The 72,089-nt window shown below is 35.3% G+C and overlaps 2 protein-coding genes and 1 long non-coding RNA gene across 4 annotated transcripts; 2 read left to right on the forward strand and 1 right to left on the reverse strand.

Moving 5' to 3' along the window:
* Positions 1–6,261: 6,261 nt before the first annotated feature.
* Positions 6,262–17,776, forward strand: LOC113102088 (prickle-like protein 1). The gene is made up of 8 exons (XM_026265743.1): positions 6,262–6,548; positions 10,132–10,305; positions 12,353–12,466; positions 13,159–13,296; positions 13,376–13,579; positions 14,482–14,668; positions 14,774–15,622; positions 16,340–17,776. Exons 2-8 carry the CDS (start codon positions 10,144–10,146, stop codon positions 17,149–17,151), a joined length of 2,466 nt encoding a protein of 821 aa, XP_026121528.1. The 5' UTR covers positions 6,262–6,548; positions 10,132–10,143; the 3' UTR covers positions 17,152–17,776.
* A 223-nt stretch (positions 17,777–17,999) lies between these two features.
* LOC113102089 (uncharacterized) lies at positions 18,000–34,396 on the reverse strand. Of its 2 annotated transcripts, none has more exons than XM_026265745.1 (10): positions 34,329–34,396; positions 33,680–33,715; positions 33,554–33,606; positions 33,164–33,337; positions 32,047–32,111; positions 27,986–28,078; positions 27,809–27,909; positions 26,526–26,593; positions 26,315–26,428; positions 18,000–18,470 (listed from the first exon to the last, which is right to left on the reverse strand). In XM_026265745.1, coding segments are annotated over exons 2-10 (870 nt in total). In that variant the 5' UTR covers positions 33,681–33,715; positions 34,329–34,396; the 3' UTR covers positions 18,000–18,269. The 2 variants fall into 2 exon arrangements, with proteins under 2 accessions (XP_026121530.1, XP_026121529.1); XM_026265744.1 differs by having other exon boundaries at positions 32,047–32,114.
* Positions 34,397–58,925: 24,529 nt separating this feature from the next.
* Positions 58,926–59,651, forward strand: LOC113102087 (uncharacterized). The gene is made up of 3 exons (XR_003290621.1): positions 58,926–59,158; positions 59,391–59,444; positions 59,632–59,651. It is a non-coding gene; the product is annotated as an uncharacterized LOC113102087 (long non-coding RNA).
* The last annotated feature ends 12,438 nt before the right edge of the window (positions 59,652–72,089 follow it).

Consider the following 72,089-nt stretch of genomic DNA (forward strand, 5'->3'; position numbering starts at 1 on the left):
CAAGCCCCGTTCAATGAAGCCGACGGTGGTTTTGAGGGGATTGTGGGTAATTTGGGCCGTACCTGAGGGAGAGTTCAGAAGGGATTCTGGGAGGTTTCAGGGCCTCTTTAACTTCCCTGCTTCTCTTAATGATGTGAACGCTGCCCGATGAAGTGTGTATCAGCGGTTCATGTGCTCGGTTCAGTGTGTGTGATGGAGCACTCAAACACTCTTTTGGGTGACGCTCATATCACTCAGTGAGTGTGTCTTGTGCTCATTTACTGGTGAACCTCATGAAAACAACACGTCCAGGTCACGTCTCACAGCAAAATGACTTTATATTCAGCAGTTAATCACCAAAGTTCTCATAACTGGGATCCATCTGCATATTTTTGCTGATTGTTTTCAGATCGATTCTCATTACTGTTGTACCAAGCTGTATAAATACTTTTTATGTTTTAATATATGTTATTTATATTGTAATATATTCCTGGGTGAAATAACCTGCAGGTTTTCTTTAATGGTTGAGTGTGGATGTCAGTTTGCTCTCGCAGTAGGATTGTGTGTAAGTCACTGTCTTTGTTGTGTATGTAAACTGTTACATTGTCACTAAACTGTCAGCACAAACCCCTCTCGACCTCTCTGACCGCGTGTGTGTGTGTGTGTGTGTGTGTGTGTGTGTGCAGACGCTCATTGTGTGCTTCGAGTGGCCTCTATAAAGCAGCTTCCTGCTCGTAACACCCCGGGGTGCTGCTCGAGCGCCGCAGATGTGACGTCTGGAGAGTTAACCCTTCACTAGACACCAAAACGAGAGCCAACATTAATGATCTGTTTTTAGGAGATCAAACATCTCCTGAACTCCAAAGTCAAGTTTCATCTCAAGTATTACTTGGTTATTACGGTTTAAGACTTTGGCTGAACTGGAGTCAGTGTTATTTCAGTATTATTGAGACACTAGTACAGCTTTTTTAATAGATATTTTTTAATTTTTATAATACTAATAACAAGTTCTGAACTTTTCATGTGTTTTTGTTTTTTTTAATCGCTTTTTTTATATTTCTATGTACATCGTTTATTTTATAGTTCTATATAGTTTTTTTAGTTTTATAGTTTATTTATTTCTTTTAGTTTGTCAATTTTTTTAATTAAATTTTTTTTTTAAATAAGTTTGTATAGTTTTTGATATTTATTTTTTTAATTATTCAGAGATTTTAAATATAATTTAAGTAAAAGGTTTAGTACTTTAGTTTTTTTTATATCGTATAGTTTTTATCTTTATACAGTTTTTAAATGTCTGTATAGTTTTTGTTAATATTATTATATAATTTTTTATATTTGTAGTAAAATGTTTATTACTTTCTTGTTTCTGTAATTTTTATATATTTTTTTATATTTCTCTCTATATATATTTTTCTTTTACTTTTCATTTTTTTTAATGTCTGTATAGCTTAAAAGTAATTTAAAAATATAAATATTTATTTGCCAACTGGCTGAAATAAGTATGTTTTTTTTTTTCACTTAATATTTAGTTTCAATTTTAAGTAATAAAAATATTTTTGGATTTATTTAACAATTAAAAACCCTGCATTCATAGAACACTGAAAAAAAGTTAATCAATAAATAATAAAGGTGGTTTTAAAGTCACTTTTTTTTATTTAAAAATGTACATTAATTTATATCAACAAAACAGGCCTTTTTCAGTAGTTGACTTGAAGCTTAAATTGAATAAGTCTTAGCGAGATGGTGGTCGACCAGAGATGACTTTTGGTATCATTAGGATTGAGTTTTGCTTGATTCTCCACTAAATGAAGGGATCTGTGGGCGTTTGACAGTGATAATCTCTCTAAGTCAATATCAGGCTGCAGAGTTGACCTCTCGCTATTCTTTAGGACCGCGGCCATTGCTTTTTACAGTAGGATAACAGCACTTTATTGTTCTTTATGGCTGTTCCTTTGTTAGGCCTGTGTTCTGATAACAGCCATTGGCAGGTCATTAAAGTCCCAGAACAGCCTCACTTTTATGATAAGGAGTGGACACAACTGAGGTCTATCTGCAACAATAGCTGCTAACGGTCATAAATAGCCAAACTCAGGTCCATCGCACCAGTCTGACCCTCAGAGACCAGCCCCCCAAGGCATGCTGGGATATCTAGAGCCAATACACACAGCCTGACCTCAAGATCCACAGCGTTTATTATGTTGTATCCCAACACGCGTTAAATTATCTAGGCTTAAATGTGAGCTGGTATATCGAATTCATATTTATTTGGATTGGACAGTTTTAACATAAACTCATAAACTTAATGTGATGCATATTTCTCAGTCATACAGAAATGAAACCGGCCATAGTTTATGTTTATCATCAATAAATCCAGTTTTTTACATTATCATTAATTTAAACCCATTGAAAACCGCTTGTTCTATCGCTAGACATAAATTAACCAATTTTCATACTTTTTACATGAATACATTTAATTGGCATGGTTTTATTCAAAATTATTTCTTTATTTTGAGTGCCAAATCTGACCCGTTTCATTTGTGTCACACAAAAAAATATGCATCACATTATGTTTAATAGTTTTGTGTATATTAACACAAAATGTTTGTAATCCAAATGTTTTTTTATCCAGTCTTTATTGGCTTTTTGGTTGAATTTATGTCCGTTCTGAATGACATGCCATTTCAAAACAAATGTCTTAATATTAGTATTTATGAAAAATTGTACAATTAATTTCTGAACAAGTATTTGACTTATTTTCTGCATTTTTTTGCAAGATTTTAAAATCATTTTCTCATTGGAGAAATCTTGTTTTTATCTTGTTATAGGTGTAACCCCTACAGTTAATATTGGTTTATTGGTTGTTTTTATTGCAACTCTGAGTGAAAAACCAAATTTCAATCAAATAACTAAACATTAAATCATTTTTACTGAGCGAAGACATTTTCTCACTGTGTTTTCTGTTACAAATATCTTATTCAGTCTTAAGGACTAAATGTTTTATTAATTGAAGTAACGTCGAAGTCCAAAAGGCAAGTATTTTAATATCCCTGCTTCAGTGGCAGTATTATATGTCTATATGTAGTCGTTTAATGGTCTTCTACATGAACACAGTCGTCCATGTGATAATTAGCCCACATAAAGAGTCTGGATTTAGGACGCTGTCAAATATGGGTCAGTCGTTCTGAGTCCTACAAGCGTCCTGGAGCTGGTGTTAAAGCGACTCTCTTCAGTGTGAGTGTGTCCGGTCACGCCGGGTCAAAGTGGCCTTTCTGTTTTACAGCCCGAGAGGCTGGAGCCAGGTGTGAGGTGCTGTTTGAATCACTGTGACCATCAGATTTACGACCCCTCTTGTGCTCAGAAAGGCTCCCGGGTCAGGGATGTGTGACTTGGCCTGTTTTATATTCCACAGGAATCCTTGTTCAACCCTGAACTGTGAAAGAAGTGTGATGGATTGGTCTATTTTCAGGGGCGTCCTGAAAACCAGGACAGATAGAGTTCTCATGTGAAGGGCTCTTCTCTAGGGTTTCGGGAAGACTTTGGTATTTTTGGCTCAGGAGTTTGTATAAATGACTTCATTCACATCCGTCAGTGACCTGGGACTCGACTCACTACAGCTCATTTATCAGTCGCGTTCTTGCTCAATAGTGCTTGAAGTGCCACACAACAAAATAGCTTTTTTTAGCAGATCTTTATTAACTTTTTGGTTGGATTTATGACAATTCTGAGTGGGAAAAAAGCAATTTTAGAAGAAAATGCATAAATATTACACTATATTTAAACCATTTCACTGGAAAAGTTGACCTTTTCACTCAGTATTTTTAATGAACCAAAACTATGTTGCAATGATTATTTGTGACCCTGGAGCACAAAACCAGTCTTAAAGGTCAATTTTGTGAAATTGAGATTTATGCGTCATCTGAAAGCTGAATAAATCATCTCTCCATCGATGTGTGGTTTGTTCGGAGGACAATTTTGTCTGAGATACAACTATTTGAAAATCTGAGGGTGCAAAAAAATCTAAATATGGAGAAAATCATCTTTAAAGTTGTTCAGATGAAGTTCTTAGCAATGCATATTACTAATCAGAAATCAAGTTTTGATATATTTATATTAGTAAATTTAAACATCTTCATGGAACATGATCTTTACTTAATATCTTAATGATTTTTGGCATAATAGAAACATTTATAATTTTGACTCATACAATGAATTATTGTCTATTGCTGCAAATATAGCCCAGAGACTTCAGACTGGTTATGTGCTCCAGGGACACGTTTGAGACCTGCATGAAACACAGTGTGGTTAAAGTGACTTTTTTCCAGTTTCTCAAGCTGTGAATTTGTATAGAGAACCAAAAATGTAGTTGTTAGCTTCTTTTAAAGTACCAGTTATAATCCATTTTGACCCCAAAGCTGTTTCTTTTCCATCTACAGTCTGACACTGTGGGATTTAAATGCTGTTTTTAGTACGTGCCGCAGCGTTTCAGATGCATGAAAAGCCTCTCAGTAAGTCAGAGGGTTTGTTTATCTTTCGGCGAGCCGCTGATACGAGGGGGTACGAGTTCCCTCTTCCTCTTTGTTTCTCTAACACAAAGGGCTGTGCTTTGGACCGGCTCCTGCTGTGTTTGCACCTCTGTGGCCTTGAACGCAACAATGGCGTTGTCCTCCAAAAAACTCCATGAGCACCATGCCATTACCAGCCCTTTTATTCAGGCCAACAGTCGTAAAAGGCTTAGTGAGCATTCGGGATCTGTTATAAGCATCCTATATTGGTAGGTTAGATTTGGTTTTGGGGGAAAAAGACAATTAAGATGGATTTAAGGTACAGTTGTTGCCCTGTTTGGTTCGACAATGGGAGCCAACATCATTGGCCAATTAGCCGAGCTGTTGAATCCGACACTTTTCGCGAACCCCAAGGGAAGTTTTCATTTCATGAACACAAAGTTGTTGGTTTGTACCTCGCCGTTTGAGGTAACAACAAAGCCCACCCTGGGTAGAAGAATCCAGTTTCATAACTTCCTCAAGCATCCCTCATTCAGGAAACCAAGGCCTCGTCCTCGTCGTCCTCGTTGTTTGTTTAAACAACAGGAAGGTCTTCACCTTTAGCACATTCCACAGGAAATGAAGGAAAATGAGGTAAACTGTCTCTCTAGGCAGGACCCTGAGGTTCGTGGGGTCAGTACTTGGGCAGCTGACCGTACAGCGCTCACAAAGCGAGAATTCATTTCCATTCTGCACTCATCATAATCTTTCAGATGTGTTCATTCAAAGAACTCCTGTAGGTTTGTTTTTCTGTCACATGTATGAAGGAAAAGCCTTGGTCTCCTTGTGGATTGGAAACTGTTGAACAGTTCTAGCATTTCTAGTTTGGACTAGCCTCCCAAAGAGTGTATTTCCCCAAATGGTGCACATACTAACATCAAAACAATGGTATGGAAGTGGATTGGCTCTGATAGGGATGGCCTTTTTTGATTTGCATGATAAACACTCTGTAAGGTACCATGTGGAGTCTTTCGGGTGTTGTGGTCTGGACCCGATGACATCTTTGTTGTCTTGAGAAGCGAAAGAGTGATGTATGACTGAAACCGTATTAATGCATAAAGGGCCACTGTAGATAAAATCAGTTTATGAACACTTATTCGTGATTTAAACGTGTTTTTTCTTAAAGAGCCAAATGACAAAATAAAATGGAGATTTTTAGTATACAATGAGAATTTTTTTTTCCGCTTACTATATTTTCTTTTCGATTGATTTAAAATAAAATAAAAACGAAATCTGCTTTTTACATCAAAATGATTTTTTTGAAGTCTCATTTTCCAGATTTAATATCTGGGGTCACAAAAATAAACTTTTTTTATAAACTGAAAACAGGTTTATTTTTTCGGACACCACTAGCAAATATTTTATTCTATTGTAACAATTAGTTCACATGCATGCATGTATGTACGTATTTATTTATTTTAAGATGTCTTCTCATCTTATGCAACTTGATTTAAAATGTTTAGAAAATTGTACTGGGAAACTAGACAAAAATATAGAAAAAGAAAATGTTAAATGTTAATTATTTACCATTTTTCCTTTTTTTAACCCTTTCAACAAACGGCAAATAACATGTTCAATTCTAAACTCTATAAGACCAGATCCTGATAACATTGACATGAGATTTGCATGTATAAGAAAGAACATGCGTGATTTGTTGAGTGTTTTCACACTTAATAAGAAAACAAGATGAGTTGCTCAACTTGTGAAACTTGACCACTGCTGTTCTGTGTTTGTAGTGAAGGGGGTTTGGTTTAGAGGGTCCAGGGCCCACGCTGAGGGCCGAGCTTCAGTTGTTGGGGGAGTGGCTCCACAGGACTCCAGTAAATGGAAGAGACATCTGCTGGAGTTGCTCTCCAAACACTCTACTGTACACGTCCTGCATGAGAATTACGAGACGCCGTCTGCTTTGGATTTAAAGGGGATGAGGCTCAAACTGTAAACATGTAGTCAAGGATCTACGGGACTTTTGGTGAACACTGTTTAATTTGGAAAGCATTGAATAGGCTGAAGACGTTGCTGAGTGTGAAGGTAAGGTCACTGTTGGGTTTTTCCTTTTGTATATCGCATTGAAAGTCTTTCCTACAGGGGTTTAGGAGCGAATCATTTAACCTATATTTTGCTGTGCCACGTCCTACTTCTTCTAGTTATATTTGGAAGCTTTTGTAAACTTCTCAGATCTAGGTCTAACTGTAGGGGCAGCTCAAACTCTGTATGGTCTGTTGAAAAGAAAAAGGTGTCAGAGAGGTGTGTTGTGGGTAAATATCAGACGTTTCTAGTCATCTGGCTCCAGCGGGTCAGAACGCAGGTGGTCTTCAGTCTGTTGGGACAAGCCTAGAAACCATTTGGTCTTGGAATAACACTCCAGTTCTTCAAAGTTTGGCCAAAAGTTTGGGAGGATCACCCAAATGCTCAAAAATGAGTCAACACTGCCATCCTTCCTGTTTCTAACATCTAGTATTCTCTGATGGCGCTTTCAGTAAAACATCCACTTTGATTTTGTCCCATTTTAAGATTTTTTTTTTCTTGTATGATTAGAGCATTTTAATTGGAAATATGTTCAAAAATATGTTTTTGATATAGCAGTTGTATGACTTTCGGGGGGCAAAAACTATTCATTAGTTTCTATAATTGGTAATTGGACTGATATCTATGTGATACCAAAGTGGTCAATTTTAATGTTTTCCAATAAATTGAGAAATCTAAATATTTTAAAGGTGAAATGGTGCTTTAATTTAATACATATTTTACATACGTGTCATTTGCCATCATTAAATAGCATAATTTCTAATATATCAGTATTGTTTGGCTCCACTATACCTATCTGTGATTTATTGGCCACTAGTAAAACAAAACAAAAAAACGTTTAATTAATTGCCCATCTAAGGGTTTTATTTCTAGCTTAAGTTTTAGTTTGCTGTAGTTTTGTACTTGTTTGTTTGAGAAGATTCAAAGATGCTTTTGTATTCAAATGTTTTTGGAAGTGACATGTGATGAGAAACATGTATTTGTTGGATTGAAGTTTTATTACTGGCTCAACAGCCGTGGAGAGAAACTCCTCATTCGTGGAGCGCAGGAATCGCTCACATCATCTGCCAGTTCTGCTGTTCTTAACATTAAACCGAAGACAGAATTCCAGCACTGGCTCAGATCTGGATCGTGCCAAATCAAACAAGTCCTGACGGGCCGGACTAATGGAGTGGCATCAGTGCCAGAGGATCTGCCAAATATGAACGTTTCCACATTTACTGGGCCTATTGTTTTTACATGCACACCATTCATAATCATCTCATTAACCACATCATTTTTAATGTACCTATAATGAGTGTCATTCTGAATAATTTAGCTGAGAAAAATGGGATAGTTGTGTCAGATTATGGTCTCATTTACTGTCTCTGAAAACTTGATTCTGTTGGCATAGCTAATACTACGCTTACAGTAATTGAACGTGGTTTAACACATGCTATTTCTAGGAGAACTGCAACTTCACAGTTGCTCTAAAGTTGTGGAAATGAGCTATTCAAGATTAAATCTGTTATGTCTTCACTGGGAATCCTTGCAACACACATGCAAGTTATTCTGTTGGAGCGTGCATTTGCATTGTGTTGAACAGTCGTATGATTTTCATTAGCCTTGTTGAAGTATTGCAGAATTTAAAGTAAAGAATAAAGGTGCTTGAAATGCATTAATTCCCTAGAAGTCAGATGGTTCTTTGCTATGCTGAGGGTCCATTACCATATAAGTTGCTAGCAGTTACACAGTGTGATAACCGGGGTCCATCCCCTCCCCAGGCAACTCAGCCTCCACCCATCTACCTCCTATTGAGGGCCATTCAGGCCTCCCGTGGGTGGATCTAACAGATATGCATCTCAGACCTCCAAAGTCATGTTAACAAGCAGCTCTACAAGAGAGCAGGCTGTTAAACACTCTGAGCTGGAGGGCTTTTTCAGGGCGAGTGGCGCAGACAGGAACTGCCTTGGTTTCCCCGAGGTCCCTGCGATTCACTCAGAACCACTCAATCGTAAAATAACTGTTTATTTTTGATGCGGTTTCTCTTCACTTGGGATGTTGATTAGATCTGGGGGCTCAGGAAATGATGCTGATGGCATCTAAGACAGAAATTAGCATACTTAAGGAGACTGTTTAGCAGAATGGGTGTTGCCACTTTGAGCTCCTTTCCTCTATCAGTGACTTCCTCTGAAGAAAATACCATGTCCTAGTGGGTTTTGGGAAGACTTGTAGCATGGCAGGGAATATATATATTGTGCCAAAATTGGAAAATCAGGTTAATGATTGAGGAGTCTCTTACAAGAGCCTTGTAAAAGGTTATTTTGTCTGTATGATTTCAACAGAATTCAACTGAAGTGAATTTCAGACCTGATCAGACAACCATGTGGGGTCATTTCAGTTGTCCCCCATCATGAGGGGGTCTGGCATGCTTGCATTTGCTCCGAAAACTCAATTGGCACGAATACAATATCAATTTAATTGCAATGCAATAGACTTGCCCAGCTTTAATGTATAGTTGAGCCTTCTTATAATGTGTGTTTTTGTGAAAATGTTACTACGGTGAATCAGTTTTGAGGGATTTTACTGATGCATTACTCTTTCTACTTCTGATCTGGTTAGATAGTCATAACATGGAAGATTAATTATCTCTCGAGTAGATGCAGTATTTTTTTTTTTATTAAGCCAGTTTTAGATATTTACCACAATGTGGCATTAGTTTCATTAAAAAAAAAAAGTAAGCACATTTTCCATTTTTCATAATTCTTACAGCATTGGGAAATAAATAAGATCTACTCATTTTCATTGGTGTGATACATGATTTGATTCTGTTAGATTCACCCTCTTTCGTTGTTGATGAACCTATCTGGATTTATCTTCTCAAACCAGTCCAAATTGCTGTAGACGAGGAACTAACACCTGTCAGCATGTTCAGTCCATCCGTCTCACCTGTTTTCATTCCAAAAGCAGCAGCTCCAGAGATCAAAGCGTCAGATGATACGTCACTCAGCAGGACGTGATCCGGTGTGGCAGGTTCTAAAACACCGTCCTCAACAAACAGCACAGGGGCTTGAAGAAAGACATGGTTTCAAAGCATTACCATATGGCTTTGTTGTGCTTTGTGTCCTGAATGGACTTCAAAGGAGGGACGGGGAAGAACGTGTCTTGAGAAATTTCAGTCTGAAGTAAACTGTTGTTGGGGAAAGTCATATATGGCGTGCATTAGTGCTTAACTTAACCAGAAGAGCGTCCCAGTAGAAGGACATGGAAAATACCAGAAAGCTTCCACGGTGATGATGAGTCAGGAAAATGCATTAAAGTAAATAGACTGTAAAAGAGTTAGGATGGTTGTAGTTTGAAGGGAATGTCCGACCACATCACGGCAAAACTCTGCACAATAGCAGTAATAATAAAACTGCCATCGTTTTATGAGCAGAATCTATTTAACAGGCCTCCACCCCAGGCTGGAAGTCACCGTAACTGTCGTTAATGTTTTAGGATGCTGCTTTATTCCATTTGCCTTTCTGTTCTCATCCCAATACAATGCATCTTACGAGGCGTTTTATCATGTGGTTTTGTGATCCATGACACACTGTTTCCTCTCTAGGACGACTTTCTGATGAATTCCGGAGGGTTCCACGGCGCCATCAGGCCGCTCGACATGGAGCCGAAGGTCAACAAGCTCGCGTTCGGCTTCCAGCGCAGCTCCACCTCGGATGACGACTCTGGCTGCGCCTTGGAGGAATACGCATGGGTGCCGCCGGGGCTTCGACCAGAGCAGGTCAAACCGTCTCTATGGGTTCATGACAGTCTAGAATGCATTGCAGTAGGCATTAATATATAGGCCATCTCATAAATGTTAACATAAGAGGAAATCACTGGCTGGTCTTGATTGAACTGCTTTTGTAGTTTTAATAATCAGTTTATTTGTAGTAAATACAAGGGATTTTAATGTGATTATTTGTGTTAGGTTGCTAGCTGATTTGACTTTGAAACCTTCAGAATACGAACTTGATTCTTCTCAAAAGTGACTTTGCTGACTCCATTGATTTTCAAAGCGCTGTAGCGCAGTCATTTTATGTCCAATTCCGACAAATCATACATCATTTTGAAGGCCTTTCAAATGAAGAATGTGAAACTAAAAATAATTTGTTTTTGAAAATTGCCAGCACAGATCGCATTTAACCGAGAACTTACCTCATTGCTTACCTCATTGCTTTTATGTCAGAACAACACATTTGGGTTAGAAAACAGAGGCAGTCTAAACCCAAAATGGCAACATCTTTAGAAAAAATGTATTGATTTTGACATTGTTCGATGGGGAAAAACTGCAGTCCATTAACAGCAATGTCTTCAGTGTTAGGGAAGGACTCTGACTGAATAGTAACATGCAGTTCAACATGTGATGTGTTAGTTGTTATACAATAAATGCACCAGATGTGATCTTTATTAAAATTCCAAAATGTTAGCCAATCATTTTGTCAGCAGAGCTTGTCATAGTCACTAAGATTTAGAGGACCGACTGCATTTTTGCAGACACAGCTAAACACTGTGAAGGAAGCACCCCACAGGCATTTGGGAACAGGAAATGCTGCTTTTTATTTACAAACTACTTCATGGAAAATCTGCAAGTCATTATCTCAAGCTGCCAGACAAAAGGGCTTGAAACGATGAGGAAAAGCGGCTCGCTAACAGACAAACTTTTTTTTCCTGCCACTGGCCACAAAGGCGGTCCTCTCGTGGCTGGAGGCGCGCCGTTTCCAGCCGATGTCCCACACTTCCCCCCCCCGGCTGCCCTCGAGAGCACCCCTGAATAAAATCTGAAGTGGCGGGTGAGGGAAAAGGTCTAAAGCGATTTGGAGACCCATAAAATCCCAGTGCAGCTTTTGTGTTAAATGCAAGAGTCAACTGTAATGCCTTTATGGCAGCCGTTCTGTGGATTGCCCTGCATATTATAGGTGATTATTGTTGGGAAGAACACAAACACTCAAGAATAGCGTTGTTCAAGGGCCTACGGCTCAGTACCAGAGGTAATATGAGGGTGATTTATGGTGCCACTCTTCAACAGGTCTAAATGGCATTCCAGTAGACTGACTCGACACTCTTTATGCAGGAAAAGACAAGCTCAGTCCAGCTATTTATCTGGGGGCTGTTACGACCAGTGCTCATAAAGGGAGCTCACTCATAAGGCATAGGTCACAGTGTCAAAGAAGCACAATAGAGTACAGTAAAAAGCCCAAACTGGTGTCTCAAGTCTCAAGGGTCAACTTAGTCCTCAGGGTTTTGTTGACAGATACACAGGAATGACGTGCCAAAAAAAATCTGATTGGTGCACCTGATACGCCTTTCATGACGCACAACAAAAACACACTGTCTGATCAGTTCACTTGTGATAGATACAATACTAAGATATTTTTTTATGTAAGTCTCTTCTGCTCAGCAAGTCTGCATTTATTTGATCTGGAGTACATCAAAATAAGTAACAAATTTTAAAAAATTTTACCATTTAAAAGAAGTAATTTCTATTGGAATGTATTTTAAAATGTAATTTATTCTTGTGATTTCAAAGCTGATTTTTTTTTGCATCATTACTCCAGTCACATGATCCTTCAGAAATCATTCTAATATTACGGCTCAAAAAACAATTATTGTTCAGCTTTTAATTATTCGGCTTTGAAATCACAAGAATAAATTGAATCTTAAAATATATTCGAATAGAAAACGGTTCAAAAAGATTTGTTCATTGTTGTCTAGTTCATTGTTGGTAGCTTCCTTTTGGACTTTGCACATACTCTGACTGACCCGATCTGTCTCCATCTCGCCTCCAGGTCCAGCTGTACTTCTCCTGTCTACCTGAGGACAAAGTCCCTTATGTGAACAGCCCCGGGGAGAAATACCGCATCAAACAGCTCCTGTACCAGCTCCCTCCTCATGACAATGAGGTGAGTTTATAGAAACAATGGAAAGCAGGAGCTTCATCAGCAGCCATGAAAGCCCCTATTGTTTCCCCAGCATCGCTGCAGTCCAAAATGCCCACGCATCACATTTCAAAACCCCCTCAAATAGCCATTTAGCTGAAACGTGGTGTGTGTGTGTTTTTAGCTTCACGGGGTTTAGAGCTTCACCACATTCCCTGCCATCACAGAAAGAGGCTTTGTCACTTCGTATCTCTGTGGGTGTGTGTACAATGAGACTTTTGAGGGGAAGATTGTATAATGCTGCTTGGGGAGATTCGATCTGGCATTGATTTTGGTCACATAACATGCAATTTTATTGTTATCTGTAGCACTGTGGCGTCTCGGCTCAAACGTGCATTGCTTATGACTTAATCTTTTCCTTTAAATCAAGAGGTGTTCCTTTTTGCGTGGAATTCAGTGGGGATTAGCATAAAAGGTTTGCTAAACTAACAGTTATGCAACCAATAGTTCTAGCTAAGATAATTTTTTACTTTTGTTGCAGTGCAGTCTGATTTATTGGATCACATTTCACGCATTTGTATTTGTCCGACTCCCTCAATACGTTCTCTAGTTCTCCATCAATGCTTTTCTTCCTTGCTCAAAAAACCTGCATGTGGTCCGCGAGGGCTTCTTTCTGAATAGTTTGACAGCAAACACGTTTTAAATGTCTCCCTCAGGTGCGATACTGCCAGTCTCTCAGCGAAGAAGAGAAGAAGGAGCTTCACATGTTTAGCGTGCAGAGAAAGAAAGAGGCCCTCGGGCGAGGAACTCTGAAACTGCTGCCAAGGACGATGCTTCATGCGGCGTGTGAACACGTAGGTGTTTGAACCAAGAGTCTCGTGCTCTAGCAAGTGACTGTTTGGTGCTGATTGCTTAAACATTTTGCCTCCTCAGTGTGGAGAGAACGTCAGTGGAGGGGAGATGGTGGTGTTTGCTTCACGGGCAGGACCTAGTCAGTGTTGGCACCCAGCATGCTTCACATGTTCCACCTGTAATGAGCTCCTGGTTGATCTCATTTACTTCTACCAAGATGGCAAGGTCCATTGTGGACGGCATCATGCTGAATTACTAAAGCCACGCTGTTCCTCTTGTGATGAGGTGAGTTTTGTTTTCCAAAGGCCATGCTCATTATTATTTAGTTTCTTTAATCTTTGGGTAGGCATAAGAGGCACTTCCTCCAGTGCTTAGTCTCTTTCATTGCAACATATGAAAACATTTTAGAATCTGCATCTGAAGTGGCATTTGGATGTATTTACACAGTTTAATGTAGCTCAGAGGGGATGCATTTAACATGCAGTTACAAATGCAAAAATAATAGTTGGTTTAAAATATACATTTAAAATATGAACAAATAGATGAGTGAGTGAGTCATTGAGATTCAAATGATTAGTTCAAACAGCAGATTCAGTCAGGAACAAAGCATTTTACTGTGTTATTGAGTGAGTCACTGAATCATTTATTCAACCGATTAGTTCAAAAAGCTGATTCATTCAATAAGGAAACACTGTCCTGTGTGTTGCTCAGAGACGCAAAACATTGCTGTGATCTTTGTTTGGAATTATTTTGGTTGGTAAAACTGAGGCAACATTGTTTCTCAAATGTATGCCACTTAATGCTAACTTTATTTAACTTTTATTTAATGTTACTCGATAATGTCAGTTCACACATTGTTAAAACAACACTTAGCATATTATCGCAGAAGATAAACTGTATTTTGCACACCACAACCTCGACTCAAATGGAAAATGAATCATCCAAAAACTAATCACAAAATGAATCATTGTGCACCCACTTTTTGCAAATGAGCAGAGGTGATTTTTCTAACTTGCAAGCGCCAGACCACTGATTAGTCAAACCTGCTTTCCTGCAGTCTGTGTTCTTTTGACTTTAGTGTATATGCTTAAAAGTATACATTTGAATTAAGATATGTGGTGAAGTAAAAGTGAAATCACTGTATCGCAGACACCCCCACTCATTTGTTGCTGTTATTGTCCTTTCAGATAATTTTTGCGGATGAGTGCACGGAAGCAGAGGGTCGTCACTGGCATATGAAGCACTTTTCCTGCTTTGAATGCGAGACCATCCTGGGTGGTCAGCGGTACATCATGAAGGATGGTCGGCCGTACTGCTGCGGTTGCTTCGAGTCTCTGTACGCGGAGTATTGTGAGGCCTGCGGTGAACACATCGGTAAGCCCAAATGTCTCTCTAATGTCTCGACGTCATTTACCACAAACCATGTTATGCTTTCGCCTTTGAGAAGCTGACCTTTAACTCCTGTTTATTTTCTTCTAGGAGTGGACCATGCCCAAATGACGTATGATGGCCTTCATTGGCACGCCACAGATGCTTGTTTTAGCTGCGCTCAGTGCAAGGGCTCCTTGCTTGGGTGTCCCTTTCTACCCAAAGAAGGCAGGATCTACTGTTCCAAGGCCTGCAGCCTTGGGGAGGACGTCCATGCTTCAGATTCTTCAGATTCAGCTTTCCAATCCGCAAGATCTCGGGAATCACGGCGCAGCGTGAAGATGGGCAAAAGCAGTCGCTCTGCAGACCAGTGTCGACAGTCTCTTCTCTTTTCGCCCGCAGGCAACTACAAGTTCCCCGGACTCTCAGGGAACGCCGATGACACCTTGTCCAACAAGCTGTCACAGCTAAGCTTCGCAGATAACCACTTCTGGAGGAACAGGGAGGAACAGGAAGCACCTGAGGACCATGAGGAATGGGCTGAGCACGAGGACTACATGACCCAGCTCCTCCTCAAGTTTGGTGAACATGGGATGTTCCAGCAGCCGGACGACACCAGGCCGACTGACCTCTGGACGGCCGATTCTGAGGGTAAAAAAAAGATGGAGTCAAGGATGCCAGGCAGTGGTGGGAATGGCAACCTGGCCAGTAAAAAATACAAGGCAGACATGTACTGGGCACAGTCCCAGGATGGACTAGGTGACTCTGCGTACGGAAGCCACCCTGGACCTGCAAGCAGCAGGAAGCTCCAGGAGCTCGATTTGGAGCATGGAGCCAGCTTTAAGCATGAAGATAAACAGTGGTTTAATGACTCACTGGAGTGCATCACAGATGAACTGAAGCAAGCAGAGCAGAACATCAGAGACTCGATGGACTCCTTGGCACTCTCCAACATCACAGGTGAGACTAAAGGATCAATGTGCAATTGACATTCTTGAGTGCAAACAATGTTGGGGTAACCATTACTTTAAGTAATGCATTGCTTTTAAATTTACAAGAAAAAAAAGTAGCACAAGTCTTTGTTTTCCTATTTATTCAGCAACACCTTTTCCATGTTACGAAAAATTGAAAGGAAGAGCCTGAGGCTTATTAATTACACTTTTGGTATGAAAGGGTTTTTGGGTATTCTGTTATTAAAAAGGGGTGTTGATGGTGCAGTGGATAAGACACATGCCTTTGGTGTGAGAGACCTGGGTTCGAATCCACTGTGAGACACCAATGTGTTCCTGAGCAAGACACTTAACCCCTCGTTGCTCCAGAGGCGTGTGACCTCTGACACATATAAAGCAATTGTAAGTCGCTTTGGGTATAAGCGTCAGCTAAATATGTAATGTAATGTAATGTAAAAAATAAATGGGCATTCCAACCCAGGTGATAAAAATAATGAAATGCATTACTTTCCATAAAAAGTAACTAACACAGTAATTTTTTTGTGTAGTAACGCAATACTGTAATGCATTACTTTTAAAAGTTACTTTCCCCAACACTGAGTTGAAACTTGGGTAAATAGTATAGTATATGGTATTCAAACCAGGAACTTTCTATAGAGTTTTGCATCTTTTGGTGGACTATTGAAATGAATGTATACTTTGCACTGAACTTGCATGTTTCTTTCAGGTGCTTCAGTTGATGGGGATATTAAAGACAAACCATTGCTCTACTCCTTACAAAATTTCTCTGAGCTTGACCGCTGTGAGAACGCCAGCAACATGGGGACTCTGAATTCATCAATGCTGCACAGGAGCGCCAATTCCTTGAAGAGCCTGGCCTCTGAGCTGGAGTGTGTGGAGGTCATTGAAGAGGAGCGACAGGAGCAGGTGGTGCCGCTCCCAGAGGACAGGCCCAAACCACCTCACTTACCTGTCCTAAGAAGGTCCAAGTCCCAGTCCAAACCACAGCAGGTGAAGTTCTCAGATGATGTTGTGGATAACGGACGATATGACGACCTGGCGGTGCGGCAGCCTCCCATGAGCGAACGCACTCGGAGACGAGCGTACCACTTTGACGAGCAAGACCAGCAGCGCCCTCGTCATCACCACAGGAGAAGGAGGAGTCGTAAATCTCGTTCGGACAACGCGCTTCACTTGGTGCCCAAAGAAAAGGCCCGTATGTGTTTCAAGGAGGACCGCCGAGGTCCTAATGCTCACCACGGTCAGCCTTCCTATGCCCACGCCAATTCAGAGTACGGTTTGCACAACCAGGCGGCAGTGGAGAGGTTTTCACGTCTTTACGGGGATGAAGATGACTGGTGCTCTACCTGCTCCTCTTCATCATCTGAATCAGAGGAGGAAGGGTTTTTCTTGGGCCAGCCTATTCCACAACCAAGACAACCTCGTTTCCAATATTATGCTGATGAACTTCCTTTCGGCACAAGGACAAAGTCCAAACAGAAGCGAGGACGGAAGGGCAAAAACTGTATAATTTCATAAAATTGGGAAGGGAGTTTGAAACCATTGATCTGCATCTTAATATGCCTTTTTCAAGCTGTTACTTTGAATTAGAATACAATTTGTTCTGCATGGCTGTCCAGGACTTATTACAGTGGTCTTGCCATGCAGTGACGCTGATGGCCAACGCAGTATCTAAACCATGCTTAACGGCTGCAATAATGCATGTTAGGTGATGAGTGACTATAGTCTTTGAAAGAACCAGAAGAATATAATATTTATGAAGCCGCTTTTAGAAACTAAAGGAGACAATAATTTAACTTTGCAAAAATGAATGTGTATATATTTTGTAAAATGTTGAGTTAAAGCTATTATTTTTATATCCCTGAGTTTCAAAAGATTTTTTTTTTTTAAAGGAAGAAGTACTAAAGAGCGAAGGTTTGCAGCATCTCCACTTTTGTTAATCAGGGTTTTAAAAATAAGTATGTAACATTGGTCACTCAAATTGTATTAAAACATTGACTACAAAACATTATGCATTATGTATTATCCAAAGCTTGTTCGGGTGTCGTTTTATTGATGGGTCATACAGACAGATCACTGTAATCTGTATAAATGCAAACTGGAACAATAAGGCTAATAATAAAAAATGAGATATATAAATATATTATATACCTGCACATTTTATATTTTTACGTCTACTAATCCATTGTGTGGTTGAGTCTGTTAATTTGGGATTGTACAGACTGGGCAATTGTAGATTGACATCTTTAAATGCGGCATCACAATCTTTTTTTTGTCAGCTTTTTATATGCACTATATGCACACGAGGCAGTATATACAGTGTGACAAAGGCATGCTAAACAATAACAGAAACGCCAAACACTGAGTAAATGAATATGCTTTATTTAATTATGAACATGTTGCATTCTCGTAACAGCAAAAATACAATATCTTTGAGTATAGCTAATTAAAGATACAGAATTTAAGGTAAACAATGAACTGTTAAGAGTGGTTCTTGAATTAAAAGTTTAACAAATGTGCTAAGGACAGCTGAGCTGAATAACATGACAAGATGTGCAAAAACCAAACAAACATTACTACTAAACTAAGGTGTTTCTATAAGTTGAGTAAGCATGATAAAGTGCTTCATGGTCAGTTTATCCATCATGGCTAGGTTTGGCCGGTTTGACCAATGCATTCACCTCAGAGATGAACTGGCTGAGCTTTTCCAAGTATTTTTCCCCGATTTCTACCAGGTTCTTATGCAGCACTGACACAAGCATTGGTTCGAGAGTTGGATCTTTGGAGAGGAGCATCTTCACCACTATCCCAAAGGTCTCGCAGTCCTGTTTGTACAACTGGAAGAGACGAACAGCTGTTGGACTCATCTGAGGTCTGAAAGTGAGGTATTTAAAAAAGATGAACTCTCGAGTTACAGTTAAGCGCTTGTCTGAAGTGTTATTCATGTCTGGAAACGATTTGTTGGCCATTTCTATGATAGACCTGCACCGAATCAACAGTGTCTTCAAAGCTTATTGAAGTTTTTGAACAGTAAGTCTCTTCTGCTCACCAATCCTGCATTTATTTGATCTAAAATACAGCAAAAGCACTAGTATTGGGAAATGTTTTTACCATTTAAAATGACTGATTTCTATTTTAATATGCCATTATTACTCCAGTCACATGATCTTCAGAAATCGTTCTCATCTTCTGATTGTAACATTACAAAAAATGTAAATAAAATAAATGATACTGATCCCAAGCTTTTAAATGGTATAGTGTATAATGTTACAAAAGCTTTTATTTCAGAAAAATCTATACGTGAATAATGTGAATTATTCAGCTGAACTATTCTGTTTGGACAAATTGTTTCTTTAACCTAAGCTTTGCTTTTTAAGAGCTTGACAAAGCAGTTTCACTGTGTACTAAACGACACTTTGACCTCCAGCGAATAAGTCACTTGGCTGTAAACTTAACAGCCGTGTGTTTGGAGGCCAGAGACTATGGGAAAATATCCAGAAACAGGTGTGTGATTCTGTTCGCATGGAGACCTAAAAGCAGGCAAAGTGTTGACGCTTGTTAGAACTGCTCAGTTATTTCACACCAGACTTTAAAGACCAACAAATTCTCCACCAGGTTTAAAGACGTGCAGAAATGGTGCTTAAGAGGTTTATGATGCCTTGCATATGTCCCAGGTGTGACGTCCAAGACTCCTTCGTTACATTCTCTCACATCAAACGTGTGTGAAGTAATGCTCACTTTGTCTTGCGTGTGTTATGGAAGTTATATGCCATATTTCAACTGGAATTAACCTGGTAAACCTACCCACAGCCATCTATTAAACACGGTTTACTTGAGTAAACTCCATCCACTGGGAACAACTATAAACTAGTTTGCGTTGTGGTTTCTTAAAACAAGAACAAATATCTGCCAGTGGAGTCAGAAAAATAAACTTTTCACTTTTGAATTGTTCACAAGTTCATCTTGCCTTGTTAAAAAAATCAAAAACTCACTTAAACTCAATCCGACGCATTTTTCCGAAAACAGAACTCATGTTGTTTTTAAAGAAAATGTCTGGATTGATAGAAAACAAGTTAAAAATACTGGTTTAGTGCCAACACTTAAAGCAATTTACACACTTTACAGCTAAAAATATCAAATCAAAGAGCCCTAATTATGAGCTGAACTTGAATATGAAACGTCCTTAAAACAGTAAAAAGTAAGTATAAGTGCTTCATTGTAAGAGATCATGAGAAAAGCGTAAAATTACAAGGTCCGACGGGTTCATCCTCCAAAAGTCTCTCATTTTTTTTCGACCAACATCATAAAACATTTGGGCCACATCTCAGAAATGAGTTTATAATCATGCTGGCGAATTATTGCACACAATCACCCTGGAGCTCTTCTGAGGTCTGAGCTCAAGCCGAGTGAAGCAGGTTATATCTGAGATATATCCTCAGAGAAGCTCGTATTGGGGAGCATTAGAGGAAGAGCTGGACAGTGTTGGAAAGAGAGGGATTCTGGGTGGTTGGTTTATGTTTGCAAGAGCCATAAAGAGTCTCTGGTTAATCTGAGCATGAGAGGAGAGTTTACTGAAGTGGGTTCAACAGGGGAACGAGGTCTGTTTCCTCTTATCCACAGCGTTTAGTCGGTCAGGTCCAGTTTAAAAACAGATTGGAGGGGTTCTGGGTTCAATCAAAAGGTGAGCCAAGAAGAACAAAACGGCCTGAGAAAGAGAAAACCAGACTGGAAACCAAAGAAAGATCCGGAGGGTTTGAAAGAATCCAGGTGGAATCCTCTTAAACTGCATTCATATTTAGAGGAGAAATATTTGAATGGTTAATATGGAGTTTACACTGAAAAAATTTATAATTATAAGTATTTCTGTCTTGTTTTACAGTACAAATATCCAAATTGAGATAGAATACAACATATTTTTGGCTATTGCTCAAAATATACCCCAAAAATCGTATCAGTTTTTTTCATAAAAACAATGCTTGTCATATCTTTCGCTTCTCAAGTAAGTGCATCTTAATTCAGGAAGGTTTAGATATTTATTTCTACTGAAAAAGAAAGGCAAAAATACTGAGTACGGAAATCATTTTTGCAATGTATGCACTGCAAAAAAAAAAAAGTATTTTTGTCTTGTTTTTCTATTATCATTATCTAAACAAGAAAACAAATATCTGCTAGTAAAATTATTTAATTTTATTATTCAATTAAGATTATTGAATTAATATTCTTTTTCTGACTCTACTGGCCGATATTTGTTCTTGTTTTAAGCAAAAATTTTCAAAACTTTCTTGAATCGAGATGCATTTACTTGAGAAGCAAAAAAAACAAAATAAGCACTGTTTTATAGAAAATTAATAAAATAAAATGACCAAGTAACTTCAAGTGTGTAAAAAAATAAATAAATAGAAATTGTTTTCCTCATTCTTATCCCACTGGCTGATATTTGTTCTCATTTTAAGAAATAACAAACAAAAGTTAGATAAATTTTTCATAAAACAATGCGAAGTCATTTATTAAGTAAATGTGTCTTGATTTTATATACACTGGAAAACAAGATAGAAATACCGAGATAGAACATTTTAACATGTAAATGTAGAAAATTAATCCATTATTGTTATTCTGATATTATTTGTTGATGTGTTGATCCACAAAGCATGAATCCGTTCTGAACGTCGGTGAAAATAGATCCTCTGTTTGTTTTTCAGTCCAAATGAAGATGTCTTGCTCTTGAAGACATGAAGGTTTACAACAGAAAAATAGAAACGTAACTTTAAAATGCAAGTCTATTGAACTTGGATCTACAACTTACAATTAAGTTTTTGAAATAATTGTTTTGTAACATTGTTGTACTATATGAAGGTGGCACACAGTTAAGATGATTGGATATTTCTGAAATGTCATGAAGACCTTTCCTTTGGAATAATCAGAAATGTCTTTTGAGTATAAAGGACTCTAAAAAAGTTAATGTATTTCTTTAAAACCCCTCCAGTCCTCCGGGGGAGCTTCTCGTTGTGTGTGTGTGTGTGTGTGTGTGTGTGTGTTGGTTCATCGCTGGAGTCCCACAGTCGTCCCAGAGGTGCTAATGAGCAGGTTTACACCCAGAAACGACTCCAGACTCAATTACAGGACACTTGCTCTCGCAGCCTTGGGCAACGTCTGAAGAGTTAGTACACTTATTACAAAAAACATATTTAGCTTACAGTCCTCAGTTTATATACTTTGGTTTGTTTTGGTATTATATCATATATTATGATGTTAGGTCTATATTATAACCTAAAAAAATCATTGGCCTTGTTTTTAAATGGAGTCTCTAAAGCCGATCATGGCTGTACTTATTTGATCAAAAATACAGTAAAAAATTGTAAAATATATTTTTCATTTAAATCATCTGTTTTCTGTGTGAATCTGTGTGAAAGTGTAATTTATTTCTGTGATGCTCCGCTGTATTTTCAGCATCATTCCTCCAGTCTTAGGTGTCACATGATCTTCAGAAATCATGAAAATTTACTGCTCAAGAAACATTTCTGATTATTATCAGTGTTGAACACAGTTGTGCTGCTCAATATTTTTTGGAAACTGTGATACTTTTTTTCTTTGATTCTTTGATGAGTAAAAAGATAAAAAAGGACTGCATTTATATAAATAAAAATAATAGGAATCTTTCCTAACAATAAGTCTTGACTTCACTTAAAACATCCTTGCTGAATAAAAGTATTAATTTCTTTGAAAAATAATAATTTACTGACCCCAAGCTTTGGAAAAAGTAGTGCACACTAGTGTATATTTTGCGTAGCATACTTTGTCAAATAAATGAAACCTGATAAAACGTTAATTTGAGTTGAAATTTTTAGAGCTTCTAAATGTTGCAGTTAAAAGCCACAAACAAAGCCCACGGTCAACTTGAGCAGTTCTTAAAGGGACAGTTCACCTAAAAATGAAAATGTGCTGTTAATTTACTAACCCTGAGGCCATCTAAGATGACTTGTTTCTTCAGTAAATCAGTAAAGAAGATTTCTAGCCGAAACTGTGATTCTTGGTGACTCATGAAATGTAATGCCTATTTTTGTGCACAAAATGAATACCCATGTCTCCTGATGATATACTGAGGTCTTAAGAAGAGAAACGATCAGTCTGTGCAAGAAACTGAACATTATTCATAATTAAAAAAACTTTTAAGCTAATCAAGACTTGTTATAGCACTTGCTTATCATCGCTGTTTTGTTGGTTTTGATTGCTTCTGTTGTCCTCAAGATGCTTTGGATAAAAGCGTCTGCTAAATAACTAAATTTAAATTATTTACAATAATCAAACAAAGAGTCCGTAAACTGATTCATTCAGAGAGTCCATATCAGAGAACGGTTGAAAAAGATTTCAAAAGATGATTCGTTTGTGAACTAGACATCACTTGTGAAAATCTTAACGTTTACAAAGGGTTGCATCTGCAGTAAATATTGTCACACACACGCATACATACAGATTTGATTGATTTCTTTCCCAAATTGCAACGTTTCAGGAGTTTAGGACACAGAATAGACACAAGCTTATTTGAAAACTGTTTTATTTCCCATTAGGGTTTATGTATATGCTTTATGTTTTAACATATCACAATTTTCTTCTAAAGCACTGTTAGATGGCAGTGTTTTCTATCACAGCTATGCATGGATTTGATTTCATATCATATAATTGTTTGACTCTCAAAGTGTCGGTAGCCATTGACTCACCAAAGAACACATTTTCAGCTAAAAACTTCTTTACTGTTCTACTGAAATAGGATGAGTATTTTTGGGTGCACTATCCCTTTAAGACCTGAACAATGAACATCAGATGGCAGAAATGTATCTATATGAAATATCTAATAGCCAACTTCACAGCTAAATCTCTTTCTCTCCTCCAATGTGACACTAATCTCATTTTCTGTCATATACCCACATGACGTTACTCTCTGTCCGAGACTCTTCAAAAGAGGTCCCAAAACGCTGAATCACCAACAATAATAAACACTCAACTTCAATTGCAACATTTCTCCCAACATTACAGGATCTTAAAAACCACCAAGTGAAGCCACAATAACACAATGACATAAAACCGAAACACAAGCGAGGGCTGGAGGAAGTTCTCCACCCCGGAGACGATCTGTATTTATAGAGCTGATATTTAGGAGTGAGACGCTTGACCTCGCTGCTCTTTGTTCGCTGTGGCGGCGTTTAGGTGGTTTCGACCCCCGATCGAGGGAAAGAGAGATGATGTGAGGGTACGATAAGAGAGGACCACACAAACAGGGCCGAGCTGTACAGTGGGAAGGCAATGGTCTGTAACACATTACAAATCAAACACACACCGGTCTGTTGCAATCACAGCGCTGCCGCAATTATTTGAGGACTGGGACACATTAGAGAATATTAGAGGCATTTTATCACTGAAGCTCTGAATGAGAGATGGATGAAGTCTGGGCAAATCATTCCCAGCCATATTCGATCCATGAACCGGAGCTGAAATGCGCGCTGGTTTTAGTCTTCATGTTAGTCACTGATTACATGCAATCTGGATTATGAAACCAGCTTCTAAACATGATAGGGATAGCTCACCCAAATATGAAGATTCTGTCATTAGTTACTCACCCTCCTGTCGTTCCAAACCCATAAGACCTTCGTTCATCTTCAGATCACAAATTAAGATATTTTTGATGAAATCCGTGAGCTCTCTGATCCTCCACAGACAGAAACGCAGTAAGCATATAATGTAAAATAATCCACGTCACATGAGTGGTTCAACTGTAATTTCACAAAGCTACGAAAACACTTCTTGTGTGCAAAAGAAAACAATAATAACCTAATTTATTTACAGTTAAGTCACCGTCTTCATTTTGGAGAGTACTCCAGAAGATAATCAGCGCTGTTTATGTTCAGGATAAAACACACGCACGCTGAATGTAAACCATGCTGATTATGTTCTGGGGTGCTCTCCAAAATGAAGGAAGACTGAAGCCCTGATGTCCCGTGGAGTACTCTACCGATGTCCTTGCTATGTTTCTGTGAGCTGATCCTGATCGTATCCTACATCTGTCACAATGCATCAGAAATATCTGAACTTATGAGGGTGAGTAATAAATGATAGAGTTATCATTTCTGGGTGAACTAACCCTTGCTTGTGAATTATTTAACATTTTAAAAAGCTCAGAATCAGATTACTTCTCATGGATTACATGATTACAGTTTTTTCACACATTGGCAGTTGATCATTCATAGTTTATTGATTCTTCCTAATGCTCCTTGAACACTGAGTCCGAAATTTTTGTGTTTTATTTTACATATTGTTTTATATATGTCATCGTTCCCTCTTAAAACTCATGCTACGCATCCAGAAAACATAAGGAATCAAAACCGATCTGATTTTTATTTTATTTTTTATGACTGATGAAAGTTTCTGAGGCAGTGTGTAAACGTGATGACATATATTTTTTTAAGTTTTTTTTTTTTTTTTTTTTTACATTTCAGACTTAATGAACAAGCACTTATATTTTTTTCTATGTATCTAAATTCATTTTTCGGTGACTTTCATTTTAAGGACCAATTCTCGCTATAAAGCAGTTGCTTATTAGCATGACTAATACTAGCATTTTGGCTGTTTATAGTACTCATAAAGCACACATTTAAAATTATGTCTTATTCTGCATCACCACACTTTAGATCTGTTAAACTTACCCCCCACCTAAACTTAATAACTACCTTACTTACTAATAATAAGCAGCAAATTAAGAGTTTATTGAAAGAAAACTATTTCTAAACACAGTATTGAATGTATGTTCCCTAATCTAAAGTGTCACCAATTTTCTTATTTAAATTTATTTTCTTAATGGTGTGTCATAGCATTTACACTAATTGCTATTGATCCCACTGGATGCAACAAATGCCTTGTCTGTAATGGGTTTTACTGGTTTCTATGGTGAGGGGAGTAACATTTCCATCACACGCTTGAGGCATTCGGCCAATCACAATGCACTGGATAGCTGGCCAATCAGAGCACACCTCGCTTTTCAGAACGATGAGCTTTGTAAAAATCAATGTGTTTCAGAAAGACAAGGCATAGAGGAGAAACAATAATGTTCAGTATGTGGAATATAATGGTTTTTTTTTACCTTAAACCACTTTTTCATTACACCAAATACACAAAATAATGTTCTTTTTAGCAGCATTATATGACCCCATTAAAATATTAATATTGACTTGAAATATAATTTTATGATGTTGACTGTCAAAATATTATACTATATATATATATATATATATATATATATATATATATATATATATATATATATATATATATATATATATATATATATTCTTTCACAGTTTTTTTTTTCAGTGCAGTATATTTATGGTACGTTTAAAGCAGGATTTAAAAAAAATGATAATAAAAAAGTAGTCATATGACATTACACAGAACCTACACTGTAAAAAATCTAAAGTTGAAAGAACTTTAAAGTTTAAGGGAACCAGCATCAGAAAATTGAGAAACAAAAACGTAAAAATCTCCTTGAAGCTGATTGCCTTTAAACTTTGAAGTTTCCTCACCTTTCGTCTTTGTACAGTGTAGGTTCCATTGCTAATGCTAGCCTTCATGAGCTACACTTTACAGTAATCTGCCCGGCTCTGTGTGTGTAGTTTCCTCAAACCTCACGCCGTACCTCCTCGATCTCCAGAGCTTTGTTATCGATGGCCTGAGCACAGCGTTCTTCCAGAGTGGGTTCCTCCGGTTCTCCTCCCAAACCTGGAATCTCATCCAGATCGGAGAAAAATATCTGCAGAAGAGGAGATGGGTTCTGTTCCACCGTTAAAGGCAGTTAACTAATGATCATGTTGTGTTAAACTTAGTGTTGGGTCAGAAGTGATGTGTACCTTGCTGGTGGATGCAGGAGCATGGGCTGGTCCTCCAGAGAGATCACTGGGTGATGGCCTGTGTTCATCTGCAGAGATGGAGAAACTAGGGCTCGCAGAAGAACTTTAAACCTCTTTAAACTGAGCAGAATGGAAAAGCAATCCGTCCAAAACCTCATCACATCCATCCCCGTGTAATTCAATTGTGCTCTTGGAAACTGGCTGGTGAAGGAGAAGCGTGTTTATGTTCATGTTCCCGCAGGAGAAATGAACAAGAGAGACTTTGAGACGGTTCTGTCTACTAACAACAAACAGCGCGTTCATTCACATTCCAGCGGTTTCCAGATGCAACAGAAAGGCTCCGAGGTACAACGAACAGCCCGATGTTTGTTTCTGTCTTGATTTACGGTTTAATTAGATTGAAAAGGGCAAAGAGAAACGTCTTGAGAGAGAAGAAAGAACTGAGATTTGCGTCTGACTGAACTGTTTGGCTGAGCAATGGCAGACAGGAAGCTGTATGAGTGTTGGAGAAACCTGTCTGGAAACAGTTATTATTTCTGATTAAATCATAAGGCAATTATTTAAGTCATTAATTTATTTGTCTGCATGGGAAAGGTTTCAACATGCACAAGTAAAACTAGGAAACTCACTGAAATTAAGATAATTTAGCATGATCAAAACTTATTAAATGTGAGTATTATTTTATTTGGAAAAGGTGATCATGATAACTTAGGGTGATCAAAACTTTAATTTATGTATCATTTTATTTTCAGGGTATATTCTTAACAATTTACATGCCTGTTTTATTGTTAAATAGGCTAAAATTGTGAGTTTTAAATTCAATTTAAATTAGAATTTGTTTGTTTTGTTTCCCTTTGTAATAAATAAAAGATTATTAATACAATTTTTAAGATAAAGATAATTGATGTGCCACTACTTTGAAGTTTGAAGAAATTTTTTTATTTAAATAAAATATGATTTTAAACAATTATAAAAAAATATATATTTTAAACAAAATAATAATTAACTTGTTTTAGTTAAACAGTGTAGTTTCATAAGCTATTTTATTTTTGATTAACAATTAGAATTTAATTTATGTATTTTCATATACTTTTTTGATACTTTTGTTATTTTTTATATGTCTAAATAGTTTTAATTAATTTTAATTTCAATTTTAGTTATTTTAATACTACGGTTCTGCTAAACATGTCAACATTTAGCTGAAATAAAATGCTCTAGTTAAGAACCGTAACCCTGAGCTGAAGAAGCACTTCTCTGATGTGTGCCAGTGAGATAACACTGACCTGCTCCAGGGCGAGCGGCTGAGAGTGACCCGCTGATGCTGATGATCTGGGTGTTTCTGAAGGACATCACAGTCCTGCGCTTGACCCCTTCACCATCAACTCTGACCACAGACACAGCTTCATTAGTGACTCAAACCCCCTCATCTCTCATATCTGTGAATACTGAGAGCGGCTCACTGTCTGTGCAGATTCATGATGAGCGCATCCTCTCCTCTGCTGGATGACCTCTGACCTCTGACCCCAGGCTGGGAGGAAACAGCGCCACCAACCCTGAACAACCAGAAATGACTGGGTGAGTATCTCCTCACATGAATAACCCTGCTCCAGACGTGTGTGGTCATGTGATAATATTGACCAATCAGTGAACAGGAGGCTTCTGGGAACAAATCGGTCGGGTGCGCGTGCAGGACACATCCCTCAGTTTCTCCTCTGTTTGTTTTAGGCCTTTAGGTTTTGGGTGGAGTCTGTCGGGCTCCGGGTCGCTGACCTCTGACCTCTGTGTGGTTTGGGAGAGACGTGCCGGACGTGTCTGGATCAGGTTCTCGTCTGCATTTGGTCTTGTTTAGAGAACGTTCTAGATCAGTGCTTCTCAGATGCATCAGTGCATGTGCGTGTCACTTCGATTGTGTGTGTGTGCATGTGTCAGTGTGTGTGTGGATGAATCAGGAGACTTGAAACAGGATCTGAATGCAGTGGTCTGCAGGAGGTCTCTCTCACACACAGCAGGACGGACAACTGCTCGGGTCCGAGACCGAAACAGCAGACGCAGAAACACTCCCGCAGCACACAAACAGCGTGTGTGGATCTCATCAAACCTCACAACTCACACAATCAACACAGCTACCACAAATGCACTGCGTCTTCTGATTTCATGATGAAAAAATACTCTAATTCATGTATTGTTAAATTTGTCCAAACGAATAAAATAATAATACAATTAAAACAAAATAAATAATTAAATATAACGATAATGTGATGTGCACTAGCTAGGTTTGTAGACATTTACACATGCACATTTCTCCTGTATTTCACCAAAATAAAAGCTGGAGGATTTGATTGACAAATTTAAGACATTGCATTGTCATTTTGAGTGTGCAATTAAATTGCTATTACAATTATGAAACTTTTTTTTTACTGATTTACTGTAATACATTTTTAATTTTATTATTGCTATTGATTTGAATTCAATAGATAGTTACAGTAATATATTTATACCTTCATTCTTTTATTGGCGTTAAATCAATAATATAATAATAACAAATAAATCAAATAAAAATAATGCAATATGTCCTAGGTTTGTAAGATTTACTCATTTATCAAAATTTTCTACATTTCTGTAGATCAAAGTTTACAGCATTTCTACAATATTACACCAAAATAAAAATAAAATTATATATATATATATATATATATATATATATATATATATATAAATGTATTTGTTTTTTACAGGACTATTTGTTATTTCATTTACAAAAGTAATATATTTTGAAATGCATTATTTTACCTAATTGTAATTTACAATAAATAACAATTAAAATATTTAATATTAATATTAACAAAATAAAAAATAATTAATAACAGTAATATAAATCTTTGTTCTTTAATTACAGCTAAAACAATAATAATAATTTGTAAAAAATTCAGTTGATAATTTTTTTTCTTTTTTTACATGAACTGTCTTTCTTGTCTTTAATGCTTTACTTAATTTAATTAATAATACAGGCAAAACTGGCTATTATAACAGTAAGAACTAATAAGAAATGTGTCATGAAAATAAAAAATGGCAGACTTTTCTTCATACAAACTGTAAGTTCTTATTTAATTCTTTTTTCCTTCTGATTTCAGGGTGAGCTGTGCGTGTTTTCGTGAGCTTCACTCATCATCATGTTTCTGTCTTTTCTTCCGTGCATCGATCAGACGTCCGTCTGACGGCCGCAGTGTTTGTCTGCAGAGGGTGAGGTCACCAAACCATCACAAAACGCTGCTTTTATCGACCAGATACACACAAACATCACTGCAGGAAAGACCTGTAATTACCACAATGAGCCAACAGAGGATTAAACATCATTAAGATGAGCGCAGGGGTTTGAAAGGAGCCTTCGCAGGTTCACAGGACACCAGCAGCCGAATCCTGTCGGGACGCCATTTTGGCTCATTATCTGCCATTCATCATTCATCAAAACCAAAGATAGAGCGTGTCATTTTAGGATTTATGTGAATCATTTAACAATATCCTACTGACACATGAATCATTCTGAATGATTCACTCGAATCGACTCCCAAAAGCGCCGGTAAACGACTCAGTTATTGGGTTATGAGTAGTTATTCGGCTCTTAGTGTGAATCCATCACAAACCCCTGAAGATCTGATACACACACACTTACACACTTATTTAGTGTTTACCACAGTAAACTGACACGACAGACATAATTATTTTGAACTCTCAAGTATCTGACTATAGATCTTGATGATGATGACATTAAACTTTTTTCTACTATATCATTTTTTTTCTTTTTTTTATTGAAGTCTGCCTTAAACTCCACCCCTTCAAACTCATAGAACTAAGCCCCGCCTTAAACTCCACCCCTTTAAAAATCACGCTCAACCGCTTCTACATGAGTGCCACGCCCAAATCAACAACTGATGCATATAATTAAGTCTCGCCTTGAACTCCACCCTTTCAAGTTTGAAGGACTAAACCTGCCTTAATGAAGCAGTTATTTAGTCATTTTTGTTTCAAAATTCACTTAATTAACTTTGCCAATGTCGGTGTCTTCATCCAAAGGTAATGTGAACATAAACAGCGTTAGATATCTAGGCTATCCGTGTAATAACAACCTAAAGAAATCATGACAGTGTAATTATAACACATTTCTAGAGCAACTGTTACCTGTATTGTGTTTTACAGCTGACACATTCATTCACGCAGGTTCATTTTATAAACCGATAATCCGAGGATGTAAACAGCACAGAGATAAACGTCACGTGTCCTCGTCTCGCAATTACGGTAATTACAACATAACATGAACGCATCACAAGATACGCTTTAGACTCCGCCCCCTCAAGCTCATACCCTCCAGTTTTGATTGCCAAACCCACTTATCAGCATCCAATCAACAACGACGCAAAGAGCAAAGTCACACCATAAGCTCCGCCCCTTCAAGCTCATATAAGTAAACTCCGCCCCTTCAAGTTTACACTCATTTGTCTCCACTTTTGAGATCTTAACTTACGATCAAAAACAACACATAGTATCAAGTCTCCACCCCTTCAAGTTGATATAACTAAGCCCCGCCCTAAACTCCACCCCCTTGAGCTCACTCTCAGTCACTCTGATGGACTTCACATCAGATTTGAGTGTTTTTTCCACTGTCTCGTGTGAGTTGAAGCGGTTAAACAGCAGTGACTGACTGTTCCTCATCAGAGCAGCTCAGAAGATCAGTAGAGCTCTGCTGACAGCTGCTGGAGATCATCTCTCACCTTCAGAGGAATTACAGTCACATTATATACTGACTGTTCTTCAGATGACATGATTTGTGTGATACTGCTGTGGTAATATTCTTATGTGTACAAAATCATGACATTATAACATTAAAATACTTTCAGTTTAATTAAAATTAATAGAAGAGTTATTTACCACCCTGGGTGATTTATCATTTTCTTGATTATTATTAACTAAAACATTTTTTGTTAATAGAAATTACATTAACATATTTTACATAACTAAAATAAAATACAAAAAGAACTTCAAATTATTTTAATTTGTTTGTTAAATGTGAAGTGCTAAAATTGAAATAAAAAAACTAATACATTTGTATATACTTGCGTTTAAAAAAATGAATTAAAATGTCAAAGTTTTAATGTCAAACTATATACAAATAAAAACTAGTTGAAAATATTGATCTAAAATATAAAAGCACATCAGTGATACTCAAATAAAACTGATATTCAGTACTGTATATTCAGCTCTGCTTTGAGAAATAATGAGAATGTATTAATATTTTAATGGATTTTGACACATTTCTGTCAGTTTAATGTGGATTATTTTCTGTACAGCTGCTCACAGACGGACGCTGCTGTGCAAATAATTTCACTTCAGTTTTTATGAGTATGACTATGTTAACATACCATACTGCCAAAACTGCTGTATTATTGTGGTAATTAGCTCAGATCAACTCTCTTTAACGGACAATCTGATTGGTTGTGGTATCTGTCAGTCAGACGCTCTCTCTCACCTGAGGTGCACCTGTGCTCCTGCTGGTCGATGCTCTCGCAGTCTGTTACAGGAACACAGCGCCTCCTGCTGGAACACACACACACACACACACACACACACACACAGTCACACTGCCTCCCTCAAACACTCAAACCAGAGGACACAGATGAACAGTAGGTCTGACTGGATCTATTCAACAGCATCTGACTAATGTGCTCAATCTGTCTCTATACACGTCTGCTAGATAATGAGAGGCAGGGTTATTATCATTAACTAAAGCTAAAATGATGATAAAATATATTAAAAACAGCTTTGTTAATTGAAATAAATATTTATTTGAACATTTTTGAGTATTAAAAATGCTGCCTTGAAAATTTAACTGAAACAAGTTTAAGTAGAAGCACTAAAATGATTAAAATTATATGCTAAAACTGAAATAAAAAATTATATATAATTAAAATAATATATAAAATCTAAAAATAAAATATATAAAGCATATAATATAAACATTTGTGCTGGTCAATGATTAATTGCGATAAATCACATCCAAAATAAAAAATAGTTTGTACATAATATAAATAAATAAATAAATATATATATATATATATATATATATATATATATATATATATATATATATATATATATATATATATATATATATATATATATATATATATATAGACACACATGCATGTATATATTTAAGGAAAAAAGTATTATTTTTATATATTAAATAATTACCACAATTTAAATTCTATGGAAATTAATGTATTATGTATGTAAATATCGTATAAATATACACTGTATGTGTGTGTCCTTACTTAGACATAATAAATCCACACAGTACACACATATATATTATATTAACAATAACTTGTATTTATTTTGGATGTGATTAATCATTGCCCAGCACTAATACAAATATAAAAACAAATATAAAATAAATTAAAAAAGTATTCAAATTTAAAACTGGAAATACAAAAAGAAAAGACCATTCAAAATATGAATAAAACTATAATAGTATATAAAAACTAGAATAACACTGATTAATGTTATTTCGGAGCTGGAGTGTTAAGATAATAGATTCTGAAGGTGTATGCTCTTTTTAATAAACGTGTGTTCCTAACTTGCACCTGTGGTTGACCTCTGACCCGCTGCTTCAGCAGGTGCTCTCTGTGTTCCTGCAGCTTCCTGCGGTGATGGATCAGTCCATGATCTCCTCCGTAATAGATGCGTCTGTAGTCTCTCTCCTGCGGCCAGCTCACGGACAGACGCTTGGGCACCACCCGCACCGTCCGGTACCACACCTCACACACACACACACACACACACACACAGAAACATCAGCACGGTTTGTGTGGAGCATCATGTCTGATCATCAGGCTTTAGTGACTCGTACAGTCATACAGTACACTGCTCTGTTCTCTTACACTATAACACAGAGCAGATACTGACACAGACTGATCTAAATACGAGTCTGTGCTCTATATCTCCAGTAGATGTATGTGTAGTTCTGATCTTACTGCTGTTCCTCGTGTGTGTCTGTTATAGAGCGGTCCGAAGCGGAGATCCTCCACTGAAACACATTCACAATCACACACTCATCTAACACTCATATCTCCATCCGCATTCATTCATTCAGTACTCACTGATCCGATTCTTCTTACTGTAAACTGCAGCTTGATCTAGAAGAGCGAAGAAGAGTTTGAATTCTATTTTAATTCTATCTTTAACATCACCATAGTTCATCACAGCAAGAGCAAATTCATCAATTCTACTCTACAGTTATACATTAATTTGGGATCTTCGGACAGTTTCGATATGTTGTATTCCACTGAGATTCATTTCTGTTTAGCTAAAGGTGAGGGATAATTAATACACCAATTAATACAGAGACAGCACAGTTTTACTGCATGTTTACTGATGAATTTAAGGGCATGTTAAAAAGTGAAAGTGAATAAAATATAAGTGCTATAAAATATATAGCTTTAGTTGTATAAAATACAATAAAAGCTGGGTTTAGGTCAAATGTGCCGCTTTTGACAATCATTTCAATGTACACGGCAACATTTACATGAACTCAGCGTAAATTTATGTTAATTCACCGTCTATGATTAATAATTAGATTATTAATGGCACGTGCAGACAACGCTTATATATTATTTACTCTATATATTTAGTTTACTTTATGCGTAAACCTCGTCAGTGTTAAATGTCAGCTGTATAATCAGAAGTGTATCTGTTTTAATATTGATAAATTAATTAATCGTGATTAATCTAAAGAAGCACGTGTCGAACCTGATGATGATGATGATGACGCTCTTCTTCAGAGAGACACGATCAATGAGAATCAGCCAATCACTGCCCTCTGCAGGATCCGGGAGATCTAGCACTAATCTGACCGGAAGGGACATAAAATAAAGTATAATTACTGTATTTGGGTCTGGATGATTTATAAAGTGTTGCGCTGAGAAAATGTCACTTCAAACTTTACATCAGTAATTGTTTATATATTTCATAATTATTCAAATGGTAGTTAAATTGTTAATCAAAGTAGCCTTAGTTTAAAAAATTTGTGGAGAAAATTAAATGAGGACAAACTATCGCTCATTGTCAGGTGACATCACACTCGTGGAACACGAAATGCATTATGGGTTCAGCCGCCATTTGTAAGGTATCAATGCTTATTTATTTTTTTTGTTTATTTAGCATGTATTTTTTTATTATTAGCCTATTATTATTATTAAAGTGTTTATTACAAACTCTCGTGGAGACAACAGAATAAGAAAACCGGGCAAGGCATCAACAAAATGCAGATTTGACAATGAAAAATAATAAATAAAAATAAATAAAATAAGGCATTATTCACATAATAAAATATGTGTTACAGGATCAAAAACATTTCAGCAGCATAACAAATAGCTTCTACAGTTTGTTTAGAATTTTTTACAAGGTTCAAGGAGGATAATAACATATGAAATTCATTTTTAAAACAATTTACATTTGGTAATTGTTTTTTCCATTTACTTATGTGAATGTGGTATTTACCCATAATGATGATAAGGTTAATCAAAAGTGAAAGATCCCTCGTCAGTTTAGAATTATAAATAAGAATATCTTCTATTGTAAATTGTTCAAGTTCACTAATTTTATTTTTTAACCATCTTTGGACATCCTGCCAAAACTTCCTACTAACTTTGCAAAGGAAGAATAAATGCTCAGTTCGTTCTGGGTTTTCATGACAAAAATCGCAAGGGTCAACTTCAAAACCAAATCTACCCCTCAGTGTCTCCGCAGATGGATAAGAATATTAAATTGCATTTCTTTTACTTTGGATGCAATTGGCCATTTTATAAATTTCCAATGTTTTTCTGCAATCGTTGGATTATCTAATAATTAAGTTTTGTCTTCCTATCATAATCATAATATATATATCCTTTGAAAGCTTTATTTAAATATTTGTTGTCACATTTTTTGTCAGTAATGTTTAATTTCTCCTATCATTAAGTTTGTAATGTTTGATTTGGACATTAAAAAAACTAATTGAGTTTTTTATCAGCTGTATCAAAATCACCGGGATAGATTTACAGATTTTCTTATATTCTTTAAGAGAACATTGAATATTATTAAATTTGTTTTTAAACTCTTTTAACTGTAAGATTTCACCGTTTATATCTAGAATGTCATGAACGAAGATAATGCCTTGGTCAAACCAAAGCTGGTTGAACAAAGACTTTTTATTTGATACAATTACTCTATTATTCCACAAGGTGGCACAGTGAGGGGTAAAGTTATGGGTAAAAACCATCTTCCAATGATGCAAAACTTGTTTATGAAACTCAGATCATTTAAAAGTATTTTAGAAATTTCAAAGTCACATTTCAAAAGAAAGTTTAACCCACCAAACCTCTTGAAAATGCTTTTTGGAATGTGAAACCATATTGAATCTGGCTTCAATAGAAACTCTTTCAAACATTTTATTCTAAATGTTCCTAACATTGCCTCAAAATCCACTGTTTTGATACCCCCCCCCCCCCCATTATACTCCTTAACCAACTGAGATTTTTTAACATAGTAGGTCTTATTTATCCAGATAAATTTATATATAATAGAGTTAATTTTCCTCACGTTCTTTGGAGCAATGTAAAGAGATTGACATGGATAAATCAGTTTGGATATACCCTCAGCCTTGGACAATAAGTTACGTCCAAAAATAGAAAGATCTCTACTAAGCCAGTGGTTTAAGGATACTTGTATTTGATAAATTTTTTATTTCATATTAATTTCCTCTCTTTGTTTTTCATCTTTAACCATCTTAACTCCAAGATATTTAACTTCTTTTTTTACAGGGATTGACATTAACTCTGTATCTAAACAGTCATATAACGCAAGTAGTTCACACTAGAGAGAGGATAAAGTATACCATGTGTCAAAAATTTGATTGATGAGGGTCATAAAAGCCATCTGTTCTGGACACCTGTTTGTACACCCCCACCCCTCCCCTCCCCTCCCCTCCCTGTACACCCCAGTGACCTAGATATGAACTTACGACCCTAAGAAGGAATTTCGGTGAGGGAGGGTGAAAATGTGTTGGGATCTATGTGCTTTTTTTTTTTTAAACTGTGGAAAGGGTTGAAATCATTAAAATGGTATAAGGGAAGTTTTTATTAAGGTTTTAAGTACACAGTGCATTTCAAGAAAAAAGGTTATAACACAAACAAAATGGGAACGATGCAATGATTGTTTTCGTAGTTGGAAAAGTGTAAAAAGTTGTTAAAGTTGTAACAAATAAAAAAGAAAACTACTGGTTATTTATCTAAAACAACTAAACAAGTCAAAACTATCAGATGTGTTTTCGTTAAGCAACACGTGAAAAGATGTGAGAGCTTGTAAAAATTTAAAAAGGTGTTTTGTTACCAGCTAGAAAAGAAAGCATTTATCACTTATACCTTACCTCAAACTAAAAAAGAAATGAATGTAAAGCGGCGATACAAACCAGAAAACTTGGTGTTTGTCACAATGTTATAAAAAGTTAAAAACAAAAGAAAAAATATGGTAGGCATTACGCGGATCAAAAATAAAATCCATCAGACAAGATACTTCAAATCAAATCTATGTTGTACTTTACCACTAACTACAACTTTAAAAATCTAGACTATTACTGACAGAGAGTTAGATGAAAGAAAAAAAGATATCACAGCAAAGTGTCAAGGCATCTCAGTTGAGCGATCCTGACAGCATCGCTGACACACTTAGAATGAGGCTCGGGGGATGCTCCGGAAAAAAACCACGCCTCCAGCGCTAGAGACTGCCCCGCTGTAGGCGTGATAGCAGCGTCAAATAGATTTAAATGTTAAAATAATTAAACTAAGTAGTTTTTAATAAATAGACATCAGTCCTTAATTAGTGAAAACTTTAAATCCGTTTAAACATAAGATCAATTTGTACTTTTTAAATGATGTAGCTTTATGCGATTTTTATTTACTTTTAGTCTTAAAAAAATAAAAAATAATAATAAAAAACAGCATTGAAAAAACATTATTTGTTTTTAATGTATTAAGTTAATTACTCTAATCTACGACTAGTCTAAATTTAGACTATTGCCGCCGATATATCTTTTATTTTTGTCAAGCTTAATTTCTCAAGCTATGACAATTAACACACACACACACACAGCCACCCATCCACGCTTTCCTTCTGTCCAGTTTGTAAGTTTGTGTCGCGTTATCTAGTAAATAAAACAGACAATATGTAGTTAAAAGTAGTCGTTTAACAATATGACAGGAAAGAAATATCTCGTCTCTGTTGCCTGCATATCAGTTAGACATCAGCGGGTGTAAAAACATCTAAAGGTTTTTGGGGGTTTGCAACTCAACTGTAATCTAATTAGTTTTCCGGGGGGTTCTGGTGTTGTAGCTAAATGGTCTGCTGCAGGTCAGCTAAAGTTTAAAAAAAAAATTGTGCGTAATCAAATTCAGGGATCAAAGGCGCGACAATTTCAAATTTATGGATTAGGCCTGTGATCGTGAGGTTATCTGACAGTTCATTTAGTGGGTCAAATGGGCGTGAAATCTTTCAACAAGTCAGACCATATAGGAATATGTAGTTTAATTCTAGTTAATTTAGTTTATTTTAGTTACATTTATAATTTTTATTAACCCCTAGATCTTTCAACCTCAACATAAATGTACCGAGAATGCAAACAAGTACACAAACACAACCACACAATCATAAACACACACACACACACACACACTTTCCTTCTGCCGAGTTTGTGTCGTGTTATCTAGTAATTAAACCATACATATGTAGTTAAAAGTATCACCCATTTAACAATATGACAGGTAAGAAATATCTCGTCTCAGATTGAAACGTGACAAACTTAGTAGTGATTCTTTAAATCCTGTTTATCAACTCTTTGAGATACTTAATCATTGAAACATTTCTATAGTCACATCTTTATTTAACATTTTCTAAAATGAGATCTGGTTTATTTCTATATTAAGTGTAAGTAAGTTGTATTCTTTCGTTGTCATATCTTTTACATTTTATTAAAATAGGTTCAACTGATTGAGGAAGATCACATTTAACACAAAGTCCAGACACATGTTTTTTTTCCTCTTATAAATAATGACTGATTAAGTGCAATGTGTCCAATTTTATGGCGAGAGCTTCCTTTCTACCCCCAAAATTCTCCTTTCATTAACTTTGATGTCTGGCATTTTAATGTTTTTATCTGATCCACTACCTTCTATTCCTATATGTGCAGGTATCTATACAAAATAAATATTTGTTTTTGGTTGTATTCTGAACAAACTCTGTAAAATGAATGACAAATTGTCTTGTTGAAGATTCGCCACACTTTAAACTTGGTAGTACTGCAAATGAGTCTGAACATATGACTACTTTAGGTATACTAATGTTTTCAACCCACTGAAGAGCCAAAAATATGACAATCATTTCTGTAGTATAAACAGACGGATGATTAGATGTTCTTTCAGGTATTCTATATCTACCCACTTGGAACATATGTGTCCTGTTTCAGGATCTTTAGATACATCTATGTATATGAGTTACTTTAAAACTATATGCTCTTTATTTTTCATCTAAACAAAAGTCCTTGATGTTTTATTTTATTTTAATAAGCCACTCACACTTATTTTAGTAGCCTAAATCATTGAATATGTCTTTTATTTTCTTAATATCAACTTCTGGCACGAAATTCTACATTCATAAATGTATGTTTTTCAAAATCCTCACGTTTAGTGTCATTTAAAGAGGAATTTGTGATGTATTTGGAGACGTTAAAAGAAATGAAAAGTCTCAAAGCAAGATTTTTGTATTCTTCATTAAAGGACTTTGGTTTTTCTTAATGTGAAAATCTGTTACTCCCCTACTTTTTCATTATTTATCTTTTTCTTCAGTGTTGTTTTATTTATTTTACATTTATTTTGTTTTATGATGTACAGAGTGTGAACGAAAATTGAGTGTAATCTCAGACCATATTTGTAAATCTACCAGTAATGTACGCCTTTATGTTTTTAATGTTTAAAGCATCGAATAAAAAAGAAAAAAACACCCACTAACACATCCCCCTAACACCTCCCTAATAAAGTTGGTCACAAAGGTTTAAATGTATGTTAAAAGAGTTAAACAAAGTAACGTTTTTAATAAAAACACATCAGTTCTTATTTGATGAAAACATTCTACCTGGTTTTTTATATTAGACCGACGCTTTTACTTTAAAATTAGGTTAACCTATACCATTTTATTTTCATCTCAACAAAAATTCCTTGTTGGAAAAAATTGTTGTTTTATTTCATTTTAATAAGTCACTCACCCATACTTTAGTAGTCTAAATCCTTGAATATGTCTTTTATTTTGTCAGTATTAACTTCTATCATTGCTATAGCGTAGCTATATCAATTAAAACATGCGTTTAGGCATACACAAATCTAACTGGAATTAAATGTTTTGGAATGTCTTTGATTTTTTTGCCAAAGAAACTTTAACAACATTACAGGAGAGGATAAATATTTCATCTCAAGTAGTGCGTAGAAACGCGTCTGGTATCTGGAATCTGATGTCTTTGTGTTTACTGTTACGACCATGTCAGCGAAGATTGTAAAACATCTAAAGGTTTTTGGGGTTTCCAACTCAACTGTTATCTAATTAGTTTTCCGGGGGTTCTGGTGTTGTAAATGGTGTGCTGCAGGTAACCATAAAATGGTTTATGGTTTAGGCCTGTGATCGTGAGGTTAGCTAAAAGTTCATTTACTGGTCAAATGGACGTGAAATCTTTTAACAAGTCAGACCATATAGGAATATGTAGTTTAATTCGAGTTAATTTAGTTTATTTTAGTTACATTTATAATTTTTATTAACCCCTAGATCTTTCAAACTCAACATAAATGTACCGAGAATGCAAACAAGTACACAAACACAACCATACAATCATAAACACACACACACACAAATGTAAACATTACAGAAAACATGAACATGCAAACTAAATAAATACTAATATACACTCAAACAAGTAAAAAAATACACAAACAAACAAAATAGGTCACAAACACGAACATATCTATATAAGATTGAAAATGAGTTGTCCTAAGTTTTCTTTGAAACCAAAAGTGTTTGTTGGTACAAATGTCTGACAGAAATGTGTACAATAGATTAGACATCCTTTCTCACTTTCCAAATGGTGTTGTTAACCATGATGTTTAAAATAGTTTTAAAAAAGTATTATTTTTTAGCTTTCATGCAGGATTCATGTCAGCACTCAAGTGTTTTAACAAGAGTCCAGAGACAGATGAAAATAGATGTGTGAAGAAATAAAAAAATGTAAGAGGTTTTTAAGGATAGACTAAATGGTTTAGATTGTTTAAAACAATTGAGTTTACGCATTTCTCTTGAATGTGTGTATGGTAACCGCTGCATACATGAAGCAGAACAAATACATAAACACATTGTGGTTAATAAAAAAGACTTATTTATCTAGCATAACTTACCTTCTTTTCATAACAATAAACATTCTTACGACTTTAACAACTGCAAACAAACGGTTTGGTTGGAGAAAAATAAATAAAAAGTAAAAACATTGTGTTTTCTTAGTTAGAATGCTTATAGTTTGTAGTAAAATCACATATATAAGCTAAAAAAAAAATTCTTCCAAACCATGCTGCTTTCACACACACACACACACACACACACACACGGACACACACACACACACACACACACCTCACAAAACTGTCAACAAGGACCTTAAGTTTTTGTTATAATGTTTAGCTGTAGCTGAGACCTTGGTGGAATTATTTTACGTACAGTTTTGGGGAAGTTACTATGAACGTTGTAATAGGTTATAGATCACAAATTAACCCATTTAAAATCTAAAAGTTTAAAAAGTAATGTAACTGATAACATTTGATTACATGTTTTAAGACTTGTAATGTTTTCAACCGTTAATCTTTTGAAACGTGTAAACAGGACAGGGGTTAACATTAGAGTACTCAACAACTAATGACCGTCAGACTTTTTCAAAACCTTCATCACTTAAATTAGGATTGTGATCATTTCATTTTAAAGCACAACCACCACGAAATCAGATTTGCTTGGAGATTAAATACATGTTTAAAAACACAACAAGAAAGTTTAACAGCTATGATACTGTTTTTGCACACCTATGACGGGAAATGCCATGGCATCTAACAACGGTTGGTAAATCGGTTCAATTTAACAAATAAATATACATCGGCCAAATAGGAAATAAGCATACGTCTTTAACTCATGAAACATCTGACTCATATTTTAGAGTATTTAAGGTGGTTTATGAAATATATCAATGAAATCTGTAATCTGTAAAAATATTCAGATGTAACATTTTCATAATTAACCACAATTTAATTATTTTTCTCACTGACTGTAACTGATTACATTTATTTTTAATCAAATGATATAATTTAGCTATATGTAACTAGTTACCCTCTTTAACTTTAAAAATGCGTACAATGTCCACAAACAAGGGTTTGCTCTTAAAACAAGCCCCAGACACCGACTTGGAAGCACCGTAACAAGTATAGCCATTGCAGAAATTTGTTATAGAGATTCAGTAAGTTAAACTCTGGATGCACGATTGACCGACTTACGTTTGCCATATTATTATTTTTTCTAAAGATAAAGACAATTATTTGGTTTCAGGACACACGAATCCTAACGCCCAATGGTTCATAAGATAACATGACAACGGTTGCTCCATTACAGCATAGTCAACCCATTTTAGCCTGTTTTAGCACATGTATATCGTATTATTGTTGAATATAGTCGTTTGGTCTAAATATGTGTTAACAGTTATTTTATTGTTGTTATATGTATTATATGTTTTTGTTTTACAAATGTAATATGTTTACCTAATACCTCATTCAAGCTATGTAGATCTTCAGGTCAGGGAACTACAATACCCATCACACACCTTAGGCTTCAAACATGCCCGTCGTGAATACATACTCATATTGTATGTGGCAACGCTCTAAATCATTGGACATCTGATTAAACGCATACGCAGATAACCTAAATAAAAAGACTCATATTCTTTTCTGTGATCTGTTTTAGTGATGCAAAGTTCGATTCACTTCTGAAAAATTATTTATTTGGACAGTTTGGTTCAATGAACCGATTCATAGGGTCCTTAAGTCATTTTCGCAGTTACGTAGTACACTTTTTTTCTTCTAACAACTGAAGAGTCATTTTTATTTCTGTGAATCATCTAAATAAATGTAATTGTGTGAACACACATTAGCGGTTATTGTCTTTTGTTCATTTAAGTTCATTCTGAATCATCTAAATAAAGTTAACTGTGTGAACACATATTAGCGGTTATTGTCTTTTGTTCATTTAAGTTAGTGATGTTTGTGTTTGCAGTTTTATGCACAGTCTCTCTGTCGTTGTTTAGCTTAAACATCAGTTTTCAGTCAGTTACAAAAGTGTCAGGCATTACGTTTTTGTATTTTTAATTCACCTAATTATGACAGAGTTACAGGTTTCGGGTGTTTTTGAAAGTGTAAGCGGTGAAAACTTAAATGTGACCGTCGAGTAACGTTAGCTACTCAAACGAAGACAAATTGTGTAAGTGTTCATTAAGATGCAGAAATGAAAATAAGCGTACAAATATTCATAATGACAAGTACAATATAACCTAAAAACACTATAGAACCCTGCTAAGTATACCTAAAATTTTCTAGAGCGGTGAGATATTTACATTTACTGTACATTTATTCATTTAGCAGACGCTTTTATCCAAAGTGACTTACAGATGAGGACGGTGGAAGCAATCAAAAACAACAAAAAGAGCAATGATATATAAATGTTTTAACAAGTCTCAGTTAGGTTAACACAGTACACGTACCATGGGATTTTAAATAATATCATAAATAAAAAGAAAACAGATTGAATAAAAAAAGAATAGAGCAAGCTAGTGTTAGAGGTCTTTACACATACACACACATGCACACACACACGCATAAATAGATATAAACCGCAATGTTTTTCATAGCGTTACACTTTGAACGATATGTTTCCATGACATTGTTAGCTCTTTCTGTTTGAATCTATTTACAGCAGTTTTCACCATCCTAATTGTAATGGTTTGGTCTTATGCTTAGGGCCTTATACGTTGTATTTTCTAGTTTTTGCTCTCGTGTTAGTGGGTCTCTTTGTTCATACAAATCAATATTTCTGTGGATTTGGGTATTAAAATATTGCTTTAAACATCGTCTTCATTCGAGACGTTAACATCATTATATCATCCTAGTTTATATCAGATATAAGATATGTTGATTATTAATTATAATCCAACCTTTTAATCATCAAAATATCACGACTGACTTGAGTGATCATCTTGGGCGGAGCCATCTTGGGCGTGACCAATGTTTATGACTTGCTGATGACAAACCCCCATCGTGTACATCATACAAGGTTTGAGGGTGGCTCACTAAAACAAAGACCGGCTGATAAATGCTACAGTTGCCTGCTGTGAACAACAAACAATACAATAAATCAATAAACCAGAAATTTATCGTGAATTAAAACAGTACTACCGCATTCGGCGACAGTTCTATATCGATTAGGGGCAAAGTTTACGCCTTGGAAAGAATCGAATTCTGAAAAAGTCGTCTGACGCTGCACAACTGACCCATGGAGGGTAAATGGAGCGGTGCTGATGAGGTCGAAAAACTGGAGTGCGCTGCGGCAGACACCAGTTTTGTCAAAGACATTATCGACCCTGATTTTAAACTACACTACAGAGGACAGATGATCGGACTGATGCAAAAGATCATCAAGAAGGAATGCGACCCAAATTACGATTGTACGGGCGATAGCAAGCGGGAAACAAATCTCAGTAACCAAATGAAACTTGTAAGAAGACTGAAATATACATGGCCTGATTTGACGAGCATATTTTTAACCGGGAGGGACCCGGTGCATGTTTCTGCACGTAAAATTCTGGAAGTGATGTCTGAATGTGAAGATGAGATGGACGTTAATGACGTTCTCTATCTGTGTACATCTATAACAGATCAATGTGTGCTGTTGGCTGCCAAAAATTATGATTCTATGACTTGTGAAATTGTTGCATCGTTGGTTGATTTTATATTGGACCAAAACATGTTAATCTGCAGAGATTTTCTTTTCTGGTTAGATTGCCTGTAATGTCATGAGTACTATTTGTTTTTAATGACAATTTGATAATTTTCTTCACTACATCGATATATATTCAACAATATAGTGTTGAAATAAAAGATTGATCCACTTCACTCACTATTCTGTTCTCTGAGTTCAGCAACTTTTTTGTTTTTTAACAATTAACAATAATAATTAATAAGCAACATATCTTATATCTGATATAAACTAGGATGATATAATGATGTTAAGTAAACGTCTCGAATGAAGACGATGTTTAAAGCAATATTTTAATACCCAAATCCGCAGAAATATTGATTTGTATGAACAAAGAGACCCACTAACACGAGAGCAAAAACTAGAAAATACAACGTATAAGGCCCTAAGCATAAGACCAAACCATTACAATTAGGATGGTGAAAACTGCTGTAAATAGATTCAAACAGAAAGAGCTAACAATGTCATGGAAACATATCGTTCAAAGTGTAACGCTATGAAAAACATTGCGGTTTATATCTATTTATGCGTGTGTGTGTGTGTGTGTGCATGTGTGTGTATGTGTAAAGACCTTTTACACTAGCTTGCTCTATTCTTTTTTTATTCAATCTGTTTTCTTTTTATTTATGATATTATTTAAAATCCCATGGTACGTGTACTGTGTTAACCTAACTGAGACTTGTTAAAACATTTATGTATCATTGCTCTTTTTGTTGTTTTTGATTGCTTCCGCCGTCCTCATCTGTAAGTCACTTTGGATAAAAGCGTCTGCTAAATGAATAAATGTACAGTAAATGTAAATATCTCACCGCTCTAGAAAATTTTAGGTATACTTAGCAGGGGGTTATAGTGTTTTTAGGTTATATTGTACTTGTCATTATGAATATTTGTACGCTTAATTTAATTTCTGCATCTTAATGAACACTTACACAATTTGTCTTCGTTTGAGTAGCTAACGTTACTCGACGGTCACATTTAAGTTTTCACCGCTAACACTTTCAAAAACACCCGAAACCCGTAACTCTGTCATAATTAGGTGAATTAAAAATACAAAAACTTAATACCTGACACTTTTTTAACTGACTAAAAACTGATGTTCAAGCTAAACAACGACAGAGACACTGTGCGTAAAACTGCAAACACAAACATCACTAATTTAAATTAACAAAAGATAATAACCACCAATATGTGTTCACACAATTAACTTTTTTTTTTTTTTTAGATGATTCAGAATTAACTTAAATGAACAAAAGACAATAACCGCTAATGTGTGTTCACACAGTTAACTTTATTTAGATGATTCAGAATTAACTTAAATGAACAAAAGATAATAACCAACAATATGTGTTCACACAATTACATTTATTTAGATGATTCACAGAAATAAAAATGACTCTTCAGTTGTTAGAAGAAAAAAAAGTGTACTACGTAACTGCGAAAATGACTTAAGGTCCCTATGAATCGGTTCATTGAACCAAACTGTCCAAATAAATAATTTTTCAGAAGTGAATCGAACTTTGCATCACTAAAACAGATCACAGAAAAGAATATGAGTCTTTTTATTTAGGTTATCTGCGTATGCGTTTAATCAGATGTCCAATGATTTAGAGCGTTGCCACATACAATATGAGTATGTATTCACGACGGGCATGTTTGAAGCCTGAGGTGTGTGATGGGTATTGTAGTTCCCTGACCTGAAGATCTACATAGCTTGAATGAGGTATTAGGTAAACATATTAAATTTGTAAAACATGAACATATAATACATATAACAACAATAAAATAACTGTTAACACATATTTAGACCAAACGACTATATTCAACAATAATACGATATACATGTGCTAAAACAGGCTAAAATGGGATGACTATGCTGTAATGGAGCAACCGTTGTCATGTTATCTTGTGAACCATTGGGCGTTAGGATTTGTGTGTCCTGAAACCAAATAATTGTCTTTATCTTTAGAAAAAATAATAATATGGCAAACGTAAGTCGGTCAATCGTGCATCCAGAGTTTAACTTACTGAATCTCTATAACAAATTTCTGCAATGGCTATACTTGTTACGGTGCTTCCAAGTCGGTGTCTGGGGCTTGTTTTAAGAGCAAACCCTTGTTTGTGGACATTGTACGCATTTTTAAAGTTAAAGAGGGTAACTAGTTACATATAGCTAAATTATATCATTTGATTAAAAATAAATGTAATCAGTTACAGTCAGTGAGAAAAATTATTAAATTGCGGTTAATTATGAAAATGTTACATCTGAATATTTTTACAGATTACAGATTTCATTGATATATTTCATAAACCACTTTAAATACTCTAAAATATGAGTCAGATGTTTCATGAGTTAAAGACGTATGCTTATTTCCTATTTGGCCGATGTATATTTATTTGTTAAATTGAACCGATTTACCAACCGTTGTTAGATGCCATGGCATTTCCCGTCATAGGTGTGCAAAAACAGTATCATAGCTGTTAAACTTTCTTGTTGTGTTTTTAAACATGTATTTAATCTCCAAGCAAATCTGATTTCGTGGTGGTTGTGCTTTAAAATGAAATGATCACAATCCTAATTTAAGTGATGAAGGTTTTGAAAAAGTCTGACGGTCATTAGTTGTTGAGTACTCTAATGTTAACCCCTGTCCTGTTTACACGTTTCAAAAGATTAACGGTTGAAAACATTACAAGTCTTAAAACATGTAATCAAATGTTATCAGTTACATTACTTTTTAAACTTTTAGATTTTAAATGGGTTAATTTGTGATCTATAACCTATTACAACGTTCATAGTAACTTCCCCAAAACTGTACGTAAAATAATTCCACCAAGGTCTCAGCTACAGCTAAACATTATAACAAAAACTTAAGGTCCTTGTTGACAGTTTTGTGAGGTGTGGGTGTGTGTGTGTGTGTGTCTGTGAAAGCAGCATGGTTTGGAAGAATTTTTTTTTTATCTTATATATGTGATTTTATTACAAACAATAAGCATTCTAACTAAGAAAACACAATATGTTCATATATATATATATTTTTTTTCCCAACCAAACCGTTTGTTTGCAGTTGTTAAAGTCGTAAGAATGTTTATTGTTATGAAAAGAAGGTAAGTTATGCTAGATAAATAAGTCTTTTTTATTAACCACAATGCGTTTATGAGTTATGTATTTGTTCTGCTTCATGTATGCAGCGGTTACCATACACACATTCAAGAGAAATGCGTAAACTCAATTGTTTTAAACAATCTAAACCATTTAGTCTATCCTTAAAAACCTCTTACATTTTTTTATTTCTTCACACATCTATTTTCATCTGTCTCTGGACTCTTGTTAAAACACTTGAGTGCTGACATGAATCCTGCATGAAAGCTAAAAAATAATACTTTTTTAAAACTATTTTAAACATCATGGTTAACAACACCATTTGGAAAGTGAGAAAGGACGTCTAATCTTTTGTATACATTTCTGTCAGACATTTGTACCAACAAACACTTTTGGTTTCAAAGAAAACTTAGGACAACTCATTTTCAATCTTATATAGATATGTTCGTGTTTGTGACCTATTTTGTTTGTTTGTGTATTTTTTACTTGTTTGAGTGTATATTAGTATTTATTTAGTTTGCATGTTCATGTTTTCTGTAATGTTTACATTTGTGTGTGTGTGTGTGTGTGTGTGTGTGTGTGTGTGTTTATGATTGTATGGTTGTGTTTGTGCACTTGTTTGCATTCTCGGTACATTTATGTTGAGGTTGAAAGATCTAGGGGTTAATAAAAATTATAAATGTAACTAAAATAAACTAAATTAACTTGAATTAAACTACATATTCCTATATGGTCTGACTTGTTAAAAGATTTCACGTCCATTTGACCAGTAAATGAACTTTTAGCTAACCTCACGATCACAGGCCTAAACCATAAACCATTTTATGGTTACCTGCAGCACACCATTTACAACACCAGAACCCCCGGAAAACTAATTAGATAACAGTTCAGTTGGAAACCCCAAAAACCTTTAGATGTTTTACAATCTTCGCTGACATGGTCGTAACAGTAAACACAAAGACATCAGATTCCAGATACCAGACGCGTTTCTACGCACTACTTGAGATGAAATATTTATCCTCTCCTGTAATGTTGTTAAAGTTTCTTTGGCAAAAAAATCAAAGACATTCCAAAACATTTCATTCCAGTTAGATTTGTGTATGCCTAAACGCATGTTTTAATTGATATAGCTACGCTATAGCAATGATAGAAGTTAATACTGACAAAATAAAAGACGTATTCAAGGATTTAGACTACTAAAGTATGGGTGAGTGACTTATTAAAATGAAATAAAACAACAATTTTTTCCAACAAGGAATTTTTGTTGAGATGAAAATAAAATGGTATAGGTTAACCTAATTTTAAAGTAAAAGCGTCGGTCTAATATAAAAAACCAGGTAGAATGTTTTCATCAAATAAGAACTGATGTGTTTTTATTAAAAACGTTACTTTGTTTAACTCTTTTAACATACATTTAAACCTTTGTGACCAACGTTATTAGGGAGGTGTTAGGGGGATGTGTTAGTGGGTGTTTTTTTCTTTTTTATTCGATGCTTTAAACATTAAAAACATAAAGGCGTACATTACTGGTAGATTTACAAATATGGTCTGAGATTACACTCAATTTTCGTTCACACTCTGTACATCATAAAACAAAATAAATGTAAAATAAATAAAACAACACTGAAGAAAAAGATAAAGAATGAAAAAGTAGGGGAGTAACAGATTTTCACATTAAGAAAAAAACAAAGTCCTTTAATGAAGAATACAAAAATCTTGCTTTGAGACTTTTCATTTCTTTTAACGTCTCCAAATACATCACAAATTCCTCTTTAAATGACACTAAACGTGAGGATTTTGAAAAACATACATTTATGAATGTAGAATTTCGTGCCAGAAGTTGATATTAAGAAAATAAAAGACATATTCAATGATTTAGGCTACTAAAGTAAGTGTGAGTGGCTTATTAAAATAAAATAAAACATCAAGGACTTTTGTTTAGATGAAAAATAAAGAGCATATAGTTTTAAAGTAACTCATATACATAGATGTATCTAAAGATCCTGAAACAGGACACATATGTTCCAAGTGGGTAGATATAGAATACCTGAAAGAACATCTAATCATCCGTCTGTTTATACTACAGAAATGATTGTCATATTTTTGGCTCTTCAGTGGGTTGAACACCTTAATATACCTAAAGTAGTCATATGTTCAGACTCATTTGCAGTACTACCAAGTTTAAAGTGTGGCGAATCTTCAACAAGACAATTTGTCATTCATTTTACAGAGTTTGTTCAGAATACAACCAAAAACAAATATTTATTTTGTATAGATATCTGCACATATAGGAATAGAAGGTAGTGGATCAGATAAAAACATTAAAATGCCAGACATCAAATTTAATGAAAGGAGAATTTTGGGGGTAGAAAGGAAGCTCTCGCCATAAAATTGGACACATTGCACTTAATCAGTCATTATTTATAAGAGGAAAAAAAACATGTGTCTGGAAATGTGATCTTCCTCAATCAGTTGAACCTATTTTAATAAAATGTAAAAGATATGACAACGAAAGAATACAACTTACTTACACTTAATATAGAAATAAACCAGATCTCATTTTAGAAAATGTTAAATAAAGATGTGACTATAGAAATGTTTCAATGATTAAGTATCTCAAAGAGTTGATAAACAGGATTTAAAGAATCACTACTAAGTTTGTCACGTTTCAATCTGAGACGAGATATTTCTTACCTGTCATATTGTTAAATGGGTGATACTTTTAATAATTTTAATAAAAATTATAAATGTAACTAAAATAAACTAAATTAACTCGAATTAAACTACATATTCCTATATGGTCTGACTTGTTAAAAGATTTCACGCCCATTTGACCCACTAAATGAACTGTCAGATAACCTCACGATCACAGGCCTAAGCCATAAATTTGAAATTGTCGCGCCTTTGATCCCTGAATTTGATTACACACAAGTTTTTTTTAAACTTTATATGACCTGCAGCAGACCATTTAGCTACAACACCAGAACCCCCCGGAAAACTAATTAGATTACAGTTGAGTTGCAAACCCCCAAAAACCTTTAGATGTTTTTACACCCGCTGATGTCTAACTGATATGCAGGCAACAGAGACGAGATATTTCTTTCCTGTCATATTGTTAAACGACTACTTTTAACTACATATTGTCTGTTTTATTTACTAGATAACGCGACACAAACTTACAAACTGGACAGAAGGAAAGCGTGGATGGGTGGCTGAGTGTGTGTGTGTGTGTTAATTGTCATAGCTTGAGAAATTAAGCTTGACAAAAATAAAAGATATATCGGCGGCAATAGTCTAAATTTAGACTAGTCGTAGATTAGAGTAATTAACTTAATACATTAAAAACAAATAATGTTTTTTCAATGCTGTTTTTTATTATTATTTTTTATTTTTTATTTTTTTAAGACTAAAAGTAAAAAAAAAATCGCATAAAGCTACATCATTTAAAAAGTACAAATTGATCTTATGTTTAAACGGATTTAAAGTTTTCACTAATTAAGGACTGATGTCTATTTATTAAAAACTACTTAGTTTAATTATTTTAACATTTAAATCTATTTGACGCTGCTATCACGCCTACAGCGGGGCAGTCTCTAGCGCTGGAGGCGTGGTTTTTTTCCGGAGCATCCCCCGAGCCTCATTCTAAGTGTGTCAGCGATGCTGTCAGTATCGCTCAATGGAGATGCCTTGACACTAACTCTCTGTCAGTAATAGTCTTAATTTTTTAAAGTTGTAGTTATTGGTAAAGTACAACATAGATTTGATTTGAAGTATCTTGTCTGATGGATTTTATTTTTGATCCGCGTAATGCCTACCATCTTTTTTCTTTTGTTTTTAACTTTTTATAACATCGTGACAAACACCAAGTTTTCTGGTTTGTATCGCCGCTTTACATTCATTTCTTTTTTAGTTTGAGGTAAGGTACAAATGCTAAATGCTTTCTTTTCCAGCTGGTAACAAAACACCTTTTTACATTTTTACAAGCTCTCACATCTTTTTCACATGTTGCTTAACGAAAACACATCTGATAGTTTTGACTTGTTTAGTTGTTTTAGATAAATAACCAGTAGTTTTCTTTTTTATTTGTTACAACTTTAACAACGTTTTACACTTTTCCAACTACGAAAACAATCATTACATTGTTCCCATTTTGTTTGTGTTATAACCTTTTTTCTTGAAATGCACTGTGTACTTAAAACCTTAATAAAAACTTCCCTTATACCATTTTAATGATTTCAACCCTTTCCACAGTTTAAAAAAAAAAAAAAGCACATAGATCCCAACACATTTTCACCCTCCCTCACCGAAATTCCTTCTTAGGGTCGTAAGTTCATATCTAGGTCACCGGGGTGTACAGGGATGGGAGGGGTGGGGGGTGTACAAACAGGTGTCCAGAACAGACGGCTTTTTATGAACCTCATCAATCAAATTTTTGACACATGGTATACTTTATCCTCTCTCACACTTTTTCATATTTAAACGAAGACCTGAAGCTTTGGAAAAAATTTAAATTATTTGCAATGCATTGCTAACCATAGATTTATCCCTAAGGAAGAAGACAGTGTCGTCTGCAAACTGACTGAGTCGAAATTCGTAATCAAAAAATGTATACCCTGAAAATTTGGATGATTTAATATCAGATATGCTAGTAACTGAGTACATAAAATGAACAACTTGGGTCTAATTGGACATCCTTGTCTTATTTCGCAAGTTATATTTATTCCGGGTGTTAGTACTGGTTTTAAGGAGACATAACTGTAGATATCATTATAAAACATTTTGATCACTGAACAAAAATGTTTTCAGAATCCAAAATTTTCTAACGTATAAAATAAAAAATCGTGTTCGATAGAATCGAAAGCTTTGAAATAGTCTATAAATAAAATCAGGCTTTCCGATTCCAAAATAGACCGATAGTCCAGCATGTCCAATATTAATCTCACATTATTATGTATACTTCTACCTTTTATAAACGCAGACTGAGTTTCATCTACTATTTTATCAATTACTATTTTCAATCTCTCTGCATATATTAAAGCTAATAATTTATAATTGAAGGTATCAATGCTAGCATGGTCAATTGGGAGGATTGTGTTGGTCTTAAATGTGGTAAAATGGTACGGTCTTGTTGTGTGATATGCTGCATATCTAGTCTCATGACAGAAGGGGTCACGAAGCTAATGCAAGCATCATGTGCTTCAGTCTATGTAGTAAACAAACCCGCACGTCTCTGCCATTCATTCACACAGAGACGCGCAGAACACGGATTCATATTTCAAACAACTTTTGCGGCTTAATATTTACAGATACTGGTCCATATGGAGATTTGATCTGATTAATTTATGCTAACTTTGACAAATTCCATGACTGTCCATATTAAAATATACGTTTTATTATCATGACTGGATTTTGAGATTCCGTCCTCGTTTTCTGCTTGGCGGAAATCATAGCGCTGAACCGGGTTTGAACGGGACCTCGGTACTACCGGTAATTAAAGAAACCTGGTACCGTCACATTAAATTTTTTTAGTACCTACTTGGTACTGAAGTACCGGGTCTTTTGACAACACTATACCATAAACAATATAATTTAAAATGTCTAAGTATGAGGATGAAGGTAGCAATGCAGGGTCAGCACTCCAACTTAATGCAGTCAGCTCCTAGGCTATGGATATATGTTATGAATGGATGACAATTTCTCCATATAACGGTCCCTGGTATTATTGAGTTTATCTCGGTACGGCCTTTTCACAATGTTCTTTTGCTTCTCCAGGTTTGCGAGTTATATTTACTTATTATCTAGATAGTTATCTAAGTAGTTATATTAGTTATTTATTCTATTATTTACTTCTATCTTTGTCTTTGCGGTTGTTTCAGTCAATAGCGATACCTCAAAAATGGCGCAGAGGGTGACGTCACACACAACAAAACCACGTGTCTGACAAAGAGCGATTGGTATGAAAGGAGCTTTAAAAACTTGATGATTCCATTGATTAAAATAAGTGTCTCACGGCTAGTTAAAATAGTAGCCTATGCCAATTACCCGGATGGTGTATTATTTCAGGTAGTTTTTTTAAGTTTGGATATTGGATTCGGTTTAGAACTACATACACAAATTAAAAGTGCTTAAAAACTACAAACATGGTGCATTTGCGAGAACAAGGGTGTTTAGAAATCGGCTACTAATCGCTGGACTTCTCTCAGTCTGTAATATACTTGATTTAATTGTTAACAATGTCGATGAAAACGTTACTTTACAGTGGAAAGATTTTCTTTTAGGCATTATTGAAAACTCTAAAGATGAAAAGATCCACCATTTTTTAAATTAAAGTTTAGATTTTTAATGGGTAAATATAATAAATGATAAACTCTAAAATATGCTGGGTTAAAAACAACCCAACTTGGGTTAAATGTGCTTCTCAATAAATTAGAATGTCTGGAAAACTTCATTTATTTCAGTAATTAAACTCAAATTGTGAAACTCATGTATTAAATAAACTCAAAACACCTGCAAAGGTTTCCTGAGCCTTCAGAATGGTCTCTCAGCAGTGTTGTGCTAGCTACTAAGAAATAGTAACTAGTTACAGTTACTAGTTACTTAATTCAAAAAGTTACTCAATTACTTTGTTGATTACTTGCACCAAAAAGAGATGCATTACTGTTAAAAGTAACGTTTTAGTTACTTTTTTAAAGAACTTTCTTTAATGTTCCCATTAATGTGCTTTTATGCGTTATGTTCTATACAAACACAAAGTAAAACAGAAAGTCATTTTTAAACACTATTTTGATTAAGTCAGACCAGCACAAACTGAATATTGTATATCACAAGGATTTCTGAAATAAATAACAAAACACCTGAATAATATATTCAGAATCAAAAACTAAAGTGGCTTCTGCATCATAAAAGCTGTTGTGTTGAGCCCTTAAAAATGTTCCTTTCACAGCTTAAGTATGAAAACTATCAACAATGGACAACATAACACAAAACATTTTGAAATAAATAAATGAAAGCAATCTGAATTATTCATAATCAATTTCGAGAAACATATATATACATATGTATGTATTATATAAATGCTGTTAAAAAATGAAATTTATGTTATCATGCTAAGGATCTGACTGAAAGCCGGCGACTCCACAGTAGAGACACGCTGCATGTTTTCAACAATGTTTCACCTGTATGAGAAAAAACATACAGAGAATCACTTAAGACACTTTGCTGTAGACCCATTCCACATAATAATATTCATTAAAACTGTATGTTAACACGTAGGAGCTTGCTGCATGAATCCGTGAGTAGGCTACAGTTTACAAATCCATGGGAACGGATTGCGAAAGTGTGCGCGCAGAATATGAATTTGTGGGTACAGATTCAAAAACCGAGGGTACGGTTTACAAAATCTGAGCGCACAGATTGGACATTCGTGGGCTAGGATAGGACATTCGAACCAGAAAGACACAGCTTACATTTGACTAAAAGGGTTTTGTCTTAACGCTCAACTAAAGTGAAATAATGAGCATATTTCCACTTTGAGAAACTCGTGTTGCTCTCGCCTTGACTCGCCATGACTGCCGCACATACTTGAATAAACGGAGACACGCCCACAGTGCGTCCTCGTGTTTACAGTGGTTGGCATCCACCAATCCTACAATGCGTTCCTGCAAACAGGTTAGGCTGCACTTCAGTCAAAATTAATAAATTAAAAAAAAAAAAGTGACGGACAATGAACCATATGGTAACGGTAACGGAGTTAATTTATTTAAAAAGTAATGCATTACAGTATTAGTTACTGGACAACACTCTTAGAAAAAAGGGTTCAATGGGGTTCTATATAGAACCATAGGGTTCTTTATTCAACTCCAAAGAACCTTTTATGCTAAAAACGCTCTATAATGACAAGAAAGAACCCTTTTGGCACAAAGGTTCTTTAGGCTTTTATTCATTCATATATTTCAATATTCTGCATCATTTTGTATTTGTAATTAAATTGTTTGTTGTATCTTAATATTACATTTTAATAATGCTGATTTTTGGAGAAAAACTGAAATGGCACTCTTTGTGCGATATTGATTAACTACATTAAATGATATAAAAAAAAGATATACAACTTCCATATCCTGAATTTTGTGATAATTCACATGCATTCATAAATGCTTTTGAATACACCGAATAATGCAGTGAAAGAACGCACTCAAAATGCACACGCGCCACGCGCACTAGTATGACTTCATCATGTAACTTTACATTAGCCTAGATGCGTGCACTTTTTAGGCACGATTTGTTTAGTTTTTGAATATACTTGATACTGTTAAAAGGCACATCATTAAAACAAAAAATACGAGTTCACATATCACACCCAAACACGCGTGGAAAACGTAATAAGAACTCGCTACTAAATTAGTTAAAAATCCCCATCCATATACAGCTATGATTTGTGAACCCCGAACTGATTCAAATGATTCGCGATCCCGCTTTGAACTCCCGAACTGACTCAAATGATTCGTTATCCCGCTTTGAACTCCCGAACTGACTCAAATGATTCGCGAACCCGCACCGAACTCTCGAACTGATTCGTGCACAAACTGACAGTCACCACTTATGAGCTACTACTAAATATTGTAGAAACGTAATTCTCTGTCAAGTTGCTTTGTAACGATTTGTAAAAGGTGCTAAACAAATAAACATGAATTGAATTATTAAGCAAAATCACACAATAAATACAAGACAAACTGAATTTATTTGGGTGAATACAGCATTGTTGGGAATATTACATACATTAAAATCATTTAACAAGAATTTCAGAAAAAAAAATTACATCTCAAAGTAGCATTTTAATTTAAGTGTATTCAACTGTTCTCTGTATAATCGCTTTTTACTGAGATTACGCCATCTCTGCCGGTGCGTGGCTGAAATCTGAGCTAGTGAAGGGCTGCTGTTCCTTGGGGGAACTGTGAACTCTAGACAATGGCCTAACGATGACCTTGCATGACACAAAGACATGCAATATGTTAGTTTTAGAGCACAGATTAAGGTTTATGAAAATGTAAGTTACCTTTAACAGCCATGTAAGGATGACAAGCTATTCAATGTGGAATGGATGTGGTGAAGTGAAAAACTTTCGCTGATATCTTTGGACTGGAGATTTGGTGTCCCTTATACATCTGACCCAGGATCTGAATAAAATAATTCCCAAACACTGAAAACGAGTATCATGTGTACAAATACACACACACACACACACAAACCCGCAGCTGGCAGATTTCTCTCCTATACAGTCAGAAGTTACATTACATGAGATGTGGATATTATCTGAGATAAGCTGATTAGCAGGGTTAATTGACAGTGACAGGGTGCAAGTAACTGCAACAGTTGTAAATTATACGACAATGATAGTTTTTTTCCAAAGCTCACCTTTTTTCCTCAGAGCTGGGCGGTGACTTCGGGGTAGAGCATGTTCAAGCTTGTGACACAAAAGTGAAACTAACCTCAGCGTTAGTTTCAAATGACTCAAATGATTCGCGATCCCGCTTTGAACTCCTGAACAGACTCAAATGATTCGCGATCCCGCTTTGAACTCCCAAACTGACTCAAATGATTCGTTATCCCTCTTTGAACTCCCGAACTGACTCAAATGATTCGCGATCCCGCTTTGAACTCCCGAACTGACTCAAATGATTCGCGATCCCGCTTTGAACTCCCGAACTGACTCAAATGATTCGCGATCCCGCTTTGAACTCCCGAACTGACTCAAATGATTCGCGATCCCGCTTTGAACTCCCGAACTGACTCAAATGATTCGCGATCCCGCTACGAACTCCCGAACTGATTCAAATGATTCGCGATCCCGCTACGAACTCCCGAACTGACTCAAATGATTCGCGATCCCGCTTTGAACTCTCGAACTGTGGATTCAAATGATTCGCGAACCCGCACCGAACTCTCGAACTGATTCGTGCACAAACTGACAGTCACCACTTATGAGCTACTACTAAATATTGTAGAAACGTAATTCTCTGTAAAGTTGCTTTGTAACGATTTGTAAAAGGTGCTATACAAATAAACATGAATTGAATTAAGCAAAATCACATAATAAATACAAGACAAACTGAATTTATTTGGGTTAATACAGCATTGTTGGCAATATTACATAGGTTACATTAAAATCATTTAACAAGAATTTCAGAAGAAAAAAAATTACATCTCAAAGTAGCATTTTAATTTAAGTGAATTCAATTATTCTCTGTATAATCGCTTTTTACTGAGATTACGCCATCTCTGCCGGTGCGTGGCTGAAATCTGAGCCGGGCTGCTGTTCCTCGGGGGAACTGTGAACTCTAGACCGTGGCTTCACATTTCACTCTTTCCTGAGAGATGACGTGACTGACTCCAAAACCTGCCGATGTGTTCAACAGAAGAAAGATCTTTATGCAGGTTTAGAACAACCTGGGGAGACTATGACAGAAGTTTCATTTTGGGGGAACCACACACAGTAGACTGGGTACAATTGGTAAACTTTTTTCTTTTTCTTTTACCACACCAAAACCAGGGATAGAAAATAAGTGATTTTTCATATGACAGTTCCTTTATTTGTCAATATATTAATAAATATTAACATCCACAAGTGGTCATATCTCCCACAATTAACTAATAAACAGCTTTTAGTGTGATGGGTACAGTTGAGACACCCATCCGTAATGCTGTAAAGCTGCTGAACCAAGTCATTGCAAATGTAAAACATAAAAAATTAGAATTCAACAGTTTTTATTTAAATTCAGTATTTTATTTGATGATATGTATTTTTAAAACATTGTACATTAATGACAAACAGCAATAAAATATTTAATTTCAGTTCATCATTTTATAGTAACAGTTGAAAAGTTGAGTAGCAGTAAAAAACAATTGCTAACAGCAATAATAAAACAGATCAAACAAAAACCTAATAAACATAATAACACAGTGCAACTAACCCGTATGTTCCGTGATGGGATTATACATGTCTCAACATTTCTCTAGATTTAACGATGACCTTGCATGACACAAAGACATGCAATATGTTAGTTTTAGAGCACAGATTAAAGTTTAACTAAATGTAGAGCATGTTCAAGCTTGTGACACAAAAGTGAAACTAACCTCAGCGTTACACTCGTGAATCAGATCCGTTCACTTTTCATTCTATATTCAATTGGGAAAGTATCGAAGTCATTCAAAATGAGTTTTCAGGTCAATTCTACAGATTTAAAACCTGACACAGAAATAAAAGAATCTGTGTCAACAGCAGAAGAAGAGTTCAAGAGCAGCACTGAAGAGACAGAAAGAAAACTCGTTCCTGAAGATGAAGATGGTGACAAATCTTGTAAGTCGAGCCCTTCATTCAGTGTTGTGTTTCTGTAATTCATTTCAAAAACATCAATATCTTATCACATGGTGTATTAACATGAAGAAAATCTGCATTTGAATGTATTCAGTCTGAGACTAAAGCATTTGAGAAGAAGAATCATCATTCTGAAGCCAGTCTTACTGAGGAAACTTTCTCTCTCTGTAAAGTCTGAGCAGTGTTTGCTGTTCCTCATGTTGTGTTTCTTCAGCAGATGCAGGCTCGTCACAGGGATCACTCGGTGAATTCACTCCTTTTTACTTGCGTATGTATTACATATTATTTGAAGTTTTTATAGTTTTATTACAGTCTTAAACTAACCGTCCCTTCATTTAAAAAAAATTACAGGTTGGACTGGGAATTTTGAAAATCATAATTCTGAAGCCAATCTTAATTTGAAAAACTTAATTTGTCCATGTAAAGCTGATTCACTGGTGTTTGCTGTTCCCCAGGCCGTGATTCTTCACCAATTCGATGGGAAACAAGTTGTCGTCGAAAAAAATCTGCGAGCTCAGGTATGCATTACTACTTGAAGTTATTAAATGTTTCTAAAAACATTACAAGGTTGGATTTTTACAACAACAAAAAAAAAAAACCTCGTCTTGAAAATAAAGATGATGATGAAGAAAAGGAAATATCCAGGACTCAGTCTATGGAAAACTTGGCTCTAATGAATAAGAATCCTCTCCAGCAGTGATGTATTTTGTAGTCCAATGCTGTCAATCCTCCCGTTTTTTTTCCGGAGTTTTCATGTATTTGAGCTCTTTTCCGCTGTCTTCCCGTTTTAGTATTTTCTTGTAAAATATCCCGTTAGCCCCTCCATCAGACCTGTCAAGTCTCTGTGTTGTTGTCCTGTTGCTACTCCTTGTCCTTCCAGCGAAACAGATGTTTTCAAAGCATCGTCTTGCTTACTTGAGAGCAACCTTAGCGTGATGTTGGGCTTTTTAAGATAGCGTGGTTGTTGTGAGCGCACGATTTCACGCCAATCTGTAGTTAATGCAGCAGTTTTGTAGTTCAAATTTTTTTATGTCAGCAGAGAGATAGCAACAAAAAGATGAATGTTGAAATCTGCCCGTATTTTGGATGAGCAACCCGGGAAATTTCCCTTATTTTCAATGTTCAATGTTGACTTAAGCTATATAAATGAATATTCAGATGTTTTGGTCTCCGTCGCGCCTCCAAGCAGGAAAACAGTGCAAAGTTAATCCATTCTCATTTTATTTTCCCCATGGCGATTATGTATTGCGCTATTACACCCCACAATACAGCAGCGGTTTACCATGGTTGAAATAGATTTTCAGTTAATCAAATTAAGACACACGGATGAGAGGGAGTATGTCTAAACACTGCGCAGTAGTCCGAGTAGCAGTTAAAGGAGGGCCAAGCCAAGTAATGACGTCACGACGCCCAAACCCTATTATCTGGACTTCTCTAACTAATAAACAATAGTCTTAAAATCAACTACATTAGACAACTTGTCAGGTTCCCAACCTCTATTTGAAATATGATTCCCCTCCATATTTGATCTAGTCTGGGTGGCATAAATGTTTTCCCCTTTTTTTCTAAATAATTTTTATATTAACAAACTTTCAGCATTTTATTTTCTTTTATAGCATATAATTTTATTTACAAACATAATTTTTCACCACACCATTACTTTATTTAGAATAATAAGGACATTTTATATAAAAAAAATTATATTTTTATTTATAATTATTATTATTAGATATTAGAGCAAGTTCTAAGCTAAATATAATTTTAGGCACAGTCTCTCCTAAAATATGTATGTTGTCTAGACAGCAAAAAAAGAAAAAATTATTAGCAATTTCAACAGCTCTCACCCAATCACTCCTCTATATGTAAAATATGTTTCTGCTATCACTGTAATAATTGTAACAGATCAATAAGAGCCCTTTTCCTGAAGGATGTTGCTTCGAAACCAAATTAATCAATTTGGGAATAATGTTGATTGAAAAATCTCAACGTTGTCGAAAATGTTACTTTACAGTGGAAAGATGTATTTATATTTTAGGCATTATTGAAAACTGTAAAGATGAACGGATCCACACTTTTGTTCTTATTGAATTTTTAATTTTAATGGCTAAACTACATATTCACAAATATATATTTAACGAAAATTTGTTTTATAGCATTTAAAAATTAAGTGAAACATTTTATTGAGTCCATATTATCCTCAAAGAAACAAAAAAGCTATTTGAGTTATGCATGCTTGTGCACTTTATGTATTCCTTTAATAATGTTTATTTCGCTTCTCATTTGATATGTTTAATGCTTTTTTATGTTTGTTTTTTTGTAATTGTTTTGAATGTGTTGACAGTCTGTTCAATAAAAGAAAAAAGAAAAAAGAAAAAAAGTAAATACTAATAATCATTTAATATGGTAGGAAAAAAAAAAATATATATATATATATGTATGTATGTGTTATTTGTTTTATAATTCATCTACAACATAGTAGGCTTCTGGCCATAAATTTTTGAATGCATGATTATGTAAAAAAATGTTTTATAATAATAATAATTTAAAATCTAAGCAGAGTAAAATGACATGAGATGTGGCTGTATTAAGATGATTGACAGTTTACAGTGACAGACCGCGGGTAAATGTGCCACAGAACAGTCCTTTAAAGACGCAGTTGTATGACGTAATAATTTGTTCCAAAGCTCGCCTTTTCTTCTCATAACTGATGACTGCATTATTCTTCAAGCAGACAAAATTAAAACTAACCTCAGCGTTACACTCGTGAATCAGATCCGTTCACTTTTCATTCTATATTCAATTGGGAAAGTATCGAAGTCATTCAAAATGAGTTTTCAGGTCAATTCTACAGATTTAAAACCTGATACAGAAATAAAAGAATCTGTGTCAACAGCAGAAGAAGAGTTCAAGAGCAGCACTGAAGAGACAGAAAGAAAACTCGTTTCTGAAGATGAAGAAGAAATAAAACTCATTCCTGAAGATGAAGAAGAAAGAAAACTCCTTCCTGAAGATGAAGAAGAAAGAAAACTCGTTCCTGAAGATGAAGAAGAAAGAAAACTCCTTCCTGAAGATGAAGAAAGAAAACTCGTTCCTGAAGATGAAGAAGAAAGAAAACTCGTTCCTGAAGATGAAGAAGAAAGAAAACTCGTTCCTGAAGATGAAGAAAGAAAACTCGTTTTTGAAGATGAAGAAGAAAGAAAACTCCTTCCTGAAGATGAAGAAGAAAGAAAACTCATTCCTGAAGATGAAGAAGAAAGAAAACTCCTTCCTGAAGATGAAGAAAGAAAACTCGTTCCTGAAGATGAAGAAGAAAGAAAACTCGTTCCTGAAGATGAAGAAGAAAGAAAACTCGTTCCTGAAGATGAAGAAGAAAGAAAACTCATTCCTGAAGATGAAGAAGAAAGAAAACTCGTTCCTGAAGATGAAGAAGAAAGAAAACTCGTTCCTGAAGATGAAGAAAGAAAACTCGTTTTTGAAGATGAAGAAGAAAGAAAACTCCTTCCTGAAGATGAAGAAGAAAGAAAACTCGTTCCTGAAGATGAAGAAGAAAGAAAACTCGTTCCTGAAGATGAAGAAAGAAAACTCGTTTTTGAAGATGAAGAAGAAAGAAAACTCCTTCCTGAAGATGAAGAAGAAAGAAAACTCCTTCCTGAAGATGAAGAAGAAAGAAAACTCGTTCCTGAAGATGAAGAAAGAAAACTCGTTCCTGAAGATGAAGAAGAAAGAAAACTCATTCCTGAAGATGAAGAAGAAAGAAAACTCATTCCTGAAGATGAGGAAGAGTTCAAGAACAGCACAGTTTGAGAGACAGAAAGAAAACTTGTCCCCGAAGACAAAGATGTTGACGTAGCTTGTAAGTCGAGCGCTTCATTCAGTGTTGTGTGTAATTCATTTCAAAAACATCAATATCTTATCACATGGTGTATTAACATGAAGAGAATCTGCATTTGAATGTATTCAGTCTGAGACTAAAGCATTTGAGAAGAAGAATCATCATTCTGAAGCCAGTCTTACTGAGGAAACTTTCTCTCTCTGTAAAGTCTGAGCAGTGTTTGCTGTTCCTCATGTTGTGTTTCTTCAACAGGGTATTGCGCGTTAAAGGGATCACTCGCTGAATTCACTCCTTTGAGCTTACGTATGTATTAAATATTATTTGAAGTTATTATAGTCTTAAACTAACCGTCCCTTCATTTCAAAATCATCACAGGTGATATTTTTACAATACACCCTCGTCTTGAAAATAAAGATGATGATGAAGAAAAGGAAATATCCAGGACTCAGTCTATGGATAACTTGATTCCAATGAATAAGAATCCTCTCCAGCAGTGATGTGTTTCGTAGTTCATTGCTTTATAGTTCAATACTCCACATCGATATATTCATACTTTGGGTAAAAATGTGATAGCATTCAAAGATTACTGTCATAAGATTCACTATCAAATATGTATTCTCTTCTGATGTTAGCCTCTTAAAGTAAAATGGTTCCTGAAAAGAATATAAATGAATTTATTAAAAGAGCTTGATTTTGTCATATACAGATTTTCACAATACACATTTTAATGCAGCTTTACAGAAAATGCATGTTTCTATGTTGAAAAATGATAGTCAAATTCAGTCAAGAGTAATGTCCATATGCCACAGTATTTGTACAGTTTTTGGATAATAAAAATCATATAAGTAGATGAAGACTGTATTTAAGCAGAAATGATCAATACAGTTAAAGCAATAATTTCAGGCATCTTACATAATACACAATTAAATATGTTATTGTCTTATGCCACTGACATTTCTTCTGTTAAGTTGTAACATGAAGCTCTTAGACTACAAAAAGTTTAACGTATGGATTTCAGTTATACCTATTGCTTGTACACTTTTTTCTACCACATCTTTTCCTTCCCTTCGCCTCTCTTTTAATGTGCTTGGACACAGAGCTCTGTGAACAGTCAGCCTCTTTTGCAATGACCTTTTGTGTCTTTCCTTCTTGTGCAAGGTGTCAATGGTCATCTTTTGGACAACTGTCGAGTCAGCAGTCTTCCCCATGATTGTGTAGTCTACAGAACTAGACTGAGAGATCATTTAAAGGCTTTGCAGGTGTTTTGAGTTAATTAACTGATTATAGTGTGGCACCCGGTGTCTTCAATACTGAACCTTTTCACAATATTCAAATTTTCTGAGATACTGAATTTGTGATTTTCCTTAGTTGTCAGTTATAATCATCAAAATTAAAAGAAATAAACATTTGAAATATATCAGTCTGTGTGTAATGAATGAATATAATATGCAAGTTTCACTTTTTGAATGGAATTAGAAAAATAAATCAACTTTTTGATGATATTCTAATTATATGTATTTATTTAGTAATGTATATTATCTGTCACAAGCCTCGTCTCGAGAGTTTAGCTCACGTCATAAAAAATATAATAATGAATATAATAATTTGTTCGGGAGCTTTTATAAAAATAAAGATATTATATAATAAAATATTACTCCAGTAAAAGAAAAAGCACTCCTTTTTCAATTTTACTGAAGTGAAAGTACAAAAGTACTCGATTTTTTATGTACTTAAGTAAAAAAGTACTGAAAGATGTTTGCAATTTTATATTGGCTACTTAATTTAATTTTATATTAGCACATATTTTTTATAATCCTACTGCTCAAAATACCTGGGATTTTTTACAAAATAATCACTATATGAAGTCAAGATATATTTTTGTTGTTGATATGGACTACGCTGATGAGAGTAATGCTCACTGTGAAGCTTACACTGTGATGTACCTGAGAGAAAACAGAGATGACCATCTGATCTTTACCAGTAAGAACAAAGTATTTTAAAGTTTGTTGTTTTACAGAACATCACAGTTATATATGACATGATAATAAGGCCTGAAGTTAGGAAGAACATTTTACGGAAAATATAAATATATTTTCATAATGATTTTTTCCTTCTCAAATCTTGTCTGTGGTGTAAAAACACCCCTGGCCAAATGGTATTACTTTTCTCCCCAGATGTAATATATATCTATATATAGGTGGTTTAATAAAAATATTTGGACATTATTTATAAAAATTACCTCAACTTAGCACCAGCAAGCTTGTTAGCTAGACAGTTAGCATCAGCTAACAATATTTACTTATTTTCAGTATGGTTATGAATAAACATTCATGTCAGTCTACTCGTCTAAGTTAATCCAAACAATACATATGTATAATGGTACTGTTGATAAACAAAATAAAAACAAACGTCACATAGGACATTTTAATAAAACTGTTAACATTACGGCAGCGGGGAATTCGAACGTGCATGAGTTATTGTATTTAATCTGTATTATTTTAAGTGTTTTTTTATTTTTTTATTTTACCTATAATTGATGTGTCTGCATCGTCTGCACTCGAGCATTTCAGTGGGCTTAAAGCTGCAGTAGGTAACTTTTGTTAAAATATATTTTTTACATATTTGTTAAACCTGTCATTATGTCCTGACAGTAGAATATGAGACAGATAATCTGTGAAAAAATCAAGCTCCTCTGGCTCCTCCCAGTGTCCTATTGCCATTTGCAGAAAGTCATGCGCTCCTGGTAAGAAATCAACCAATCAGAGCTGCGGTCCGTAACTTTGTTTGTGTTCAAAATGAAGAAAAATGTATATAATAAGCGAGTACACCATGAATCCATTTTCCAAACCGTGTTTTTAGCTTGTCCTGAATCACTAGGGTGCACCTATAATAAGTGTTTATATTCAGACTATTTTAGATTGCTTCGGGGGTACCGCGGCGGAGTAACCCAGTACCTTTGTGATTCTTCATAGACACAAACAGAGAGAAGTAGTTCCGGCTACGATGTTCTTCCGCAAGACACAAGCAGTTCTGTTTACTAACCGCTAGATCGTCAAAAGTTACCTACCGCAGCTTTAAATAGATCACTCTTTACAACGGATTTCGTTCCCAAACAACTGACAATTTTGACCTAAATATGATTTTCAGTCACAATAATTAATCCAAAATTTCGACATTATTATACAATTCATACACATTAGGCTGCAATCGGATCATTCTAATTCGTAAACAAATCATTTGGTGCGATTTGCGATCCGATTTAAAAGTATATTTTGGAAAGGCTCAGTTCGTTCATGATGAATCAGACAGCGCTTCTGCGTCTCGGAGCATGTGATATATTATAGGGAGTAACGATATGTTTTATGAAATGTAGTGAAGTTAAAAGTACGATTTTATGCTTTGGAATACAGTGAAGTAAAAGTAAAAGTTACTCAAAATAAAACTACTCCAGTAAAGTACAGATACTTGAAAAATGTACTTAAGTAGGGGAGAGCGGGGTCGAAAGTAACGTGGGACGAAAGTAACAAAACGATTTTCTCTGAGCCTCTTTCGGCATTTGCATTCCCAGCTATGACCAAGCGGGAAGGAAGTCGACCGGAAGTTGAAGTCGGGTGGGGGCCGCCATCTTGTAGCACAACTTCACTTGCGTTAGCATCCCATTGACTCCCATTCATTTTGGCGTCACTTTGACAGCGGATAACTTTACATCTGAGGCGTTTAAAGACTCCGTTTGTCCATTATTTATTTCTAAAGATACACGACAATGTATAAAGGCCTCCATTACCTTCTATGTTACATTATGGCCCCGTATAAACAGTTTTTGTAAAAAATAGACTAACGATTGCGTCATAACCACTCATCTCTCTGTCGCATTAACGTACAGACAGGAGGAGAAGCTCGCAGGCAATTAACTTAATATGGCGTACTGGCGTTACATTTTAAAATACTACACAAAATAATTAATCAGAATACTTACTCCTGCTCACTCACGACCAGTGTTGTGGGTAACGCGTTACAAAGTAACGCGTTAGAGTACTCTAATTACTTTTTTCCTGAAATGTGTAACTTAACACGTTAGTTTCGTGCGGAAGTAATCAGTAACTTCGTTATTTTTTTTTAAAAGTAATCCGTTATTTTAAGGAAAGGAAAATCCCGACTGCAGCCTGCTTTTTGTCAGACAGTAGTCCTAGGTATAATGTGCCACCTGCGGATGTATCAGCGGAGCCGAAGCTCTGTGATCGTAAAGTCAATGGCTGTGATGCGTCTGTGCCCTGCGCCTGACCCTGTGTGTCTGTGTGTTTTGCTCTAGTGTGGCAGTGAAGGATTTAATTCGGTCGGTTTGTTATCATTTTTGTTTGACAGGCAGCTGTTAATTTCTGTTAGATCGTTGGCTGGCTGGTTGTTCATCATTTCTAAATGGATTTAAATCTGCAAGCCTGTTTAAGGTTGTGTTTACAAGTAAGCATACTTGTACTTTGATAACTGCATTATTTAAAGTTAAAGAAAAATCAGGAATTATCTTGTGGTGCTCATAATATACAGTAGCCTAGGCTACCCGGGCTGGGTAGGTGCGAATTTTGATTAATAATATGTTCTGTGATAATAAATAAATAAAACGCCATGTGGAATAGCCGATTGCTGACTGTCTTTCCTGTTATTGTTATCCTGCAGTGTTAATTAAGTCGGATGACTGACGTTATTCATTGTCGGGAGTCAAGACTTTTAGGTGCATTTAAAGGGGCCGGGGGCTGTGTCTGTCATGTGTGAGCCGCTGCAAACTGCTTTTAATTTTTTGGTAACGCATGAGTACTCTAACGCGTTACTTTTATGAATAGGTAACGCTGTAACATAACTGATTACTTTTAATTGATGGTAACGTTGTAACCTAACTAATTACTTTCCAAAGTAACTATACCCAACACTGCTCACGACAAAGAACTCCCCGCTCAAGCTCGCCGTCTCTGCAAGATTAACGATGGCAGTTTGCACGCACAGCTACTAGAACATGTTCATCTGTCAGACAGGTTGCTGACGTCATCAAGCTTCGTTTGAGTCTGCGCGTCAGAAACGGAAGTGCTAAAAAACGCTAAAATTGGGCTTCATTTGTCTCAATTGAGTTCCAATGGGGTCACTGTGTCCATTTCTTTTACTGTCTATGGCTATGACAGCATATTCAGCATGCAATCCTTGGTGGAGCTGAGAAACATCACGTGATTTCCTCATCGTTTTCTGAAGTTAGGTTCGTAAAACTGTTTTCGAGTACAAAAATGTAATTATTGAAGCGGTAATTTTTTTCAAATTAGTAGTTGTTTTCCTTGTTTCTACAGGTTATTAAGTGCTTTAACACATTTTAAAGTTTGCATTTTCAAATTTTTTCAGTATAAAATTAAATTGAGTTTGAATGTCAGGAGTTCCTGTGGGGACGAAAATAACAGTTGTTACTTTTGTCCCGCTACAGTGACAAAAAGTATTTATTTTGTTCCAGTGCAAGCTATATTGTGAATTTATGTGTCTTGCATCATTTCTTACAAATGTTTATGTCATATTATACCAAAAGAATATGTCCGAGTGAGGTTCAGACAGACAGACAGAGGTCTGGTTTTATCCAGATGTTTTTGAGAGGGTGTTTCTGGACATAGAGGAACATCTCTCTCTGGGCAGCTGCTAAGTCACATTTATATTTAGGTTTTAGCCATATCTTAGCCTTTACACCTCCACCTGTGAATTTGCAGTGTTTCCAGATGTTTTAATGCACATTTTCAAATTATGCATAAAAACAACTGGAAGGAATCATAAATAGGACTACTGTTACATTATGTTTAGAGTTTTTTTATTATGCTAATGTAATAACATTTTTATATTGTACATTCTTTGTTTGACATCTGATGAAACTTATATTTAAAATGAAAATATGAAATTGTAATTTAATATATATATATATATATATATATATATATATAATTTTTTTTTTTTTTTTTTTTTTTTTGCTGAGATAAAGATCAAAATATGTTTGCAGTTACATATAAACAAGGTCACAATCAGGTATACTTAAGAAAAATAAGACTAACAGAAAAAAAATCTAGCTTATATTGTTGTTACTTTTGTCCCAACCGATGGGGTCGAAAGTAACAATGTTCATTTTATGTTCAAAGTGAAATTATACTGAAGTCTTTCTACATTTCTTCAAAATACCACCTGGTATTGTTAGACCACACTTCTGAGTTACTGGCCACAGTAGATATATATCTCTGTCTACAACATTATCTTTTAAAATGATGTTTTTCTGAAAAATGGTACTTTCACCCCTGCTCTCCCCTACAGTAACGAAGTAAAGCTACTCCGTTTCTGTCCACCACTGGTTTTAACAAGGAAAACACGGAAAGTAAGTGTATTTTAGTTATTCTTTCCATATATATGTATGTATGTATGTATGTATATATATATATATATATATATATATATATATATATATATATATATATATATATATATATATATATCAACTCCTTGATGCTCTGTAAAAATAAACTCCATCCACTGGTCCCTTAATGCTGTTTCTCTTTTGGTAATCTGTGCAGGGTTGTCTTGCCCTGGCAACCAAAAACACACTCCTTTTTTGACATTTGGCGACGCTCTCGCTCTGATCAGTGAAGTCTGTTGTGCTCTCAGTGCTCTGCTATACGGGAGCGCGCTCTTCCGGCAGAAGTGCCTCAGGACCCATATAAGGAAATTCCGCTCCATCTAACGTCACACAGAGCCATACTCGAAAAAAACTTTCCCAAACTTGTGACAAACCGGAAGGAGTATTTTGAGAACAGAAATACTCCTTCAAACGTACTTAATTTTTGAAACTTTGTCCATGTTTAGCATGGGAATCCAACTCTTTAACAGTGTAAAAAACTCAGTATGCATGAAATAGCATTTCACCCCCCCCTTTAAACATGCTATAGATCAGCTTATTCAGCCTATTGTCTTTTCTCTTTTCTTTATTTTTGTATAGCCTATAGAAATAATATATTTAAGTTTCAGTTTAATGAAAAACTTATTTTTTACCACTCATGCCTTTTTGTAAAAAAAAAAAAACACATTAGTGGTCATTCTAGCTTTAATAGTGGTCACTCTTAAAAGGTTAGAAGTAAAGCAACAAATCTGTTTTATGGATGGTAACTGTATAATTATTACTGAAATATAATTAGTAATTAGTTACACTACTAGTTACTGCAAAAGTAATCTTAAAATAAGTAAATTACTAGTAACTACTTACTGCTCAACTCTGACTTTCGGTAAAAAATAAATATATATTTGGACATTCTCCTGCTGAGAAATAACTGATGAAAATGTAAGAAAAAGTTTAGTGCTCAAGAGAAATTATTTATATCCGTCTTATTTGATATTCAATATCTCAGGACATAAATAAGGTAAGTTAAAGTGTATCAGTTTCAAATGTTTTGGTGATAGTACAAGACTTAAGTTAGCATCACGCATTAACATTTACGTGGGGGAAATAGTAACAATGGAGGTAAGCAATCAATTCAGGTTTAAGATACAAACCATTGAAAACAATATCTGTCTTTAGAAAACAATCATCTTAGGAATCAACAGCTTTTACTGTGCTTACATTTACAGCTATCGCCAGCAGGTGGCACTTATTGAAACCTCTTTTTGTTCCACAATTATACACTCATCAGACAATCAGTAATTAGGTTCACAGGTGATGTTATAAGACATAAGCATTTAAGACTTTCAGGATTAGAATGTGAGCTTGTACTAGGGTCAGGACAACAGAAGTATTCTACTGCTACCACCGTGAACCCCCCATCGCATCAATATTACGAATCATATTTTTCAAACTGCTGAATTGAAATCAAGAAAAAATAGATATCATTTGAAAGCTTAGAGTCTGAACATTACTCCAAAATATTGCCAAGTTATTTGCTGACAAAAATAATAATAATAATTTTGCCATGTACTCTAATATTTATAAAAATATCACACAACTCGGATACTCATGTGCCAAATGTCATCTGAAAGGTCTCATGACGTAGAATAAAACAACAGGGCTCTAGGCTCATTTTTTTCACTTGTTACTCTAGTGCATCTTACTTTTTTCTTACAAGTCCACTTTTTTAAAATCGCTGTCCAATTGAGAAAAAAAGAATAGGTTACGTTTCCATTCATAACTTCATGAAACATGCATAGCTCATGGAAAATTGAAATTCTTTGGATTAAAATGAGCCCAATTATACAATAATCTGTCATTTAGATTTGAAGATATTATAAAACATAAAAAATATAAAGATATAAAAACTAGGGCTGTCAAAAATAGCGCGTTAACGACGTTAATTAGTTGTTTGTCGTTAATTACGTCAAATTTTTTAACGCATTTCACGCATGCGCAGTGTGACAAATTATTTTGGTCAGGAAAGTGTCGTCGATCTCTGAATTCTCAAGATAGTAAAAAACAGCGGCGAGCACCGCGAAGAAAACACCGAAGAAGCTTACGGTTTTACCCCAGTTACTCTCAAATACATTCATGCCAAGCTCGATAAACAGAGACGACTTTGGTGATACGCTGGAGCTTCTTCCTGTTATAGCGTCCTGTGTTTCACACTGCGCATGCGCAGAACGCCTACATGCAATGCAGCGAAAATTATAGCTGTTTGAAAAAGCATTTGCATTTTTACATGGTTTTACTGGCACTTGAAGCCTTCAGAACGTGAAAATATATCATAATTTCATAGATATGTGGCTATATTTAACCACTGGTTCACCTAAAACTCTTACAGTATCTGTAGTTAAATGGTATGGTTTCATATAGTGCTCAGGTAAATTTGATTAAGTAAATGTTAAACTTTTGAAATTCAGAAAAAAAAAAGAACCACATATTGATGAATCAATACATGAAAATTATGTATCTGTGTCCTGTTATTTATCTTTTGGTATGCATTTCAGGAAAAAAAAATGGTTAGGATTCAGGTGTAATTGCAAATAGTGATTAATCCTGATTAATCCACTGAAAATTCTGATTAATTTGATTAAAAATGTTAATCATTTGACAGCCCTAACAAAAACACAACATCA

The sequence above is a fragment of the Carassius auratus genome, unplaced genomic scaffold (assembly GCF_003368295.1).
Source record: "Carassius auratus strain Wakin unplaced genomic scaffold, ASM336829v1 scaf_tig00217684, whole genome shotgun sequence".
Taxonomy (NCBI): Eukaryota; Metazoa; Chordata; class Actinopteri; order Cypriniformes; family Cyprinidae; genus Carassius; species Carassius auratus.

What these genes read in the sequence shown, in the direction of transcription:
- LOC113102088 (XM_026265743.1), top strand. Translation starts at nt 10,144, where the DNA reads ATGAATTCCGGAGGGTTCCACGGCGCCATCAGGCCGCTCGACATGGAG. An exon ending in CGGGGCTTCGACCAGAGCAG is followed by an intron (nt 10,306 to 12,352) that starts GTCAAACCGTCT and finishes TCTCGCCTCCAG; the next exon opens with GTCCAGCTGTACTTCTCCTG. An exon ending in TCCCTCCTCATGACAATGAG is followed by an intron (nt 12,467 to 13,158) that starts GTGAGTTTATAG and finishes TGTCTCCCTCAG; the next exon opens with GTGCGATACTGCCAGTCTCT.
- LOC113102089 (XM_026265744.1), bottom strand. An exon ending in GGAGCACAGGTGCACCTCAG is followed by an intron (nt 28,079 to 32,046) that starts GTGAGAGAGAGC and finishes CTGGTTGTTCAG; the next exon opens with GGTTGGTGGCGCTGTTTCCT. An exon ending in CTCCTGCATCCACCAGCAAG is followed by an intron (nt 26,429 to 26,525) that starts GTACACATCACT and finishes CCTCTTCTGCAG; the next exon opens with ATATTTTTCTCCGATCTGGA.